The 72,089-nt window shown below is 40.7% G+C and overlaps 4 protein-coding genes across 5 annotated transcripts; all 4 read left to right on the top strand.

Moving 5' to 3' along the window:
- Positions 1-15,228: 15,228 nt before the first annotated feature.
- On the top strand, positions 15,229-21,385 carry LOC143481149 (b(0,+)-type amino acid transporter 1-like). Its single transcript, XM_076979086.1, has 5 exons — positions 15,229-16,137; positions 17,110-17,182; positions 17,381-17,764; positions 17,897-17,981; positions 21,244-21,385. Exons 1-5 carry the CDS (start codon positions 15,439-15,441, stop codon positions 21,383-21,385), a joined length of 1,383 nt encoding a protein of 460 aa, XP_076835201.1. The 5' UTR covers positions 15,229-15,438.
- A 4,320-nt stretch (positions 21,386-25,705) lies between these two features.
- LOC143480095 (b(0,+)-type amino acid transporter 1-like) lies at positions 25,706-36,331 on the top strand. The gene is made up of 7 exons (XM_076977575.1): positions 25,706-26,413; positions 32,902-33,498; positions 33,686-33,819; positions 33,906-34,035; positions 34,284-34,408; positions 35,087-35,174; positions 35,562-36,331. The coding sequence occupies exons 1-7, from the start codon at positions 25,715-25,717 to the stop codon at positions 35,790-35,792; spliced, it is 2,004 nt and encodes a 667-aa protein (XP_076833690.1). The 5' UTR covers positions 25,706-25,714; the 3' UTR covers positions 35,793-36,331.
- Positions 36,332-45,449: 9,118 nt separating this feature from the next.
- Positions 45,450-65,606, top strand: LOC143480237 (b(0,+)-type amino acid transporter 1-like). Of its 2 annotated transcripts, XM_076977808.1 has the most exons (7): positions 57,482-60,401; positions 60,667-61,013; positions 61,201-61,334; positions 61,421-61,550; positions 63,574-63,698; positions 64,341-64,428; positions 64,816-65,606. In XM_076977808.1, the coding sequence occupies exons 1-7, from the start codon at positions 60,038-60,040 to the stop codon at positions 65,044-65,046; spliced, it is 1,419 nt and encodes a 472-aa protein (XP_076833923.1). In that variant the 5' UTR covers positions 57,482-60,037; the 3' UTR covers positions 65,047-65,606. The 2 variants fall into 2 exon arrangements, with proteins under 2 accessions (XP_076833922.1, XP_076833923.1); XM_076977807.1 differs by lacking the exons at positions 57,482-60,401; positions 60,667-61,013 and adding an exon at positions 45,450-46,197.
- Positions 65,607-67,404: 1,798 nt separating this feature from the next.
- On the top strand, positions 67,405-69,890 carry LOC143480238 (rho-related GTP-binding protein RhoB). Its single transcript, XM_076977809.1, has one exon. It carries the CDS (start codon positions 67,577-67,579, stop codon positions 68,165-68,167), a length of 591 nt encoding a protein of 196 aa, XP_076833924.1. The 5' UTR covers positions 67,405-67,576; the 3' UTR covers positions 68,168-69,890.
- The last annotated feature ends 2,199 nt before the right edge of the window (positions 69,891-72,089 follow it).

Below are 72,089 nucleotides of genomic sequence, written 5' to 3'. Positions count from 1 at the left end.
ACATTGAAATAAATAACCATAAGGCATTTACTTTATAGAAAAAGAAAAAAACTGACTGAAAAGTTGTAGGCTTAAGCTTTGGTTTATTGTGCGGTGAGCCTTTTTCTTTAACCTCACATTCCAATATGTAACCACTTGCTGTTTAAACAATATAAAGACAAAACAAAAAGCATAAGCAAATGAGATTCTAAACACTTCATGTACAACGGCCATATATGTGCCTCAATATACTGATACAGAAGGTAGCTTATTAATGCAAAAAATAATGATGCAGACTCGAGGACTAGTTGAATTATGTTTTTTATATTTTTATTTATTTTTATTTTTGCATATTGCAGGTTAAGGTTAGAGACATTCTGCAGAGGATGACTGACTAGAGCACAAAGACCCCAGACCTCAGCGTTTGTGTCTGTCTCCTCGCTCCGCAGCATGGACCTTTGTAGCCTATGTGTTTTTGATTTATCAGTTTGTTTGCTCCCCCCCCCCCCCCCCCAACACATTTAGTACCACAGTCCCCACCCCTTTTATATATAAGTTTAATAAATAATGGTTGATTTTATAATCAATCCACAATTTTTATAATGTTCTTGTGTAGCATGAAAACTGGATTAGTGATTGTCTTGTGTGTGATTCCCTAAATCTCTACACCAGGGGTCGGCAGCCTTTGAGACATGGAGTGCCAACTTCAACATTTCTAGTCGATGGGTGTGCCACTATCAACAAATAAAATTGGGGGGGGGGGGGGGGGGGGGGGGGTTGTTGCATGTTGCATACTGACAGTCATGCTGTCTACATTCTGAACAGGGCTGCCCTCACTTTAGCCTAAATTTCAGCACTTTTCAAACCTGGAACACAATGCAACAATAAAATTAATCCGGTAAATGTTCCTTCCCCTGTTTTTGAGGAGTGTTTCTTTATACTACCACATATCGTTTCGGACAACACTGCACAGAATGTGACGCACCAAGTATAAACGCTTCCGAAAGTATAATCCATAATAAATAATCCAGCCTTGACGAGGCTCAGGGATTATGTCACACGCAGCACCGTGCGGCCGTACGTTTAAGTTTCTAATCCTATTCACTTGTGAGTGATTTCAAATATCCACAGTTTTTTTTCCAATGCCTACTGAACAATTTACTCAATATACTTTTTGGTCACTATTACATTTCTGTTTTTTGGTATTAGTCTTTTTGGATTCAGTTTCTTTTGCCTGGTTACTGTAACTTCTTGGTTGTCATATTTTCGGACAGTTTTTTGACTGTGGCTCAGACTTCCCTTTGGTTCACATATTTCTCTCTAGTATTTTTGACATTATTTGGTGCCCTCACTATCAATCAGTAAATCCAAATATATTTATATAGCACTTTTTACAACAGTTGTTGTCACAAAGCAGCTTTACATGTGTCTGAGTCCAAGACCCCAGTGAGCAAGCCAAGGGCGACAGTGTCAAGGAAGAAACCTTGAGAAGAACCAAGACTCAGGGGGGGGGAACCCATCCTCCTCTGGCCGACACGATCACCATAACAATAATTTAAAAGATAGAAAAGATGGGAAGGATAAATAAATCTCATCTTGGTGTGTATTTATATACATATATAAATGATTCCTATTTAGTCCTAAATGTCTTGATGGTTAATAGTCATAGCAGGGGAGAATTTGGGGCGGTGAGAGGGCCCAGGGCAGTGGGTTTATCCTTCATCCACACTGGTTAGTCAGGCAGTGGGTTGATCCTTCATCATAGCTGCTTAGGCAGGAGGTGGCTGGCGCAGGATGGATCTCGGGGAAAAGCTTGTCTCTCCTCGTCTCAGTATTTCTTGGGTAGTCAGGCAGCCATATGGAAAAATAAAAATGGGAATTAAGTAAATTTTCAACCTAGACTTAAAGATTGAGACTGTGTCAGAGTCCTGGACGCATTCTGAATGAATGAATGAATGAATGTTAAATTTTATATAACGCCTTTCAAGATACCCATTCTGGAAGGTTTTTCCATAGTTCAGGGGCCTTATAAGAAAAAGCTCTTCCCCCTGCTGTTACCTTATTAATTGTTGGAACTAATAAGAGGCCAGTACCCTGTGATCTTAGTGGACGTGGGGGTTCATAATAGGAAATAGGAAAGTTCCTGGAGGTAATGAGGAGCAAGCATGTGTAGTGCTTTATAAGTCAGTAGAAGAATTTTTAAATCAATACAGAATTTAACTAGGCCAATGCAGGTCTGATAGAACTGGCCTGATAGGATTGAATTTTCTAGTTCTAGTCAGAACTCTGACTGTGGCATTTTGAATTATTTGAAGTTTATTTACATTCCTATATGAACATCCTGACAGTAATGAGTTACAGTAGTCTACCAATTTTTCTGCATCATGCTGTGATAATGGACTTCTTAGCTTGGCAATGTTGCTGAGATGTAGAAAAGCTATCCTAGTAGTATTATCTATGTATTTATCAAATGATAGGTCAGATTTGAATATGATGCTGAGATTTTTGGCTACTGAGCCAGGTGTAATGGGGTAGTCTGCGAGATATAGCATTAGATCTGATATTTTCTGTCTTGTGGCATTTGGGCCCAGAACTTCTGTTTTTTTTCCATTAAGTTGGAGGAAGTTTAGCGACATCCAGCATTCAAAATCTCTTACATAGGCCTCAGTTGTCATCAGGTTTGGCTAATATGTAAAGTTGAGTGTCATCTGCATAGTAGTGAAATTCGACACCATGTTTGATTATAACTATGCCCAATGGTAGCATATATAATGTAAATAATAGTGGTCCTAAGATAGAGCTTTGCAGGACTCCATATTTCACTTTTGTGCGTTTGGATGGAATATTATTGAGCTCTACAAACTGATAGCGATTAGGTAAGTAAGAATATAACCATTAAAGGGCTGTGCCTAAGATTCCAACCCAGCTTTATAACCGTTCTTGCAAGATCCTGTGATCTATTGTGTCGAAAGCTGCACTAAGATCTAGAAGCACTAGCATAGATACATAGCCTTGATCTGAGGCAAGAAGGAAATCATTTGTTACTTTAACTAGGGCTGTTTCAGTACTGTGGTGCTGCCTAAATCCAGATTAGAACTTTTCAAATTTGTGATTCCTATGCATAATTGCTATTCCTAAGCATAATTGCTGGGATTACAGCTTTTTCTATGATCTTGGATATACATTACATGTTCGAAATGGGTCTAGAACTCAATAGTACAGTTGGATGAAGATATGGTTTCTTAATCAGAGGTTTAAATACCACTAATTTACATTTAATTGACTACTTTTTGCAACATTTTTGTAATTAAATGTGAATTTTTTATATGTTCTGTGATCACCTGTCTGATCACAAAAAATTAAATTTGTAGTCATAGTCTTATTGATCACAATTTTTTACTTGTTTTTTGAAAATATTATAACTTAGCTTCACTAATAGTATTTAATGAATCTTTGACATTCAATTCCCTTTCCAATGTACGGAGAAGCTGTTCAAAACGTTACCTAGTTGGTATAATTGGCAAGTAAGACAAATCTTAACAATTTGAACCTTTTTCAAATACCATTAGCAATTTTCTTTGTTTTCCACTGCAGTAGATATCTCTTCTACCAGTTGCATCATTGCCACTGATATAAATCTATTTGCTATAATAATACTGATGATGATAGAAAATATGTCTATCTCGATTTTTATAAATAGCAATGATGGAAAGATGTGTTTGGAAGGATGTGAGTGGTTTATTGTTGAAAAATAAAGTAAAAATTGGTGAAATCTAAAATAGGAACTAAATACAGTGTGATAGCTGTCTGAGTCCACATAAATAAGCTATTATACATTATAATTAACAAAAGTGTAAGTCTTTTTAAAATAACAGATTTCAACCAAAGAAAGTTATAGCAAATGTTAAATGAATGGCCAGAGTCGAAATAACAGTTTGTTCTAGGCTTAACGCAAGAGTAAAGTGGTTGGTTTTTTATTAACTGCCTCAAATTTTGGAAAGTACATGTGTAATCTAAACATGTGTAATCTAAAATCTTATCCTTAAAAACCTCATTTACTGAGACCCGTGTTCAGTTAACGTTGCCAGCATGAACAGTGCACCTCAGAAACTGCAGCTGCGATCAGAGGTGGGACTGGTTGGAGGGATGTCCCTCATCGCAGGGGTCATGATCGGATCAGGGATTTTCATGACCCCACAGACTATGATGCGGAATGTCATGAGTGCAGGAGGCAGTTTGCTGATATGGGGCTGTTCTGGCATTTTGTGCATGCTGGCATCTCTCAGCTATGCAGAGATGGGTACAGTTATCCGTGAGTCTGGAGGAGACTACATCTACATTCTACGGACTTCAGGAAGCTTGATGGCTTTTATTTATGCCTTCATCTTTGCTCTGATTAAGAGACCATGCAGCTCGGCAATACAGGCACTCACTATTGCCCATAATGCAGTGTCCCTCTTCTATCAAGGCTGTCCACCTCCTGCTCTGGTGATAAAAGCTGTAGCTGCTCTTGTGCTCCTTCTGGTGAGCACCATTAACTGCATGAATGTGCGCCTTACCATAGCCGTCTCCATATGGCTTTTGGCAATTAAATGTATAGTATTGGCAGTCATTGCGATTGGTGGCCTAATAATACTTTTCCAAGGAGAAGCTGTTGGCCTCCAAAATTCTTTTGAAGGGACCAATTTCAACGTTTACGCCATAGGAATGGCTTTCTATCAGTGTCTGTGGTCCTTTGGAGGCTGGGGTAACCTGAACCGTGTGACAGAGGAGACTACACGTCCTGAGGTAATCATTTTAAACTTATAAAACAGATGTAAAATACTCAAAGAAAGTAATTCAACTCCTTTCAGATATCAAGGAGTAAATCACACAGTAACTTCAACTTTAAAGGAATTACTTTGTTGTAATTTATTTCATTCAGTCAGTCAGCACACGCATGTTTACCATGTGATGGTTAATTTATCTATTTTTTTGTTTTGCAATCAATCTAAAGGCTAACTTATTGGACACTATTTTGCCCAAACTGTTTTGTATTTTGTGAATACATTGCCAACTGTTTTGCTTTAAAAGACATTAAAGCTATGTATGATTTTACATTAAAAAAACACAGAATAGCATGTTGTGACGTGGGGACAGAGGCAGAAGCTGCCAGAAGCTGCAATATAAATGCTTTATTGTCCATAGTTGAAATAAACACAAGAACTCAGGCCAATAGGCAAAAATAACGCAAAAAGGAATACTCAAGGAAGGTATGGCGGAGGTCCATATGTAAAGGAGGCTTGAGAGCAGAACAGGCTACATCCAGCGTTGCGAGGCGAAGATCAGTGAATACGCAGCACTGGACTGCATGACCCGTGAGCATTTAGTTCTGCCTTGTGTAATGATGAAGAAGTGTCAGTACTGAGGGGAAAGTGATGGTGGGAGTGGTCTGGTGTGAGAGGGTGTGCACCGTATATAGCAACCTATACTACTTGCTATTCTTGAAATCTAGAGGGTTACAGATGGGGTTGAGGAGTAGAATATGAATTTTTTGCATGAAAAAGTGAACTGGAATCAGACTTTAAAACCTTGTGTCTTGTGTGTTAAAACCTGTCAAACAGTCAAACTCTGTAGTATTGAACTAGCTAGGACAAGTAAAAGCTGTAATATAACAGGTCTAAAGTCACAGGTCTAATATCACAGTTCTAATATCACAAGTTTGAACTGTGATTTTGTCAAGGTAATCAAAATGGAATAAAACTAATTTACATTACATTGTACATAAATTAATGCATCTTTACAAAAGAGAGTGAAATAATGAATTAGGAAAAAAGTAATTATATGCAGAACACATAAAAGTCAGGAATGGTTGGACACTGTCAGCATCTTCAGCCAAAGCAAACAGTCACAGGTCCACCCTGGTGTCTCTAATGCTCCACCTCCCTTGAATGTTGATGGGTTCACCCCTGGTGGGTTAGGGTTAGGATTAGGGTTCACACACTACAGCTTATATTACACATTATTAATTAAATTATGCATTATTTAATATAAATTGAAATACAAGATCATGTAGGTTTGGCTTTGGTACCATTATCTCCAAATGAAGAACACACCCTTTTTTTCAAAAAAATTAACACTTTTTAAAAACATATAATTTAATAAATAATGATTGATTTATTATCAATCAACAGTTTTATAATGTTCTTCTGTAACATGAAATCTGGATTAGTGATTGATTTGTGTTTGTTTCCCAGTATCTCTACACAGTAAGTAACATGTCGAAATATGAAAGAACTATACAGTTCATAGTACACTGTAAAAAATTTCAAGTCTCACCAACTAAAAAAATCTTAGTGACCCGTTGCACCTAATTTTTTTAGTTGATCTAATTTAAGCTCTGCAACTTGCAAATTTTAAGTTCTGCTGACAACTACAGAATTCAGTCTAATTAAAGAAAATAAGTTGTGCCAACAAAATGTTATATATTAACCAAATACACCTAGTGAGTCCAACAAAATGTTTTATGTTGTTCCAGCTACAATTGTTTAGTTCAGGTAATTATTCATTAGTATCCAAGTTGCCTGAACTATACATTTTATGCTTTATGAAGTAAATTCAAAATATACTGAATATAATTAAGTAATTGTGCATTTTATTTGCATGTCAAAAAGTAAACATAAAATATTACCAAACAGGCATATGAGAGCTGCTTTATAAATGTAATAAAAATTGAAACGTCGTCGTCTCAGGAGGACAAGAATGAGCCATGACACCAACGTTAGCTCAATGCTAATTTATTAGCAATACGCTAACAGCAAAACCACACTGGTTCTAAGGGAGGGGGGACACTAACACGCATACAACACACATCCAGGGAAACGGGATAACTGACCGCGGAGCTGTATGTGGTTGGAAAAGTATCTAAAAAATTACTTAATTAGAAATCGATTGGGCTTCAGCAAATGCTTAATTACTACGCAGATCTAGCTAGCTAGGTAGCTAACGTTAGTCCGCATGCTAACAGTTTGGTGAGGTAGGTAAATTCCAAACGGACAGTTAACGCGTGACGGTTAATTAACCGTTAATCGGTAGCTTGTCCTTCCCAACCACAACAGTATTAACACTAACATTACTAAACTCATAGCAAAGTTAAACACTGAAAAACAACTTGTTGGCTTAGCTCTAGTTTTGATAACTATACGTTTGGAAAATATGTTGAAATACGACCTAGTTTAAAATTCAAACTCAACAAACGCCATCAAGTTAGTTGTGTTAGCGTAGTAAAGATCCACATTAACTTCACTCAGTGAACGTTTGAAGTCCTCTAGATAAATGGTGAAACGCTGGGTCTTCATTTTAGTTTTGGTGCAGAAGGCGCCAAGAAAATCTTCTCTCGAGCATGCGCATTAGTTTTACCACTACCACTATTGCTCGCCCAACACAGTTTTTTACTTTGGACTTGACATGTTGACTGACAACCATAATGCTCATTCACTGAACACAAAATATTAAGTTGAATGGTAAAAATGCAGCAGCTGATGGCACAATTCGTTTTTTGTTTTTGGAGTAACTATTTTTATGTTTCATGCTTTGCCCACATACATTTTTATATTCACAGAACATAAGCAAACAGATTTTTTTACAGTGTAAAGATCTCTTTACTTATTTAATTTTCATGCAAAAAAAGTCTGGTTTGTATTCTTAATTTCTAACCCCAACTTTATTCACTTGTAAGTCATTTCAAATATCCTATAAAGATGGTCTGGTTATATTTTTTCCAATGCCTACTGAACAATTATTCAATATACTTTTTAGTCACTGTTGTGTTTCCTTTTTTTGTATTAGTCTTTTTGTATTCAGTTTTGTTTGCCTGGGTACTGTGACTTCCTGGTATTTTTGGACTGTTTTTTGACTGTGGCTCAGACGTCCCTTTGGTTAAAATTTTTCTCTAGTGTTTTTGACGTATTTTTGGTGCCCTGACTACTTCTTGCAACCTTTTTGTAATTAAACATGAATGTTTTATTATAATGCTGGGGGATTTAGGAAGAGAAATCATCTACGGAGTTTTGACGGTAGTGGACAGAGTAAAAGAAACCAACTTGCATACAATGCGATAAACAAGAGAGAAAACCAAAACATTTGCAGGGAATATTCAACGCGGATAACAGGGAAGAACTGAAATTATGGAAAATATTCAATGCGGAGAACAGGGGAGAATTGAAAAAATCACAGAAAATATTCAATGCAGAGATAACGGGAGAACTGAAATACTCGTGGAATAAGACCAACGCAGAGAAAACAGGGAAGCAAAACCAAAGAACACCAAAAGACACCAGGGGAAGTAACTGGCTGGCTGGCAAACATCGTGATGAACAAAAAACCCTTCCCAAACAAAACCAAACTGGATAGGAAAAAATAACAGCGGGAGAAAAACTTGAGGGAGTCCAGGAAGCGGTGCAGGAGGTAAGTACTCAAATAGTAAAAAGAAACAAAAACTAAATAGAGACTGAGACAGGGTGGTGAGACACCTCAACGCAACGTAACACTGAAAGAAACAGGCTGAAGGTTGGTCACAACGTAGACGGACTACTCTGCAGTTAGACATTACCTCTGTCTTCCTTTAAAAACAAGGAAGACAGGTGCAGGTCTTCACCGCTGATTGGGCTGCATCTGGCTTGTGGGCTCCTCCTGGTGGCGACAGAAGGACCGGCCCTGAAGCCAGCCCTAACAAAGGCCCCCCACAGGCCCAAAACCCTGCACGGCCCAAGGCAACGGCCCTGTCCCTCCGGAAGTTCCACATGAATGAATGAATGAATGAATGAATGAACGTTCAACTTATATAGCGCCTTTCAAGGTACTCAAGGTCGCTTTACAATTTTAACGCAGGTACAACTCTTACACTTGCATTCACACACCGGCGAGAAGCGGCAGCCAATTGCGCACAGCGTACTCTCTACCAGGATCCACAGCCCCCTGAGGGACTGAATGGGGTGCAGGAAGTGGGGAGAGGACAGACCCTAGTGGCAGAGCACCATCCACCACTGGGCATACAAGCACACGCACATTCATGCACAGACACTCAGACAACTGCTTTTAATGGACATGAAGAGACATAGACACACACTCAGAGAATTTGTCAGGGAATCAGGGAATGCCAATTTACCTAACCTCCATGCAATGATGGCTAAGTTACCTTGAAAAAGTAATCAGATTACTGATTACTGATTAATCCTTTTAAAAGTAACTTAGTTACGTTACTGATTACTTGATTTTAAAAGATTACAAGTTACTTTAGTAGTTACATTCAGCAGCAAAATTAATTTTTCCAATACTCACTTTATTGCAAGTGCATTTTTAACAGTAACAATGTATTGAAGCAGGTTCGGTAACCGAGGCAGAAACTGCTTAATCCGCATGCAGGCTCCGCCCCCCCAGTGTCACTTAAAGGGCTAAGACTCCTTGAGTGGCCAAGTGTCTGTCCGTTAGGTAATTCACTGTGAGGAGTAGTAGTCGCTACAGTATCTCCTGACATTACGTTTGTGTAGCTGCACGGTATTATTTGTACATTTAATTGTAAACGTAATACAATCTAACTGTTCAGTCAGACAGCTTGTGAAACGAAATACCATTACAATTTCAAGCATTTTAAAGTAGGCTACGTTAGTCAAAATTCCAGCACATTTCAAACGTGGAACACAAAGCAACATTAAAATTCATCAGGTAAATGTTCATTCCCCTGTTTTTGAGGGATGTTTCTTTATACTACCACATATCGTTACGGGAGGACACTGCAAAGAATGACTTGTAAAACGTGCTCGCGCTCTCACAGGGTCGCGTGCGGAGTCGAGCGCTACCGTCAGATGAAAAGTAGAACTGAGCCAAGAAGAAAGCAAAAATATATATTTTTACTAGGGAAAATAAAAATAGTAACGCACAGTTATTTGGATAAGTAACTTTAATCTGATTACTGGACTGGAAATAGTAGCGCGTTATATTACTCGTTACCGAAAAAAGTGGTAAGATTAGAGTAACGAGTTACTAAGTAACTGACATCACTGCCTCCATGTTTTTGAACTGTGGGAGGAAACCGGAGACCCCGAAGGAAATCCACGCAGACACGGGGAGAACATGGAAACTACTCAGATAGGGACTTGAACCCAAGACTCCAGTGCTGAGAGGTAAACGTGCTAACCACCAAGCCACCGTGTTGCCCCGTGTTGGAAGTTCCACATAAGGGCTGGATTCAGGATCCGGCTTGCTGGGACCAAGGAGCGCTCCTCCAAACCGCACCCCCGCCAATCGACCTAGAACTGCTCCCGGATCCGGCAAACATCCAACAACCGACGGACAGTGTAGGCTGGACCCCCATCGATCATACAGGGAGCAGGAGCCAATGTAGCGCGTGGAAGACCGCACAGGACTGGCCAAAGCCACAAGGCATAGAACACAGGGTGCACCCAAAGGGACGGAAGGAGAGCCAGGGTTAATCTGCCGCATGATCTTAAAGGGGCCCAGGGAGCGTGGCGCGAACTTCATAGTCCCACTGCGAACCGGCAAGTCCTTGGAGGACAGCCAAACCCGCTGCCCAGGACGAAATGACAAAGCCGGAAGGTGGCCCTTATCTGCGTTGTGCTTGTGATTGGCTGAGGCCTTTAGCAAGTTCTTACCCAGAGGGATGAAGGGAGAGCCAGGCGGTAGGACACGGGGTTAATCCGCTGCTAGGTTAACCTGCATGACATGGGGTTAATCTGCTGCTAGGTTAACCTGCAGTGGTGAACCAGGGCTTTGGCATTGGGCACCGTCACATTCCCCTTCTGGTCAGCGAACATAGGCGGAGCGTACCCGCAAAGGTACTGAAAGGGACACATGCCCAAAGACGAGTGCCAGAGGGTGTTGTGGGTGTACTCCACCCACATCAGCTGGTCTGTCCAGGAGGCAGGATTGGAGGAGGCCAGGCACCGGAGCGATTGCTCGAGGTCCTGGTTCACCTTCTCAGTTTGGCCATTGCTCTGGGGGTGGAAACCAGAGGAGAGGATAGCCTTGGCACCCAAAAATGCCCCCTTGATAAACTCCCCCCAAAAGCGACTGGGGAATTGTGGCCCACGGTCAGAGACCACGTCCACAGGGAAGCCGTGAGTCCACACCACGTGCTGTAAAAAGACAGAGACCGTTTCACAAGCGGAGGGGAGTTTACCGGCCTTAGAAAACCGGTGACCAGAATAACTGTGTTGCTCTGAGAAGGGGGCACCCCGGACACGAAATTCTTGGATATGTGAGACCAGGGACGGGAAGGGACCGGACGTGAGTGAAGCAGACCCAGGGGTTTAGACCGTGAGATCTTGCCCTGGCACACACAGAACATGCAGCCACCAAGCTGCCCACAGTTTTATCCATGCTGGTCCACCAAAAACAACGGCTGATGAGTTCTAGGGTGTGCTGCGTGCCCGGGTGGGCGGCAAATGGAGAAGCATGAGCCCACTCCATGACTTTCCTCCGTAAGCAGGCCAGAATGTAGAGACAACCTTCATGACCCCATCCAGGATCGGGCTCCCGGACCAAGGCCTGTTTGATGGCAGCTTCTACATCCCATAGGATGGGAGCCACAATCTTGGCCGGGGGAATCACAGTTCCAGGATGAGGAAGGTTGGAGGTGGGCTCCCACAGATGAGAGAGTGCATTGGGCTTGACATTTTTGGACCCAGGACAGTACGACGGTACAGTAAAATCAGAGGTGGAAAGAGTACTGAAAAATTGTAATTGAGTAAAAGTATCATTACTTTGCCTAAAATCTACTCAGAGTAAAAGTAAAATTACCCATCTCAAAATTTACTCGAGTAAAAGTACAAAATTACTTCATTTAAAATGTAATTTGAGTAAAAGTTACTTAGTTACTTTCAGTTATTTAATGCATGGATGAATCATGAACCAAATTCAGCACAAGTTGTTTTAATCGATTTCAAAGCGTATTTAAGTGCACATTCACACTTGCAAAAAGATCAGCTGGGCTCAGGAACATACTTCCTCACAGCAAAAGGACAGTCACAACCTGTACCATAAAGTGCAAACAATTTTCAGTCCTATTGTCCAACGGACAACACTATGATACGAATAAAGAAATTTAAATTACAAATTATTCAAAAAACAAAGTGCACACAAAATTAAGTGCCCACAAGATGCCACAAATCAAACTAAAATGCAACAGGATTCCACTACTCACAATAAAATGCCCACAGGATCCCACATCAAAAATAAAAAAATGCTCATAGGACCCCACAATTTAAAAGTAAGTGCTCACAGGATCCAACTATTCAAAATACAGTGCCCACCAGATTCCACTATTCACAATAAAATGCCCACAGGTTGCCACAACTCAAAATAAAATATAAAATGACCATAGGATCCATCCATCCATTATCCAAACCGCTTAATCCCGCAAGTCACGGGGGGGCTGGAGCCAATCCCAACATCTCCAGGCGAAGGCAGGGTACACCATGGGCAGGTCGCCAGTCCACCGCATGGCCAACACACATGCACGCACTCACACCCACGGGCAATTTAGAGTGATCAATCAACCTAACACGCATGTCTTTGGACTGTGGGAGAAAACCGGAGTACCCAGAGGAAACCCACGCAGGCACAGGGAGAACATGCAAACTCCACACAGAGCAGCCCAGACAGAGAATCGAACCCAGACCGCCTTGCTGCAAGGCAACAGTGCTAACCACACCACCATGCTGCCCACCACAGGATCCCACATCTCAAAATAAAACAAAATGCGCACAGGATTCCACTATTTCAGTTTCTCTCAAAGTGGGGCGCATGGGTATTGCAGGTGGAGTGCAAGCAATTGGAAGAAATGAACCTTTTTAAGTCTGTCGTTTTAATGCCTGTTCATTTTGCATAAGGCCCGGATGTTTAAAATGTCTGCGGAACAGCGTGAACCAGGGTTAGATTCGGCCCTTTAATGAATTTGTACCGGCAAACAAATTTGTTTATTGGGTGATATTGGACAGGTGGGGCATGGAATTTTCCCTTCTTCTGAGGTGGGGAATGATAGAAAAAGTTTGAGAACCACTGCACTATTTAAAACGCTCACAGGATCTAACTATTCAAAATACAGTGTCCACAGGATCCCACAGAACCTGATAGATATAAGATTTAAAGATAGAACAATCTCATCCTTTTGGAAAAAATGTGCACCAGATTAGGACCTGATTATGAGACAATGGAAAGGGCGCGCGCAAGGCAAGGCCATGCAATTGGCCTTTAGTTCTGGGTTCAGAAAATTTCTGCCCGCATTTAATTTTTCACCATCAAGATTTTTTTACTCAGTAATGTGAGGGCGTTCAAATGTAGTGAAGTAAAACTACTTGGGTCAAAATGTACTCAAGTAAAAGTAAAAATTACATAGTTCAAAAACTACTCAGAAAATTACAAATTACTCATAAAAAGTACTCAATTACAGTAATGTGAGTAAATGTAATTTACTTCTCAAAAAAGAGGGACCACCTGGCTTGCCTAGGGTTGAGTCTCTTTGCCTGCTGGAGGTATGCCAGGCTCTTGTGGTCGGTCCAAACCACAAACGGATGTGTAGGACCCTCCAGCCAATGCCTCCACTCCTCAAGAGCTAACTTGACAGCCAGGAGTTCTTTTTCACGCTCAGCAGGAGTGAGGCAATGGGAATAATAAGAGCAGGGATGTAGCTTAGGAGGCTTCCCAGACCTTTGGGATAATATAGCCCTCACCCCTACATTAGAGGCCTCAATCTCCACAACAAAGGGAAGGTCAGGGTCTGGCATATGAAGTATGAGAGCGAAACCAAAATGGCCTTTAAGATCATCGAAGGCAGCCTCGGCCTGGGGGTTCCACTTAAAGCTCCCGAGGGTTTTGCTGGTGAGAGCTGAAAGGGGGGCTGCCAACGAACCGAAATCCTTGATAAACCTGTGGCAGAAGTTGCCAAACTGGAGGAGAAAGAGAAAACAATCAACCCCTAGGAGGACTTGTCCCGGGCAGGAAGACTATAGCAATGTGGTACGGTCTGTGAGGGGGTAGGAACCCGGCCTTCTGCTTGCTAAACACCTCCTGTAGTCTATGGTATTCGACAGGAACAGACGCCAGATCAATACACTCAGAAGGACCCCTATAAGTCCTGGGATGGGTAGCCGCATGGCAGGTCGTCTGACATACTGGCCCCCAACACTTGATGGACAAATGCAACCAGTCAATCTCCGTAGTGTGCCGTTGGAGCCAGGGCAGCCCAAGGATAAGGTTGGTTCTAGGGGCGCTGATAACGTACAGCGTTACGCGTTCCCTATGTCCTCCTATGCTCATGCCCTTTTCCCTGTAGCTCGGGACAGCTTTCCTGTCTGTGTCCTACCTTACCACAGTACAGGCATCAACCCTCTTGTAGGCGTGCCTGCCTCTTGTCTCGGTAGGTGATTGTGTCCTATCTATAGCTCCACCAGGGCGTCCAGATCGGACGGTGGCTCCCAAAGAGTTAACTCATCCTTTAAATCCTCCCCTAACCCTTCCGTCAGGGCTTGGGATCCCCAACCGCTCTGAACAGCCAGTGCACAGAATTCAACTGAGTACTCAGCGACCGAACGTTTTCCCTTGCGTATTTCCATCAAACGCGACCACACGTTTATATTGGTATAATCAGCAAATAAGACAAATCTTAAAAATTTGAAGACTTTGCAAATATCATTTAAACAATTTATGATCTAAAGTAACCTTGAATAAATCAGAACAACAATTGACATTATCAATCATGATCAACCATGGGCATACTATCCCTCCAACACCACATATCTTCAGCTGATTGATTAATAAGCCATGATTAATAGTACTGAATATTTTTTCAAAATCTTAAAACACCTTCAATTTTCTTTGTTGTCCACTGCAATAGATATCTCTTCTACCAGTTGCATCACTGCCACTGATATAAATCTATTTGCTATAATAATACTGAAGGTCACTCAATAAACTGTTTTTCTATGATATCAAGCCTTTTTTCAAATAGTTTCACTATTTTTTGAGAACTGGAAAGCAGATAAACTCGTCTATACTTGGGGAAGGATGTGAGTGGTTTATTGTTGAAAAATAAAGTAAAAATGAGTGAAATCTAAAATAGGAACTAAATACAGTGTGATAGCTGTATGAGTGCACATAAATACTCTATTATACATTATAATTAACAAAAGAACATATGAGTCTAAGTGTAATGTATGTGAAAATCTTTTTAAATAACACATTAACTTCAGATTTCAACCAAAGTGGAAAGTTATAGCAGATGTTAAATGAATGGCCAGAGATAGAATAACAGATTATCTTGGGCTTAACGCAAATGTAAAGTGGATGGTTTATTATTAACCATAATTTTTGGAAGTACATGTGTAAGCTACATTGGAGGATGTCTTACATTGTATCCTTAAAAACTTCATTTACCAAGACCCGTCTTCAGTCAACATTGCCAGTATGAACAGTGCACCTCAGAGACTGCAGCTGCGATCAGAGGTGGGACTGGTTGGAGGGGTGTCCCTCATCGCAGGGGTCATGATCGGATCAGGGATTTTCATGTCCCCACAGACTATGATGCGGAATGTCATGAGTGCAGGAGCCAGTTTGCTGATATGGGGCTGTAGTGGCGTTTTGTGCATGCTGGCATCTCTCAGCTATGCAGAGATGGGTACAGTCATCCGTGAGTCTGGAGGAGACTACATCTACATTCTACGGACTTCAGGAAGCTTGATGGCTTTTACTTATGCCTTCATCTATGTTGTGATTGACAGACCATGCAGCATGGCGATACAGGCACTAATTGTCTCCCAAAATGCAGTGTCCCTCTTCTATCAAGGCTGTCCACCTCCTGCTCTGGTGATAAAAGCTGTAGCTGCTGTTGTGCTCCTTCTGGTGAGCACCATTAACTGCATGCATGTGCGCTTTTCCATAGCCATCTCCATCTGGCTTTTGGCAATTAAATTTCTTGCATTGGCAGTCATTGCGACTGGTGGCCTAATAGTACTTTGCCAAGGAGACGCTGTTGGTCTCAAAAACTCGTTTGAAGGGACCAATTTCAGCATTTACGCCATAGGAATGGCTTTCTACCAATGTCTGTGGTCATATGGAGGCTGGAATAACCTGAACCGTGTGACAGAGGAGACTAAACGTCCTGAGGTAATAATTTTAAACTTATAAAACAGATGTAAAATACTTAAAGTAATTAAACTCATTAAACTCATATCAGATACATATAGGGTTGCCACCTGTCCTAGTGTCCCGGTTTTCACGTGACTGTCCCGGTTTTCCCGGGCTGTCCCGGTTTTTCCCGGTTTTCCTTCTTTTTAATATTCGATCCCGGCAAAAAAAAAAATTCATTTAATGTCCCGGTTTTCACTAGGTTAGTTCAAACGACTATTTAGACTGGTTCTGCAATCTGTCTTTTTTTTCTCGCTGTGTCCATTTTACACCCCCCTGGTAACATTTTACATTCGCCAACCCCCCCGTCAACAATTTTTGTTCACTACCCCCCCCCCCCCCCGTCAACAATTTACACTCGCCACCCCCCCTCCTTGTGTCAGTGTGACAGTCTCCTTGTTTTTTGTCAGACCTAGGTGGCAACCCTAGATACATATCACATAGTTATTTCCACTTTAAAGGAATGGCATTGTTCTAATTTATTCCATTCAGTCAGTCGGCCCATGGATGTTTAACATGTGATGGTTGATTTTTTTTTTTTTTTTTTTTTTTTTTTGCGATCGAGTTAAAGGCTAATGTATTGGACACTATTTTGTCCAAACTGTTTTGTAATGTCACGTTGAGGACCCCGGCCCCTCCCTTTTGGGTGTGTGTTTACGTAGTCTACGTGCATCGTCTGCGTCTGTGGATATTCCGTGGTGATGGCTATGTCATGTGATAATCCGTCTCACCTGTGAATCGTCTCGTAATCACGTGGGGTTAATGTGGTTTGTCTATTTAATGTGCGCTCGCGCAGTGTCCTGTGCTCGTCGTTGTCTAGAGTCTACACGTTTCTGTGTGAACGTATATGTTTCTCGTGCGCTATTGCGCAATCTCTGTGCTTACTATTAAAAGTGACGTGTTCTGCAAGGATTTGGTGTCTCGTCCTTCGCTCCACCCCATTCGTCACAGAACGACGAGCCTCTTGAGACACCCACAACCATGCCAGGCTACAAAACAAAGCCTAAGAAGGGGAAGAATCCCGGTAAGCGGCACCACCACTTTTCCTCCTCTCCCCCGCGCCGCAGAACCCCGCCGACTCTGGCGCAGCTGATGCAGGACCCCGGGTGTTTATACCTGCTATGCGCGGCTCGGGAAACCTCCATACCCGAGCTGGCGGAGGAGTACCGCCGGACAGCGGCGCGGGTGTGGGAGGAGAAGCACCCCGCTCCTTCTCGGGAAGGCTCACCCATACGGGTGAGCATCCCCGAGCTTTACGAGGCGTCGCCACCAGAGGGCGAGCTCGAGGAGGAGGAGTCCCCACCGACGCTGGCGCAATTGGAGGGAGACCCGGTATGCGCTCTCCAGCTGGCCTCAGCCCGGAAGGTCGAGGAAGGAGACCCCGAGCTGGCGGAGCTCTTCCGCCAGGGCGCGGTCCGGATCTGGAGGGAGCGACACTCCCCTCCATCCCGCGTCCTCTCGCCTATGGAGGGCAGTCCCAGTGTGATCTGCGTCGCGGACTCGACCCCGGAGGCGGAGTTTGGGGAGAGGGACTCCGAGGAGGAGCAGGACGAAGAGGAGGAGGCATACCCTCCTTCCCTGTGCAATGCCTCCACCGTATACTACGGTGGGGAGGGGGAGGAGGCCTACGCTCCCTCGCTGGACGACGCGTCCACCATAGACTACGGGGGGGAGGAGGAGGAGGAGTCAGAGGAAGAGGACTACCTCCCTCCGCCCGTAGGTCCCTCTTCCGTCGTAGAGGAGGGGGAGGAGGACGACGACGAGGACTACCCGCCATCGGAGCGCTCTGCACACCCCGCTGACTACGGAGAGGAGGAAGAGGGGTATGAGGAGGACGATCGTCCTCTGTCCGTGCACTCAGGCGTCTCCGAGTGCACGGACGGTGACATATACACAGAGGAGGAGGACAGTCAGCCCCCCTCTGAGTGTTCTGCGGGGACTGTAAAGGGGAGGTGGAGCTCGTCCGCCGAGCGCACCGGAGGAGAGAGCATGGACTGCTCTCGGGGTGGCAGCCCGGAGCAGCCCATGAGTTGGAGCCGTGGCAGCGAGGCGGAGGAGATGGAAGTGCAAGCGCCCACGGTTGACTCCAGAGGGCGGTCGCGAGGAGAGAGGGGCACACTAAACGGTCAGCTGAGGGAGGAGCCCGCTAGTCTTGCCAGTCGCGCTGCACCCGGTGCGTTCACCAGTTGCGCTGCACCGGGCGGAGGCTATGCAGCAAAGGCGGGAACAGGACTGTTCACTGCGGCACCTGCAGCTCCCGATCTCTCTCCCCTTATCGCCCTACTCCTGGCGCGCAGCCTGGCGCCTGTGTCTTGTGTGTGTGTGCCTGTAATCGTAAGTCTACCCATATGTGTACCAAACCCCCTTTTCCCGTTTGTGTCGATGTGTGTAAGCGTGCCTGTTTGTGTGTTTGTTCCTGTGCCGTTTAATGTGTTTAACGTCTTTTCCCCCATCTTCCCAGGGAGGGTGTGCTAGGCGATTCGTGATGGACGCTTCGCCAAGGGCAGTCACCTCCCAGACGCAGGACTGAGCGCGTCGGATCCGCCCATCGTCGTGGGTTCGGGGCACTCGGTCCTGTTGGCACCCCGGGATGGGTAGTGCCCTTGGAGGGGGCGTCTGTCACGTTGAGGACCCCGGCCCCTCCCTTTTGGGCGTGTGTTTACGTAGTCTACGTGCATCGTCTGCGTCTGTGGATATTCCGTGGTGATGGCTATGTCATGTGATAATCCGTCTCACCTGTGAATCGTCTCGTAATCACGTGGGGTTAATGTGGTTTGTCTATTTAATGTGCGCTTGCGCAGTGTCCTGTGCTCGTCGTTGTCTAGAGTCTACACGTTTCTGTGTGAACGTATATGTTTCTCGTGCGCTATTGCGCAATCTCTGTGCTTACTATTAAAAGTGACGTGTTCTGCAAGGATTTGGTGTCTCGTCCTTCGCTCCACCCCATTCGTCACATGTGAATACATTGCCAACTGTTTTGTTTTAAAAAACATTACAGCTATGTATGACACATTTTACATTAAAAAACGCAGAATAGCATGTTTTGATGTGGGGACGGAGGCAGAGGCTGCAATATAAATGCTTTATTGTCCATAGTTGAAATAAACACAAGAACTCAGGCGAATAGGCAAAGATAACGCAAAAAGGAATACTCAAGGAAGGTATGGCGGAGGTAAAGGTACCATAAGTAAAGGAGGCTTGAGAGCAGGAACAGGCTACATCCAGCGTTGCGAGGCGAAGATCAGTGAATGCGCAGCACTGGACTGCACGACCTGTGGAAATTTAGTTCTGCCTTGTGTAATGAGGAAGAGGTGTCAGTACTGAGGGGAAAGTGATGCTGGGAGTGGTCTGGTGTGAGAGGGTGTGCACCGTATATAGCAACCTATACTACTTGCTATTCTTGAAATCTAGAGGATTACAGATGGGGTTGGGGAGTAGAATATGAATTTTTTGCATGAAAAAGTGAACTGGAATCAGACTTTAAAACCAACAAGGTAGTCTTGTGTGTTAAAAACTGTCAGACAGTTAAGCTCTGTAGTATTGAACTAGCTAGGACACGTAAAAGTTGTAATATAATAGGTCTAAAATCACAGGTCTAATATCACAGTTCATACATACATTACTGCATATTTACAAAAGAGATAGTGAATTAGGAAAAAAGTAATTATATGCAGAACACATAAACATGAGGAATGGGTGGAGCCAAAGCAAACTGTCACAAATATTGAAAATATTATAAACTTTGCTTCACTAATAGTATTTAATGAATCTTTGACATTCGGTTCCCTTGCCACTGTACAGAGAAGCTGTTCAAAATGTTTCCTAATTGGTATAATCAGCAAATTAGTCAAATCTTAACGACTTGAACACTTTACAAATACCATTTGCAATTTTCTTTGTTGTCCACTGCAGTAGATATCTCTTCTTCCAGTTTCATCACTGCCACTGGTATAAATGTATTTGCTATACAAATACTAATGGTCACTCAATAAACTCTTTTTCGATTATATCAAGCCATTCTTCAAAAAGTTTTACTATTTTTTGAGAACTGGTAAAGCAGATAAATTGGTCTATACTTGATGTCTATCTCGATTTTTATAAATAGCAATAATGGAAGTGTCACAGTACGGCGGGCCCCCTACTGGTCGCCTCCGTCTACAGCGGCAGTTGTGTTGTTGTTGTGGTGTTGTGTTCGTCCCTCAGGTGGGCGGAACCCGTGATCCGTCTCACCTGAGGGTCGTTTGTTTGTCTATATATGTCTTGTCTTTGTACCAGTTGACCGCTGGTCATTATGTCCTTCATTTCGATCAACGTCACGGGTTTTTGGTTTGTGCACTTTTTCTATTAAACCATACATTTTCCCTGAGACTTGGCGTGATCGCTTCCATTTTGTTTCGCTCACCCTGCCCGTCACAGGAAGGATGTGTTTGGAAGGATATGAGTGGTTTATTATAGCAAAATGAATTAAATACGACAGATATCTAAAATAGGAACTTCGAACCGGATTCCAAAAAAGTTGGGACACTAAACAAATTAGGAATAAAAACTGAATGCAATGATGTGGAGATGGCAAATGTTAATATTTTATTCATAATAGAACATAGAAGACAGATCAAAAGTTTAATCTGAGTAAATGTAACATTTTAAAGGAAAAATATGTTGATTCAAAAATTCACAGTCTCAACAAATCCCAAAAAAGTTGGGACAAGTAGCAATAAGTGGATGGAAAAAGAAAATTGAGCATATAACGAACAGCTGGAAGACCAATTAACACTAATTAGGTCAATTAACAACATGATTGGGTATAAAAAGACCTTCTCAGAACGTCAGTGTCTCTCTGAAGACAAGATGGTAAGAGAATCACCAATTCCACCATTGGTGCACAGAAAGATAATGCAGCAATACCAGAATGGTGTTACCCAGCGTGAAATAGCAAAGACTTAAGTTATCATCATCAGCCGTGCATAACATCATCAAAAGATTGAGAGAATCTAGAACAATTGCTGTGCGTAAGGGTCAAGGCCGTAAAACTCTACTGGATGCTTGTGATCTCCAGGCCCTTAAACGTCACTGCACCTCAAACAGGTTTGCCACTGTCAAGGAAATAACAGAATGGGCTCAGGAATACTTCCAGAAAGTACTGTCAGCGAACACAATCCACCGTGCCATCCGCCATTGCCAGCTGAAACTCTACAGTGCTCAGACGTTTGCACTGGGCCAGGGATGATTTTAAAATTGAGTGTAGCAAAATGGAAGACTGTTCTGTGGTCAGATGAGTCACAATTTGAAGCTCTGTATGGAACACTAGGACACCATGTCATCTGGACCAGAGAGGACAAGGATAACCCAAGTTGTTATCAACGCTCCGTTCAGAAGCCTGCATCACTGATGGTATGGGGTTGCATGAATGCTTGTGTCATGGGCAGCTTGCATGTTTGGAAATGCACCATTAATGCAGAGAACTATGTTCAGGTTCTAGAACAACATATGCTCCCATCAAGACGTCGTCTCTTTCAGGGAAGACCCTGCATTTTTCAACAAGATAATGCCAGACCACATTCTGCAGCAATCACATCATCATGGCTACGTAGAAGAATAATCCCGGTACTGAAATGGCCAGCCTGCAGTCCAGATCTTTCACCTATAGAGAACTTTTGGCGCATCATAAAGAGGAAGGTGCAACAAAGAAGGCCCAAGAAGATTGAACATTTAGAGGCCTGTATTAGAAATGAATGGGAGAGTATTCCTATTCTTATTTCTAAACTTGAGAAACTGGTCTCCTCTGTCCCCAGACGTCTGTTGACTGTTGTAAGAAGAAGGGGGGATGCCACATAGTGATAAAATTGGCCTTGTCCCAACTTTTTTGGGATTTGTTGACGCCATGAAATTTTGAAAATCATGTTTTACCCTTAAAATACGTTCTCTCAGTTTAAACTTTTGATCTGTGATTTGTGTTCTATTCCGAATAAAATATTAGATGTTGGCACCTCCATCATTGCATTCAGTTTTTATTCACTTAGAATTTTAGTGTCCCAACTTTTTTGGAATATGGTTTGTATATACAGTGTAATAGCTCTATGAGTGCACATAAATTAGCTATTTTACATTATAATTAACACAAGAACATACGAGTCTAAGTCCTTTGTTTGTGTAAGTCTTTTTTATGACACATTAACTTCAGATTTCAACCATATTGGAAATGTTAAATGAATGGCCAGAGACGGAATAACAGTTTGTTCTAGGCTTAACGCAAGAGTAAAGTGGATGGTTTTTTATTAACTGCTTCAAATTTTGGAAGTACATGTGTAATCTAAATTGGAGGATGTCTAAAATCCTATCTTTAAAAACATCATTTACTGAGATCAGTGTTCAGTCAACATTGCCAGTATGAACAGTGCACCTCAGAAACTGCAGCTGCGATCAGAGGTGGGACTGGTTGGAGGGGTGTCCCTCATCGCAGGGGTCATGATCGGATCAGGGATTTTCATGACCCCACAGACTATGATGCGGAATGTCATGAGTGCAGGAGCCAGTTTGCTGATATGGGGCTGTTGTGGCATTTTGTCTACGCTGGCATCTCTCAGCTATGCAGAGATGGGTACAGTTTTCCGTGAGTCTGGAGGAGACTACATCTACATTCTACGGACTTCAGGAAGCTTGATGGCTTTTATTTATGCCTTCATCTTTGCTCTGATTAAGAGACCATGCAGCTCGGCAATACAGGCACTCACTATTGCCCAAAATGCAGTGTCCCTCTTCTATCAAGGCTGTCAACCTCCTGCTCTGGTGATAAAAGCTGTAGCTGCTCTTGTGCTCCTTCTGGTGAGCACCATTAACTGCATGCATGTGCGCTTTTCCATAGCCATCTCCATCTGGCTTTTGGCAATTAAATTTCGTGCAGTGGCAATCATTGCGACTGGTGGCCTAATAGTATTTTGACAAGGAGAAGCTGTTGGTCTCAAAAACTCATTTGAAGGGACCCATTTCAGCATTTACGCCATAGGAATGGCTTTCTATCAATGTCTGTGGTCATATGGAGGCTGGAATAACCTGAACCGTGTGACAGAGGAGACTAAACGTCTTGAGGTAATAATTTTAAACTTCTAAAACAGATGGAAAATACTCAAATAAAGTAATTAAACTCCTTTCAGATACAAATCACACAGTAACTTCAACTTTAAAGGAATTACTTGGTTGTAATTTATTCCATTCAGTCAGTCAGCACACGCATGTTTACCATGTGATGGTTGATTTATTTATTTTTTTGTTTTGCTAACTTAAAAGGCTAACTTATTGGACACTATTTTGCCCAAACTGTTTTGTGAATACATTGCCAACTGTTTTGCTTTAAAAGACTTTAAAGCTATGTATGATACATTTTACATTTAAAAAATGCAGAATAGCATGTTGTGACGCGGGGACAGGGGCAGCAGGAGGCAGAGGCTGCAATATAAATGCTTTATTGTCCATAGTTGAAATAAACACAAGAACTCAGGCCAATAGGCAAAGATAACGCAAAAAGGAATACTCAAGGAAGGTATGGCGGAGGTCCATAGGTAAAGGAGGCTTGAGAGCAGGAACAGGCTACATCCAGCATTGCGAGGCGAAGATCAATGAATGCGCAGCACTGGACATCACAACCCGTGGGCATTTAGTTCTGCGTTGTGTAATGATGAAGAAGTGTCAGTACTGAGGGGAAAGTGATGCTGGGAGTGGTCTGGTGTGAGAGGGTGTGCACCGTATATAGCAACCTATACTACTTGCTATTCTTGAAATCTAGAGGATTACAGATGGTCAATCACAGGTCTAATATCACAGTTCTAATATCACAAGTTTGAACTGTGATTCTGTAAAGGTAATCAAAACGGAATAAAACTAGTTTACATTACATTGTACATAAATTACTGCATCTTTACAAAATATATAGTGAATTAGGAAAAAAGTAATTATATGCAGAACACGTAAGTCAGTAATGGATGGAGACTGTCAGCATCCTCAGCCAAAGCAGTCACGGGTCCACCCTGGTGTCTCTAATGCTCCACCTCCCTTGAATTTTGATGGGTTCACACCTGGTGGGGTGCTTCAAACACTAAACCGTATATTAAACATTATTAGTAAAATTTCACATTATTTAATATAAATTGAAATACAAGATCATGCAGGTTTGGCTTTGGTACCATTATATCCAAATGAAGAACACACCCTTTTAAAAAAAATTCACAGATTTAAAAACATATAATTTAATAAATAATGATTGATTTATTATCAATCAACAATTTTATAATGTTTTTCTGTAGCATTAAAGCTGGATTAGGGATTGATTTGTGTTTATTTCCCAGTATCTCTACCAGTGTTGTGAACGTTACTTTAAAAAAAGTGAGTAGTACTCACTACTTGTTCAGAAAAGTAACTGAGTTAGTAACTGAATTACTCTATAGCAAAAGTAACTCGTTACCAGGGAAAGTAACTATTTGCATTACAGTAAAAAAAAGTTATATGCCAATGAATAAGGATTTTTTGAAAAAGCAGTTTTCACAGTGAGTTGAAATGAGTAGATCAGAAAGGTGTTTAACTTTTGATATTTATTGCACATCAACATACCAGTGCAGGATAAAATCCTTTAAAATCCCAAATCTTTGTTAAAAAAAAAAAAGCAAAAGTAAACAGTTACAATATATAAAGTGCATTTACATCTATCAAATTAAATTAAATTCTCTCAACCTGAGACAACTGGTTTGTTCACAAGAGAATAAACTTAACAATACAACCTCATTCTTAATTAAATAAATCAAATACCCAGTCTGGTAGACATTCAGGAACTTCAAGTATTTTCTTAAATAATGTTTATATCGCCGCCTTGAAAATGCAAATTTTTCTTCAGCTTGCTCCTGACTCGCAATTTCTGCCTCTTTTCCGTTTGTGTCATGTCACTGGTGTGCTTTGGCACGCATGTAAAAACACTGGCTCTGATTGGCTACCATAACGCTGCCTTAGCCAATCGCTTACTGACTTGTTAAGTTAAACAGGTGTTACACTGAGAACTGTGACCTATCGAGATCTGTTACTCCTCACTAGCCTGAGCAGAGAAACTGTTCTATACTTGGGAAATATATGTCCCTCTCGATTTTTATGAATGCAATGATGGAAGGATGTGTTTGGTTGGAAGAATGTGAGTGGTTTATTGTTGCAAAAAGTTAAAATAAGTGAAATCTAAAATAGATTTGCACATAAATGAGTATGAGTGCACATAATTAAGCTATTATACATTATAATTGACAAAAGAACATATGAGTCTAAGTTTAATGTATGTGAAAATCTTTTAAAATAACACATTAACTTCAGATTTCAACCAAAGTGGAAAGTTATAGCAGATGTTAAATGAATGGCCAGAGACAGAATAACAGATTCTCTTCGGCTTAACGCAAATGTAAAGTGGATGGTTTATTATTAACCATAATTTTTGGAAGTACATGTGTAAGCTAAATTGGAGGACGTCTTACATTGTATCCTTAAAAACTTCATTTACCGAGACCCGTCTTCAGTCAACATTGCCAGTATGAACAGTGCACCTCAGAAACTGCAGCTGCGACCAGAGGTGGGACTGGTTGGAGGGGTGTCCCTCATCGCAGGGGTCATGATCGGATCAGGGATTTTCATGTCCCCACAGACTATGATGCGGAATGTCATGAGTGCAGGAGCCAGTTTGCTGATATGGGGCTGTTGTGGCGTTTTGTCTATGCTGGCATCTCTCAGCTATGCCGAGTTAGGTACAGTCATTCGTGAGTCTGGAGGAGACTACATCTACATTCTACGGACGTCAGGCAGATTGATGGCTTTTATTTATGCCTTCATCTATGTTGTGATTGACAGACCATGCAGTGCAGCGATACAGGCATTAATTGTCTCCCAAAATGCAGTGTCCCTCTTCTATCAAGGCTGTCCACCTCCTGCTCTGGTGGTAAAAGCTGTAGCTGCTGTTGTGCTCCTTTTCGTGAGCACCATTAACTGCATGAATGTGCGCTTTTCCATAACCATCTCCATCTGGCTTTTGGCAATTAAATTTCTTGCATTGGCAGTTATTGCGACTGGTGGCCTAATAATACTTTTCCAAGGAGACGCTGTTGGTCTCAAAAACTCGTTTGAAGGGACCAATTTCAGCATTTACGCCATAGGAATGGCTTTCTATCAGTGTCTGTGGTCCTATGGAGGCTGGAATAACCTGAACTATGTGACAGAAGAGACTAAACGTTCTGAGGTAATCATTTTAAACTTGTAAAACAGGAATTTAATTACTTTCTTTGAGTATTTTACATCTATCAGATTAGTATACATATCGCACAGTAACTTCAACTTTAAAGTAATGGCATTGTTCTAATTTATTCCATTCAGTCAGTCAGTCAACGCATGTTTACCATGTGATGGTTGGTTTTTTTTTTTTTTTTTTTTTTTTTTTTTTTTTGCATTCGAGCTAAAGGCTAATGTATTGGACACTATTTTGCCCAAACTCTTTTGTGAATACATTGCCAACTGGTTTGCTTTAATAGACATTAAAGCTATGTATGATACATTTTACATAAATAAAAAAAAAAAACGCAGAATAGCATGTATAGTGCATATTGCATAGTGCATGTTTAAAATTTCAATATATTATCATATTTTAGATTCATAGATTTTTAGCTAGTCCCACATTTAACAGATAAAAGATACTGGGAATAGTTAAATTGCTATCACATTAGACTGCATATCACATAGTAAGAACAATTAAAATTTCTGGATATGGATTTGACAATGAACATTTTTTCTAATGTTTTGTTCTAATTTAGGCAATTCAGTTGCTCAGCCCATGCATGTCCGCTGTGTGATGATTGTTTTGCACCAAAATCATTCGTGAATACACTGCCAAATGTATTATACATTTTACATTAGAAAAATCGAAAATACAATGCACAGTGATTTATAAGTCCAACTGAAAATATATGGCCTAATATATATATATATATATATATATATATATATATATATATATATATATATATATATATATATATATATATATATATATATATTAGGCCTGTGTTGAAAAAATCGATTTACTGATTCAGAATCGATTCGCATATGATGATCTGATTATCGATTCGTACGTCCAAAGATCGATTTTTTAGTGAACTTTTACCCCCGCCTCGTCACTGAATTCACGCAGGCGTGCTAGGTCTAACTAACTGTAAAACGACTTGGCGTCGGACAGTGCCGGTAACGACGATAGTCAAATCGGAAATCTAAAAACAGAAGGACAGTTTATCCAGTGTCAGTGACTATTTACAGTTAGTCCCTGTCACTGACCGTTTACCCAGTGTTTTTATAGTTTAAAAAAAGTTTTAAATGTTCTTGTAACGTTGGGCGCAAGGCGATGGACGAGACAGAATCCTTTGCACGTGATGATGAGACGAGCCACAGGTGAGGACTATCACAAGACGCACCCGCACCCGCACCCACGGAGATACACCGACGTAGACGATTAGACGCAGACGACGTTAACACGCCCAAAAGGGAGGGGTCGGGGACCGTAACGTGAGAGTTCTGTTCTTATAATCTCACTTTAAAGAAAAATACACGTTTACATTTTATACTTTCAGTTTATTAAGTGTGAGCACTTTTAAAATAAAAATGCATTTGGTAGCAACAGCTTTTGGGTGAATTCTTAATTATTTCAATCATAATAATAATGCACTGGTTAGTGTCCCAGTAGGAGCCCACTGTTGCAGATATAGACACCTCAAAGATGTCCTCTGTTTATTGTCCTGGATTACCTTTCTTGAAGGTAGATTTATGATGACCCTTTTCACCTGTCTTCCAGCCATCAGTAACTACCAACTACCAGTAACTATTTGCTGATTAATATCGATATAATACTAGTTTTAACATGTTGCTTCTGTACACAGTCAGGAAACAGCTCAAATGCATTTTTAATAACACTAAACCCCGAATTGGATCGAATCGGATCGAATCGATTAAATCTGATTAAATCGAAAAAAATCGATTCTTAATCTTCAGAATCGGAATTGGATCAATTCTTGGAGTTTGAATCAATACCCAGCCCTTATATATATATATATATATATATATATATATATATATATACACACACACACACACACACATCAGGTATACATTAGAATAGGTATATGTAATAGAAAGAAAAAACTTAGTGATGTCATGTTTTACTATTTCTGATCTCTGGTACTGGATAGCGACCAGATGTGTCCAAAATGTCTCCAATCTTGGTGCATGAGAAAGAATTAATGTCAATGAATGTCTACAAACATTCTGTCATCAGGAGATGTGGCACCAACCTGCAGGTGGCCCACCAGGTCAATTGTACATAAAAAGGACACCAGTGATGGGGAGCCCCTGACAGAAGTGGCCTCTCGCTTACATTTGGTCTGCAGACATGGAGACTGGGTCACAGCTGTCTGCGCAGGGAAGATGCATGTAGAACAGTCCTGTCATCCTTCTGAAATGGAGAGTCTGTTTCACAGTTGGATAGTGAAAGGTGGAGGTTTGGGGATGGTGGTGGTGAATTAAGCACCTACCAACTCACTCACCTCAAGTGGCCATACATGGATCTAACATGGTATAAAGCTGTTTCACCAGTTTTTGCTTCCGGTTGGTGCCACGAGTCTGAAGCTTGGGAAAGAATTTTGTATGCCTGTGAGGCAATCCTGGTGTTTTTTCCAAAGGAGGTGGTAACATGAACCATAGCTAACTTGGAATCCAGCAGGTCCTCATGGTCTCTGGTTTGATGTAGCAATGTTATTTTTACAAGTCAATAATTCTCTCACTCATAAACACAGATGAACACAGCTGTTGCAACCAAATCATTGAGGCATGGGAAAGCTGGATCCCAGCTGGATTAATCTGAGTTATCTTACAGCAGTCAGGCTAGTTTTAAGCTAAAAAATCCAAAAAAAGAAACAGGCCATGCTCAACAAAAAACAAATGTTAAATCCAAAAACTGAATCAATGATGATAATTGCACAGCTCTCAAATAATTTGCAAAATAATAATTGAACTTTATTGGATAAATCATGAACATGAGTCTTTTGGCCGTAGATTTTCATCTGTGTGTCCCTAACATTCCAACCACTAATTCACCTATATAGTGTAAACACAAGTGAAGAAGTCAGAAGCAGGCAGGGTTTGACGGAAGTATGTAATCAAACTCTGTTTTAATATCTAGACAGACATAAACAGAATCAAGGTAACAAAAACAAGATTAGGCATTACCAGGAAAAGACATAATGGTAAAACCAAACATGAATGAACAAAGAAAAAAATAAGGCAAAAAGAATAACAAAACAAACCATACAAAGTCACAAAGTGCAAGGAGGTAAATACAATACAACACAAAGGACAAAAAGAAACCACAGGACTTCAATACTATACCATCATGAAAATCCCTTTGTGACATCATTAAGGGGTCGAAAGAAATTACAATCGTTACTCATTATCCCAACGGAAGTATGTAATCAAACTCTGTTTTAATATCTAGACAGACATAAACAGAATCCAGGTAACAAAAACAAGATTAGGCATTACCAGGAACAGACATAATGGTAAAACCAAACATAAATGAACAAAGAAACAAAAAGAATAAGAAAATCACAAAATGCAAGGAAGTAAATACACTACAACACAAAGGACAAAAAGACCAACTAAAAACTATTGAGGTCCTGAAACCACAGGACTTCAATAATATACCATCATGAAAATCCCTTTGTGACATCATTAAAGAGTCAAAAGAAATTACAATCATTACTCATTATCCCAAATTCTATAAGAAAGATTTATGATCAAAATGAATATGAAATTTAATATCGATTACTCAACAATATAATTAAAAAATTTAAGTAGAAAATAAATCTTGGAATTAAAGGGAAATCACTGAAGCCACCATTTTTTCTACTGAATAACTAAAACATTTAAACAAAATGCGATGCAAGTCCATTGACCTGTGTCCCTGTGATGTCATGACAAAAATAAATAAATTGTAATGTACTGCGCGAGGCAGAACAGGGAGGCGGACACAAACACTGAGGAGAGTGACATTTATTAAATGGAATTCTAAAAGCAGAGTCGAAATACCGGGCACGGGTCATAATGGGAGGGCAATCCGGACATGAAATGTACACAGGCATACTAACAGACAAGGAAAACAACAAGGCAGGCTAACTAAGGAAGGACAGGCAAAACACACGGATGACGGGTAACACAAAAGCGCAAACGGCAGTAATCACAATGAACAGGTATGAACAAAGTAAACAAAATGACCGATCCAGACATGGGAGACACAGGGACTAATATACATGGAACTAGACAAGGACCAGGTGACAACACTGATGACATGGGCGTGGAAGACAATGGGAAACCAGGGCAACAGACAAGCAGGGCGGGATCAACGGGCAAGAACTACACAGACACGAGGAAACAAGGGAAACTGGAGTGACAGCTAGGAGAGGGGGCGTAGCCCTACGTGACATAAATAAATTAAACAATTTAAAGAAAATAAGAAATTGTAATTTTTTACCATTGGAAACATGTATATAGCAAATATACCAAGCCTCCCTCTGTTTCTCATGGTCACCACCTCTTGGTATTTGATTTACCATCTTCAAATGCATGAAATGTAATGAATCCCTTTCTAAATGCCTAATTACAGAGGTATTTTTGTATATATTCCTGAGTGCACATTTATGTTTACAAATACTTGTTTTCAATGATGCTGCTATTTACAAGAAACAAACAAAAAAAACATTGTAATCAAAAGACAGAAAGGAGTGATTCACAGTTCAGATTACTTAGTTAAACATAAACATTGTGCTGCAGCTTGCTGAGGAGAAAAATGTTGGAATAAATGATAGTATAGAATGTATAACTCTCTGAAGACATCTTTAAAGACACTTTAACTTAGTCTTGACCAGAGGGAGAAAGTACAGTGGACATTAAATGAACGACCAAGGGCACACACACCGCTTTTCACCTGTCTGAAAACATGGAAGTGGAAGGTACTGGTTATACTGGGTTCAAGCCTTTAATTATTCACTGGTTCAATTGGAGAAGGTGCAGAGTATTCTACTGGAAGGCTAGTATGCTACTGTCTCTCATCGCAGGGGTCATGATCAGACCAGGGATTTTCATCTGCCCGCAAACTGTTTTTCTGAACGTTGGCAGTCCATGTGCCAGGTTGCCGACATGGACCTGTTGTGGCATTTTGTCTATGCTGGCGTCTCTCAGCTGTGTTGGGTACAGTCATCCGTGACTACATCTACATTCTGTGCACTTCAGGCAACTTGATGGCCTTTGTTTTTGCCTTCAACACTTTTGTTCTTGTGAGCCCAGCCATCTCAACTGTTTTGGCAAAGAGTTTGCAGTTTCTATAGAGGAGTGTTTGCCATCCATCCTGAACTGTGTAAATAAAATTATTGTTCAGGAAAGACTCTAGACTCTATCCAGAATATTTCACTTGCTTTGCTCCTGAAAACAACTTTAACATGATTTTAGCAACATGTTTGAGGTCTGTGTACTGCTGTACAGTGAAGTGATGTCCACTGAGGCATTTTCGTTGTATAAGTAGTTCAGATGCTTCTCTGCTCTCTGCATTCACGTCAACACTAAAGACACGTGCACTGGCTCTACTGGCACTCAACATGCCTTTGTCACCATGTGTCACGGATAAGGTGACGAGCAGTTTCTTTTTTCTTTCTTTAGGTTTAATTAGAAGCAGAATAATGATTAAATCCATCTACCCTGACAGTATACCTGACAGGCCACAGGCCACAGATCTGCACCAAACTGGTTGTTTAATGAACTACCTTACGGGCAACCTTCCATTACCTCATCAAACTGAAAATAAATATGGCTATAGAAATTAATAAAGGTGTTCAGGCACCTGCTGAACATAACATTTACAGTCCTTTAAAACAATTTACTTAAAAGTAATAGCTTTGGTAGTAATTCATCATTAATCATTCTGTGCTACCCCTTTAAGTATTATTGTTTACAGTTTTACTCATGTAAGTATTACTTCAGAACACTGAAACATGTCAGCCCTGAAAAGTCAGACAAAGCTAACAGAACACAGAAAACTAACTTGAGTCCTCCCTCCTTATTCTCAAGACTACAGAAGGGAGTGAAAGGGAGGACAGCTCAGAACTGCTGGGACACATGTGAATGAGGACACTGAACAATGTCAATCAGCACATGTCCCAACTAGCACATGTCCCTTGACACTTATCTGTCTTTAATATGATTCTGCAGTCTGCTGCACACTGGGCCCTGATGTTTTAGCACTTGACTGTTAAATTTACTTTTTTACATTTTATATTCATACCAGAATTGTTCATGTTCCCTAAAAATGGTGGATGGCATACATGATAATGTACAGTTACCATAGCAAGAAGCATAGATAGAAAAATCTGTGATATGAGTTGTGATAACGAGACACCAAATGATAACTGAACAACAAACTGCCATAAAAGTTAATATTTGCGCACAATACTTTGTACTTGGCTTCTCTTTGCCTTTTTATTCATCTAGAAGTGTTGGCGTCCATTTCACATCTACTTTGCCACCATGAAAGAACTCGAGCCTCTACAGCTCCATTTGAAGCGGGAGATAGGGTTAATCAGTGCTGTGTCTCTGGTAGCTGGCACCATGATGGGATCAGGGATTTTCATGTCCCCACAGTCTGTGTTATCTAACATTGGGAGTCCTGGAGCTAGCTTGGTAATCTGGCTCATGTGTGGCCTGGTGACTATGTGTGCTGCGCTGTCTTATGCTGAACTGGGTACCATCTTCACGGAGTCTGGCGGCGAATTCCTCTACGTGCTGCGAATCTATGGATCCTTGCCTGCTTTCTTCGTGGCGTTCACATTCACATTTGTGTTGAAGCCCTCTAGTATGGCCGCCATTGCCCTTGGATTTGCCAGGTATATTCTAGCTCCTTTTTACCAAGGATGTGCTCCACCAGTGGTGGTGGTGAAGTGCACTGCTGCAGCGTGCATTCTGGTCGTGGCCTTCGCCAACATCTTGAATGTACGCGTGACCATGGCTACTCAGGTTGTCTTCATGGCAGCCAAAGTGATCGCTCTGATGGTGATCGTGATTGGAGGAATACTGACGATGGCCCAAGGTAGCTTAGAAAGCTTAAGCAGTTTAGACATTGCCTTTAAGGATACAAACTTGGGTGTGAGTTCCATAGGAATGGCTCTGTATCAAGGCCTCTGGTCCTTTGCTGGCTGGTACAGTTTAAACTTTGTGACTGAGGAGGTGAAAAGGCCTGAGGTGAGATTTTCTGCTGAAGATTTGGAGACAATGTCTTGATATTTTTAATTTGTGGAAAATATTGTCTCCTTCTACAACAAAAATGTTATGATACCATGTTTTGACAGACCTGAATTTTTTTACATATTATAAAATGTTAAGTGTCATGAAGTATTTACACTGAATTTATCACATCTCTCCATGTAAGGTCATTCTACCCAGGGCGATAATGATTGCCATTCCCCTGGTAACAGTCTTCTACTTGCTGGTCAATGTCAGTTATCTGGCTGCCATGACACCTCGAGAGATGATGTTCTCCACTGCTGTGGCTGTTACCTGGGGGTACGTTCATATACAGACAGCACTCACTCATAATATGTATTTCATACATTGTGTGATGGTGACCTCTGCCTTGTCTCTGTTGACAGTAATAAGGTGCTCGGAGGCTGGGGCTGGGTCATGTCCATTGCAGCAGCCCTGTCATCTTTTGGTTCTCTGAATGGATCTTTCTTCAGTGGAGGGCGAGTTTGCTTTGTAGCTGCCCGAGAGGGACATTTGGTAAAGTAAAAAAACAAGAGACAAAACAAATAAGACATTCACAATGTGTTCAGTGCTGATGGTTAGCTGAATCATGAAACAGTTTAAACCAAGTAGAGCATGATGTGTTTATCTACACATTTGCGTGACACTGTAATTTGTACCAAAAACACATCTGCCACAACAGTCCCAGCACATGAAAAAAACGTCACGTGTTACTTATGAAAGGTAAGTCACATGATCCTCACATTCAACCAATCATCTTTCAGCCTGACATCCTGTCCATGGTGCATGTGCGACGCCTGACTCCCTCTCCTGCCCTCATCTTCACCACTATCATCTCTCTCATCGTGCTCATTCCTGGAGATTTTGAGAGCATTGTCAACTTATTCGGGTACACCCAACATCTGACACATGTGCACATGTTGCTCTGACAGTACAATCTGCTGTTGGCTAAACAATGTTACAGCAGCATACAGAGGTTTTTACTCACTCACCTTATCAGTAGAGATAGTAGAGAAGTAATTTTATGAACAGCACTTTTCATGTTGCTATGCTCGTAGTTTTACTAAGTCAGCACGATGTCAATAAAACTTGGTTATTAACATAATTGTTGTACTTCACAGATTACAGAATAGTCCTGTTTTGCATTATCATTGTTATCATTTTGCTAAAAATTCTTTCTACATCAGATAGTTTTATGTACTAAATTAGCCTATTAAAATATTATTACAGTTGTATAAAAACAGCACATTTCCAAATAATTTAGCTATAATTATTTTCTGTAATGGCAATATAAATATTCAATTCTGGTTTTGTTTACAGTATATTTGGTTTGTCTTAAATAATGTGATGCATGTCTTGTTCTATTTTAGGTGTTGATTATATTATATTAATGAAATCAATTTTACCTTTTAAGAAAGAGAGTTGACAGGGTTATCATATTTTGTGAAATAGTATAACATTTTGTCTGTTTGGTCCTAGTTGTTTTACACATTCCTAACAAGTAATAACTATAATATTAATATTATAATATTGCCTCCAGTAATTCCACTCTTGATGTGTCCATCAGCTTCACAGGCTGGTTCTTCTATGGACTCACATTATCAGGACTAATCTATCTAAAAATCAAGAAGCCGGAGCTTCCTCGAGCGTACACGGTGAGAGAAGTCACAGGCTTACAGTTCGCAGGAATTAAATCCCAACACATTTTTATTATTAGACATATGCATTTAAAAAATCTATGTGGTGTGGTACAGATCTATATGATTAGTTATTAAAATACTTCTTGTTATTTTTAAATAAATATTACTACAGCTCATGCAGTGGGCAGTGACCGTGCCCAGCCTCAAGGGCAGGTGTTTTAGGTGGCACATGTGTGCTCTGACCCCCTGACCAAGAGCCAGCTCCTGGACATGGTAGCCAGAATACCCCTTTGCCATCTGAAGTTTCAGCCTCTGTTCCATCTCTCACTGCTTGTGTTCATAATAAATCCAAGCACATGCTCACCCGTGCTTCAGCCCTTCTGTTTCATATTATCCTCTCAGGTGCCCATCATTGTCCCTATCCTGGTGCTGCTGGCAGCTGTGTTCCTGGTTCTAGCTCCCATCATTGACAATCCTCGTCTGGAGTACCTGTACGTTACCCTCTTCATCCTCAGCGGAGTTGTCATTTATGTGCCATTAATTCACTTCAGACTATTCCCAGGCCTGCTGGACAAACTCACTGTCTTCCTCCAACTCTTCCTGGAGGTGGCGCCCACTGACAAAAATCTGTGAAGGGCCAGAGTTCTTCCAGGTTGTGGGGCACTGCTTTTCTGCTACTTTCCCCATCTTACCTTTCTGTTACCACTCTGTCACTGCTGGTGAGTGTTTAGGACACAATATTTTACAAAGTAGCCAAATAATTTAAGTAAATAATCTTTTTTTGTTAGAATCTGTCTTTGAGCATTATGTTGTGGTGGGGACTTACCACACAGGTATGTCTTCTGAATTCAGAACAAACCTTTCGGCACTTTTTGGCAAGCTCAACTTGAGCTGAATAATTATTCCTTCCAGGTGAAAACACATGTTTCTTATTTCTAAACATATATAAATTGTAGACAGAAAAAACGTCTATAACAGTTTGTTTCATTTCCTTCATTATTACATTTTGTATTTTATGTTTAGTTCTGAGTAAAGTGATTTTAATCATAAAAAAATCACTAAAGCTCTCTAAGGAACCTTGTTCAAAATAATCACATTTCCATGTGAACAAATAATGATACTCATGTAAACTTCAAGATATTTTGGGATTCTGAAGGAAACAATTAAAATTTCTTTCCTCCTGAACATTTCCTTAGTTTTTTTTTTTCCAGAGAAACCTGCAAATATTAAAATGCTGCAGAAACACTGTAACAGAATGTGCCAGAGTAGAAAGTGTAAATTAGCAATACTTCAGTAGTAAATTGTAGTAAAACATGGAAAAAATGCAGGGTACTTTGCATTTAGTGAAACATTAACTGGGGCAGTCATTTTCTGGTGTTAGGGAACTGGTCTTGTGACCGGAGGGTCGTGGGTTTGATTCCCAAGCCTGAGGCCATGACTGAGGCACGTAACCCCAACTGCTCCCCGGGCGCCAGTCCAGGGCTGGCCACCGCTCTGGGCATGTGTGCACCACAGCCCCCTAGTAATCACTAATGTGTGTGTGCAGGGTTGCAATTACTTCATCACAGTTGTTTTAGTGTAGTATAGTGATAGTGTAGTATGATTTAAACTATACTGTAGCATAGTGTAGTATAGTTTAAACCAATAATAAAACTCCAAGAGAAGACATACATGAATCTTCAAACTCTGAGTCAAGGCTAATGGCAAATATTCACAGGTTAGAGACTGGAGCTAACAAGTCTGAGTCTATGACAAGATAAAAAAAAAAATCTAAAGCAAGGTGAATTCATTATTCGTGATGTTATATGGGTACACTGAATATTTTTCATCATTTAGATTCTTGGTAGCTATTTTATATATTTGGTAGGCTACTTTTAATGATTTAGAATGTAACAATTATTGATGGGTTTTTAGATACGCTTACACAGTAAAAAAGGTGAATTATCACCTACAGTGAACTCAATACTGGACTTTTGCTGTGTAAGCTTTTCACTTAAAAACTTATATAGTGACTGAATATAAACCTCATTAACTATATTAAACTTTTGGCAAGCACGTGATCTAGAGAAGCTCTTTAATTGGTTGCCTTAAATGGGAAGATTTATGTTGATGTTGAACGGTTTATGTTTTGTGTTGGCACATAATATCTTCCAAATGAAGAGAAATTCAGTTTTATCCTTACAAACAAACCCCTTCAGCCGAAGAAAAAAAGGATAAATGAGCGGACAGACCCAATTTCAGGGTTTGTACAGGTGCTTGAAATCCTTGAAAATGCTTACATTTAATGTTTAATTTTCTATATTTGAAAATACAGTAGGCGTACTTGAAAATGCTTGAAATTAACGGGATTTCGTTTCACAACAAATATCTATCTGACTGAATGGTTCACTTGTATTACATTACACATATTTATTACATTACAAATACATAAGTTACAGTTACAAATATATAAAAATGTACCACCTCTTGTAATGCCAGCAGGAAACCTGGGAGAACGCAAATACAATGTGTGTTTTGAAAATAAACGTTAAATAAAATGTAGCTTGCTAGCTTGGTAGCTACCCGAGCAAATACTAACCAAACTAACATATATTTGAAGCATATGTCAACAAGCTTATGTATTACCAGGCATGAAAATGGGTCAGGGGTTAAAAAGGTGAGAAGACCGGGGGGCGGGGCATGTGACGTCATGGGGATACGGCGACGGGGCGTTGACATGTGGGGGGGCGTTGACATGTGACGTCATGGGTATACGGCGACGGGGGGAGGGGGGGGGTGGCTGCTGGTGTACGGGGATACAGCGACAGGTGATGCCAAATATTACGGAGTCCGTAAGGTGACATCGTGTAAAAAAATATAATAACGCGTGGCCACGACTTTCTAACGCGTGCGAACGCCAGGTTTACCTTCCTTGGGCAGTCAGTTCGCGAACATCCCTGGGATCTGCTTGCTTTGCTGTGAAAAAATAAACTTTGTTGCCGCGTGTGAAAGGCGACATTAGTATCTCGTTCCCACGCGTTATAAATTTTTTTACATGATGTCACCTTACGGGCTCCGTAAAATTTAGTAAAATCCATAAAAACATTTTTTTTACTGTCATGTCAATGGATTCAATGTATGAAGCCAGATCCTTAAACGCGAGAGGCCGCTTTCGCCATTATTTTATGTCACCGTTAACTACACGGTTAATAGGCCTATCTATCTACCTATTTATCACAAGAGCTTGTGGCTAGATCTGACAGTGTTCAACGCTGTAGCGAACGGCAGTAACTTTGTTTTACCGCAAAATATGAAAACGATTGAAACCATTAATAACCCAATTAAATCCACTGGGAAATGTACGATCTGGTAAATGTAGTGGTACATGTACGAAGCTGCTGGCCACTGTCATTTAAATTGCCGATTTCGGAAGTGCTCTGTTTGCTTATTAAATCAATATGATAATTAATACATATAATCTCCCGACCCCCTCCCCCCCCCCCCCCCCCCCCCCCCAAAAAAAAACCCAAAAAAACTCATCGGATCTACACGATTCACGTAGGTCACCCTTTTCAACTTCAAAACGGCGAATTTCGCCGAAAGGTGACAGATTTTCATGCCTGATTACACTTTTTCTTCTGCTATTATCAAACATGGTACAAACTTGCTGGGATATGTCCTTTTTTTGTGAACCTTTGTAGCCTATGTGTTTTTGGTTTTTCAGTTTGTTTGTCCCCCCCCTTAACAGTTTATATAGTGAGTTCAAGATCTCTAGTTTTTATAAAATATTGCAATGGCTTTAGACATTTTTGTTCTTACATTATTTGCCTGTGGTTTCCAATATAATTCCATCCATCCACACAGCATCTCTGGGTGAATGCAGGGTACACCATGGGCAGGTCACCAGTCTACCACATGGCCAACACACACATGCACTCACCTACGGGCAATTTAGAGTCATCAATCAACCTAACAGCATGTCTTTGGACTGTGAGAGGAAACCAGAGTACCCGGAGAAAACCCACACAGTCACAGGGAGAACATGCAAACTCCACACAGAGTAGCCCAGACCAAGAATCAAACCCAGACCGCCTTGCGGTGAGGCGACAGTGCTAACCACCACACCACCATGTTGCCCCCATTTCAATATAATTTATAATAGATTTTGAAAATATCTCATTTGTGTTCACTTATGACTATTCACTTATGAGTCATTTAAAATATCCTATAAATACAGTCTGGTTATCTTTGTTTTTTGTGATGTTACGTATTGCCACAGTTTTTTTTTTTTTTTTTTGCGTACTGAACAATTTACTCGATATACTTTTTGGTCACTATTACATTACAGTTTTTTGGTATTAGTCTTTTTGGATTCAGTTTTGTTTGCCTGGTTACTGTCACTTCCTGGTTGCCATATTTTTGGACTGTTTTTTGACTGTGGCTCAGACATCCCTTTGGTTCACATTTTTCTCTCTAGTGTTTTTGACATTATTTGGTGCCCTCACTATCAATCAGTCAATCCAAATTTATTCATTAACACTAGAACTACCAAGCCCCTTGCTTTTGACAGAAATACCTTTCACACCCAACTCATGTCAAACGACAGGAGTTGGTAGGTGTGATAAGCCCTTCTTACCTCCATTGTTATGTAAAAGCTATGTGTCAGCTGTGGGTGGTTGCTGTTGACACACCTTTCAATACACACCTTTGGCTGCCTCATGAGACTGCAAGCTCTCTTGCAAGAAGTCTGCCCATCTCAGGACCATATGTTTGAGATTTGATTAGTGAAAGGTTGAAATAATGTGAAATTGACACAAACATAATATTTGAATTATAGTGGCATATAAGTGGCATATTGATTATTCAAAATGGCACTGATTTTTTTTTTACCTTATTTTCAGTAGTTTTAGTTTTTTGAAAAACTAAATATTTTTACATAAATTTATACAAAAAAACCCCAGCTACTTGTAAGAGAATAATAATCTTGAGCAATTTTAACTTATCAAGATGGTACTTTTTACAGTGTGTCTCTTCCAAAAACACAACAGCCATAACCGGCAAACAAAAATAGGACATTTAGGAAATCTTACCAAAGAGATTTCAGTCACTACTCTCTTTTTTTGCTCCCCCCCCCCCTCTTTGCAGGACAACTTTATTTTTATGTAAGAATCGAAGAATTGTAAGAATTGTTATGCATGTGCATAACAAAGGGTGGCCTAATGGGATGCAAATGTCCCCAGAACAACTGCCCCCTGGTGGCCAAAAAAAAGTGTGGTGATAGTCCTAGTGCCCTAGTCCTAGACCCATTATTTGGTGCCCTCATTATCAATCAGTCAATCCAAATTTATTCATTAAAGCACTTTTTACAACAGTGGTCACAAAGCAGCTTTACAAGTGTCTGAGTCCAAGCCCCCAGTGAGCAAGCCAAGGGCGACAGTGGCAAGGAAAAACTCCCTAAGAGCATGAGGAAGAAACCTTGAGAAGAACCAAGACTCAGGGGGGGAACCCATCCTCCTCTGGCTGATGCCGGTCATCATAACAACAATTAAAGAGATAGAAAAGATGGAAAGGATAAATAAATCTCATCTTGGTGTGTATTTATATACATGAGTTCTTTATTGGCGCATTTCCACTAGGGCCTACTTGGCGCGGTACGGTTCGATTCGCGACGGTTTGTGAGTGTTTCCATTAGTACCAGGTCCCAGTTAGCCGGCCCCTTCGGGTATTATTTTCGTTCGAGGTTCTAACCGTTCCGAAGCGGTACAGTTCTGTGACGTGGAGGAACAGCATGACACTGATTGGCCAGGGAGTGTCGTCACAGGTTGCGTCAGGAGAGCAACTCCTCCGCTATGCTATGGACTCCTCAGCCATTTTTAACAGCCAAGGAGCGAAGTCTGTTCCCTGGTCAAACGCCGAGGTACAAACCTTTCTGTTAATAATCAGCGATCAAAAAATCCAGGGCGAACTGGACGGGGCCACTAGAAATGTAAAGGTTTTTAGCGAGGTTTCCGCGCTAATGGCCACTCTTGGCTACCAGCGGTCCGTTCAGCAGTGCCGGTCGGTCCAAGCTAAAAAAGCTTAACGCGATTACCGGACGGTGAAGGACCATAACGGACGCAGCGGAGCAAACCGCAAAGACTGGAAATGGTTCCAGCAAATGGATGTCATATACGGTCACTGGCCAGCCAGTAACGGAAGAGAAAACGTGCTGGACAGACACGGCAATGTCGGTGCTGGAGGCCACGAAAAATGGTGAGTGTATTGTGATTTCAGTTTTACTACTAGGCTCGTAAAAGATGTAATATGAACGTAATATGAACGCATCTATTGTAAACGCAGGAATTTAGAGCTGTGTTTGTAGTTAATGTTACCACCACAGTCACTACTGTACAATAGCTAGCTCTTAGCCTTGCTAGTTGCTAGTTAGCTGTAGCCATAAACATGAGCAGCGATGACGTGCTACACATTTTGTGCAGTTATGCTATATTGTTGTTGCTTTCACGGGAATGCTTGTGTTTAATATTTGTTATTTTTTACGTTCAAGATTCCCCTTCCACTGACGAGGCGAGCGGAGTTGGCGGAAAATGTTTCCTTCAACCGGGCTTTCCTCTGGGTGCTTGGCAAACTTGTGAACACCATGCGAGACAGACGCCAGTAAAAGCACACAAAATTTTGCTTGTAGTACTATAAATATTTATTTCATATAAAGCTATACGTTATTTTTGGGTAATTTGCTTTTTTGCACTTTTTTAAACTATAACTATATTATTTACATATGTTGTACTTTAAATATCTATATTTCATAATAAAGTTTGATTTCATTTGATTGTATGACTGATGCTTTTTATGCAGGGTGTGTTCAGCCTGTTTGAGTAATACCAAATTATTATCAATAATTAGAGCAACCACATACAATAATGAAGATAAGATACAATAATGCTATGTGTTAAGGAGGCATCGACCGGTGTTGTGGTCGCATTCAAATGATGTCATGACACTACAACCCACGCGCCAACAGCGACTCCACCCACATTGTGGTGGTCCACCATTGTAATGGAAACACAACGCGACTGTACCGTTCCGTTGCGAATCGATCCGTATCGAACCGTACCGCGCCAAGCAGGTCCTAGTGGAAATGCGCCATATGTAATTCCTATTCAGTCCTAAACGTCTTGCTGGTTGGTGATAGTCATAGCAGAGGAGAATTTGGGGCGGTGAGACGGTCCAGGGCACTGGGTTTATCCTTCATCCACAGGCAGTGGGTTGATCCTTCATTAAAGCTGGTTAGGCAGGAGGTGGCTGGCCCAGGATGGATCTCGGGAAAGGCTTGTCTCTCCTCGACTTAGTATTTCTCGAGTAGGCAGGCATCCATATGGAAAAATAAAACAGGGAATTAAGTAAGTTTTCAACCTAGACTTAAAGATTGAGACTGTGTCAGAATCCTGGACACATTCTGAATGAATGAATGAATGAATGATGTTAAATTTTATATAGTGCCTTTCAAGATACCCATTCTGGAAGGTTTTTCCATAGTTGGGGGGCCTTATAAAAAAAAGCTCTTCCCCCTGCTGTTACATTATTAATTGTTGGAACTAATAAAAGGCCAGTACCCTGTGACCCTAGTGGACGTGGGGTTCATAATAGGAAATAAGTTCCTGGAGGTACTCAGGAGCAAGCCCGTGCAGTGCTTTATAAGTCAATACAATTTTTTTTTTAATCAATACAAAATTTAACTTGGAGCTAATGCAGGGCTGATAGAACTGGCCTGATAGGATTGAATTTTCCAGTTCTAGTCAGAACTCTGGCTGCGGAATTTTGAACTATTTGAAGTTTATTTACATTCCTATATGAGCATCCTAACAGTAATGAGTTACAGTAGTCTGTACCAATTTTTTGCATCATGCTGTGATCTTAGCTTGGCAATGTTGCGGAGATGTAGAAAAGCTATCCTAGTAGTATTAGCTATGTATTTATCAAATGATAGGTCAGATTTGAATATGACACCAAGGTTTTTGTCTACTGAGCCAGGTGTAATGGGGTAGTCTTGAGATATAGCATTAGATCTGGTATTTTTTGTCTTGTGGCATTTGGGCCCAGAACTTCCGTTTTGTCTCCATTAAGATGGAGGAAGTTTAGCGACATCCAGAATTCAACATCTCTTACATAGGCCTAATTTTTTCCTAAACTGAGTTTGTCATCAGGTTTGGCTAATATGTAAAGTTGAGTGTCATCTGCATAGCAGTGAAAATCAACATCATGTTTGTTTATGACTATGCCCAATGGTAGATAATGTAATGTATAATGTAAATAATAGTGGTCCTAAGATAGAGCCTTGCAGGTCTCCATATTTCACTTTTGTGCGTTTGGATGGAATATTATTGAGCTCTACAAACTGATAGCGATTATGTAAGTAAGAATATAACCATTAAAGGGCTGTGCCTGAGATTCCAACCCAGCTTTCTAACCGTTCTAGCAAAAGATCCTGTGATCTATTGTGTCGAAAGCTGCACTAAGATCCAGAAGCACCAGCAGAGATACATAGCCTTGATCTGAGGCAAGAAGATGATCATTTGTTATTTTAACTAGGGCTGTTTCAGTACTGTGGTGCGGCAAGTAAGACAAATCTTAACAATTTGAACACTTTACAAATACCATTTCCAATTTTCTTTGTTGTCCACTGCAGTAGATATCTCTTCTACCAGTTGCATCACTGCCACTGATATAAATCTATTTGCTATAATAATACTGATGGTCACTCAATAAACTGTTTTTCTATGAGATCAAGCCTTTCTTCAAGCCTTTCTTCTTTTTTTTCCCCTTCCGGCTTTTATGAGAGGCGGTCGCACTTTATCTCTGCCCTGCACTCCCTCTGTTTCAGCTAGCTTAGCTTCTTTGTCTCGTCTTAGTTTCCTGACGTGGTTCTTCGAACTTTAGCAAAGAAAATGGATTTGATCAAGTGGTCCCTCAACGCAATTGGCATTATTTTTTCCATGTGGAGTCATGGTGTGGGAGAACCCACATGTCTGGATGGACCGTCCTCATCTGGATATGTGTTTGGCTCAGGGGGGACGTGGCGTAGTTTGTATCTTGCGCCTCTCTCCCTGGAAGATGTTGAGGATGTGTTCTTATTTGGAACTTTGATCACTGGGGTTCTGCTGATTGAATTAGGTGTTGCCCTGGTGTATCTGGAAATTAAAAGAGTGGGGTCAGTTATCGAACACCCACGAAAATTGCCCAACTTGATTGATGCGGTGGGTAGAGCTGTTGGAACTGTTGAAACACAGACTGTGACTTTTAAAAAGCTGGATTTGATCATGGAGGGAATCAATGCTCTACGCGTGAAGCTGGATCAGTTGGGAGACTGCTGACTTAAGGGGAGTTTGTGTGCTCAAACATTCAAGGATGAGCTCCCTGCTAAATTCTTCATTCATGATTATCTGCATTGGCGCCCAAACCAATTTCTCCTGGAAGGTCGTCGTCTTGGTTACCTGCTCCTACCCCCACACAGAGACTGTCAGAGATGGCTTTCGCCTTCCATCGCGAACTTTGACACAAAGACTGTGTGCCAGGCCTCTGGCTCCCCCCCTCCCTCTCTGAATGAATCACGCCTCTCACTGCTTACTGTCTGTGTTATCAATGCTTGTATGTGCTATGGAGATTTTTTACATGCACACAGACTGTTGTCCTGTTCGCGAGAATAATCTGTGGTCATATTTTTTTGTCTCCTCCTAATGTTTATCTCTCTATGTTTCTCCCTAATCTGTACGGCGGCACCCTGAAGTGTGGCCACTCCAGGTTCTCGGTGCTTTACACCGGGGTCCTGGGGAAACTGAATTTCCCATTCGTGGGATCAATAAAGGTTTATCTTATCTTATCTTATCTTATCTTAAATAGTTTCACTATTTTTTGAGAACTGGAAAGCAGATAAACTAGTCTATGGGGAACGATGTGAGTTGCTTACTGTTGAAAAATAAAGTAAAAATGAGTGAAATCTAAAATAGGAACTAAATACAGTGTGATAGCTTTCTGAGTGCACATAAATAAGCTATTATACATTATAATTAACAACGGAACATACAGTATGAGTTTGTCTATTGTATGTGTGTTTTTTTTAATAACAAATTAACTTCAGATTTCAACCAAAGTGGAAAGTTATAGCAAATGTTAAATGAATGGCCAGAGACAGAGAGAATGGCCAGAAACAGTTTGTACTAGCCTTAACGCAAGATTAAAGTGGATGGTTTTTTATTAACTGTCTCAATTTTTGGAAGTACATGTGTAATCTGAATTGAAGGAGGTCTAAAATCTTATCTTTAAAAACATCATTTACTGAGATCAGTGTTCAGTTAACGTTGTCAACATGAACAGTGCACCTCAGAAACTGCAGCTGCGACCAGAGGTGGGACTGGTTGGAGGGGTGTCCCTCATCGCAGGGGTCATGATCGGATCAGGGATTTTCATGACCCCACAGACTATGATGCGGAATATCATGAGTGCAGGAGCCAGTTTGCTGATATGGGGCTGTTCTGGCATTTTGTGCATGCTGACAGCTCTCAGCTATGCAGAGATGGGTACAGTTATCCGTGAGTCTGGAGGAGACTACATTTACATTCTACGGACTTCAGGAAGATTGATGGCTTTTATTTATGCCTTCATCTTTGCTCTGATTAAGAGACCATGCAGTGCAGCGATACAGGCACTCACTATTGCCCAAAATGCAGTGTCCCTCTTCTATCAAGGCTGTCCACCTCCTGCTCTGGTGGTAAAAGCTGTAGCTGCTGTTGTGCTGCTTCTGGTGAGCACCATTAACTGCATGAATGTACGTCTTACCATAGCCATCTCCATCTGGCTTTTGGCTATTAAATTTATAGTATTGGCAATCATTGCGATTGGTGGCCTAATAGTACTTTTCCAAGGAGAAGCTGTTGGCCTCCAAAATTCTTTTGAAGGGACCAATTTCAGCATTTACGCCATAGGAATGGCTTTCTATCAATGTCTGTGGTCCTATGGAGGCTGGGGTAACCTGAACTATGTGACAGAGGAGACTACACGTCCTGAGGTAATCATTTTAAACTTATAAAACAGATGTAAAATACTCAAAGAAAGTAATTAAATGCTTATCACATTAGTATACATATCACACAGTAACTTTAAAGGAATGGCTTGGTGGTAATTTATTCCATTCAGTCAGTCAGCCCATGCATGTTTTTTTAAGTGTTGCAGTCGAGCTAAAGGCTAATGTATTGGGCACTATTTTCCCCCAAACTCTTTTTCTTTTTTTTTTTTTTTTTTGCTTTAAAACACATTAAAGCTATATATGATAAAGTTTACATAAAAAATGCAGAATAGCATGCATAGTGCATATTGCAGAATACAAGTTTAAAATACATTATCATATTATAGATTCTTAGATTTTCAGATGGTTCCACTTTTTGTAATGTGTAAACCTTCCAATATTTAAATGAATAAAATACTACTTGCTATTCTTGAAATCTAGAGGATTACAGATGGGGTTGGGTAGTAGAATCTGACCATTCAGCATGAAAAATTGAACTGGAATCAGACTAATAAATAAAACCAACAAGGTAGTCTTATGTGTTAAACCCTGTCAGCTCTGTAGTATTAAACTAGCTAGGACAAGTAAAATTTGTAATATAACAGGTCTAAAATCACAGTTCTAATATCAAAGGTTCGAACAGTGATTTTGTCAAGGTAATCAAAATGGAATAAAACGAATTAACATTACAATGTACATAAATTAATGCATCTTTACAAAAGAGAGTGAAATAGTGAATTAGGAAAAAAGTAATTATATGCAGAACACATAAAAGTCAAGAATGGTTGGACACTGTCAGCATCTTCAGCCAAAGCAAATTGTCACAGGTCCACCCCTGGTGTCTCTAATGCTCCACCTCCCTTGAATGTTGATGGGTTCACCCCTGGTGGGGTGCTTCAAACACTAAACCGTATATTAAACATTATTAGTAAAATTTCACATTATTTAATATAAATTGAAATACAAGATCAGGCAAGTTGGGCTTTGGTACCATTATTTCAAAATGAAGAACACACCCTTTTCTAAAAAATTATCACAGATTTAACAAACCTATAATTTAATTAATAATGATTGATTATAAATCAGTCAACAAATCAGATATTGCGCAATAGCGCACGTAGAACATTTACACAAACACAGCAACGTGTAAACTGTAGACAACGACGAGCACAGGACACTGTGCGAGCGCACATTAAATAGACAAACCACATTAGCCCCACGTGATTACGAGACGAGCTACAGGTGAGACGGATATTCACAAGACATAACCACCACCACGGAGATCCACAGACGCAGACGATATGTGACATTTGTGTTTGTTTTCCCGTATCTCTACACAGCAAGTAATGTGTGGAAATATGAAAGAACTATACAATATGAGTTCAAGATCTCTTTTGTTTTATAAAATATTGCAATTACCTGTCTGATCATAAAGAATTACATGTGTAGTCATGTGTGATCACATTTTTTTAACTTGGTTTTTTAATATTATAAACTTTGCTTCACTAACAGAATTTAATGAATCTTTGACATTCAGTTCCCTTTCCACTGTATGGAGAAGCTTTTCAAAATATTTCCTAATTGGTATAATTAAAGTCAAAGTCAAATTTATTTATATAGCGCTTTTCACAACACATGTTGTCACAAAGCAGCTTTACAATCGTATGGGTCCAGATCCCTAATGAGCAAGCCAAAGGCAACAGTGGCAAGGAAAAACTCCCTAGATGGTGGGGATTAGGAAGAAACCTCGGGAGGACCAAGACTCAAAAGGGAACCCATCCTCCATTGGGCGGCCCGTTAGCACAAGTCCGTGGTGCGCAGGATGGTTCTACAGATAAAGTTAATATCTTTGTTCCCCAGCCAAGTAGTCACAGTCCCTTTGGTGATGGTGAGCCTCAGGTAGGACCTAGCATCAGCACGTCCTCTTGTGGAAATGGCACATCCAACCCCGGCATCAGTACATCCACTGACAAGCCAGACCATCTCCCAGGGGCTTGTAGGTGCTTACATGCAATCGTCTTGGGTGGAAGCATGCAAAAAGATAGACAATAGTGTCAGAATCTCGTATTGGAGCTGGAAGGCTATTCCATAATTGAGGGGCTTTAACTTTTTTGTGCAATATTAGATTTTTATGAGAAACATTTGTTAGACCAATTGACGACAAGCAATTAAAGTTGAATAAAAAGTTATGAAGTTAAGTGAATTTGGTGTTTTAATAAATGTGATCAAAATCTAATAGATTTTTAAAATACTATATATGTGACGGTGAGGCGGCCCCCTACCGGTCGCCTCCGTCCACAGCGGCTGTTGTTGTTGTTTGTATTGTTACGTTGTGTGCGTCCCTCTGGTGGGAGGAGCCCGTGATCCGTTTCACCTGAGGGTCGTTTGTTTGTCTATATATGTCTTGTCTTTGTACCAGTTGACTGCTGGTCATTATATCCTTCATTTGGATCTACGTCACAGGTTTTTCGTTTGCGCACTTTTCTATTAAACCATCCTTTTTCCCTGAGACTTGGCATGATCGGTTCCATTTTGTTTCGCTCACCCTGCCCATCACAATATAAAACAATACTTTTATCAATGAAGAAACGGATTGATCTCTGATTATAGTACAGTAAGAACAATTCATACACATTATTCATTATATTACATTAAAAACAATACAATGCAAGACGATATCGAGCAGACAGAAGAAAAACTTCAAATTCAAATCGTATATACATTGTGCATATGAGATGTTTTGAACATTCCAAACATCCATATCTCAGTGAGAAAGGTGACAACCCTCTCCTTTTTCTCCTTTGCAATTTTATTTTGTCTCTCTCTCTTTCTCACACACACTTTCATTGTTTTCTTTGCTTTGAGTTCATCAACTTTCCATTGCAGCTTTTTTGCCTTCATTCTTTCACTCAAGTTCCTTATTTTTATGAACCTTAGCTTCTCCCTTTTCTTCAGCACTGCTCTATGTTTGCTGGTACTTTTCTGCACTACCCTCACATGAGTGGAGGATGCCTGTGGTCTCTTTAAACTTGGCTGCACATAGTCATGATCAGGAACATACACTATGGGCTCTGGAGGGCCATTAAAAGCTGCTCATCTGCTGTTTAATTCAGTGATAGAGGAGTAAGGTTCAAAACTTCAGCAAGCACCCTTTTCTTCTCTCTGTACTGCCTCTGATACTGCTTCCACTCTTCCCTCATTTTTAAAGTTATTCAAACTTCCGATACGTCTTTCACCCTATAGCAAAATGAATGAATGAAAAATTATCTAAAATAGGAACTAAACACAGTGTAATAGCTGTATAAGTGCACATAAATGAGCTATTATACATTATAATTAACAAAAGAACATGAGCCTAAGTCTTTTGTTTGTGTAAGTATTTTTTTAATGACACATTAACTTGAATGTTGAATGTGCGTTGAATGTGGGCTCTACGACAGGTAAAGGGAGAAAGCTAGCTGATGCGATGGAGAGGTGGAAGATAGATATACTGTGTGTACAGGAGACCAAGTGGAAGGGGAGCAAGGCCAGGAGCATTGGTGGTGGCTTCAAACTATTCTATCATGGTGTAGACAGGAAGAGAAATGGAGTTGGGGTAATCCTGAAGGATGAGTTTAGTAAGAGTGTAGTGGAGGTAAAGCGATGGGGTGATGATGAATGTCATCAGTGCTTATGCTCCTCAGTTAGGTTGTGATGTGGAGGAGAAAGAAGAATTCTGGAGAGAGTTAGATGAGTTGTTTAGCAGGTTCCTAAAGAAGAGAGAGTGGTTATTGGAGCAGATTTAAATGGACATGTTGGTGGAGGGAACAGTGGTGTTGAGGAGGTGTTGGGTAGATATGGTGTTAAAGAAAGGAATACGGAAGGACAAATGGTGGTAGATTTTGCTAAAAGGATAAAGATGGCTGTAGTTAACACTTACTTTAAGAAAAAGGAAGAGCACAGGGTAATGTATAATAGTGGGAGAAGATGCACACAGGTCGACTATATCCTCTGTAGGAGACAAAACCTGAAAGAGGTTAGTGACTGCAAGGTGTTACCAGGGGAGAGTGTAGCTAAACAGCATAGGATGGTGATATGTAGGATGGTTTTGGAGGTGAAGAAGAGGAAGAGAGTGAGAGCGGAACCTAAGATCAGATGGTGGAAGTTAAAGGATGAGGACTGTGGTGTAACATGAGGTGAGGCAGGTACTGGGTAATGGTGGTGGTGTTCTGGATACCTGGGATGAGACTTCAAATGCAGTGAGGGTTGTGGCTAGGAAGTGTCACGTCCATCCCCTCCCTCCTCCCTTGTCCCGCCTAGCTCCCCGCTCCCATTCGTTCCTCCATCTGTCTGTCACGCCCTCATCGTTAGTACCCACACACCTGAGTCATGTTTCACCGTCTTGTCTCTGTGTATAAAAACCCCCTAGTGTTTTACTCCCTTGTCGGTCATTCCCTGTACGGTAACCCTCGATTCTCCTCTGTTTGTCTCTCGTAAAGACCTGTTCCTCCCACATCTTGTATTTTCCTTTAGGTTTCGCTCCTGGTCTCTGTATGTTGGTTTGGTTCCCGGTGTCTAGCGCTTGTGTCCTTTATGTATGTTCCCCGTTGGTAGTATGTCCTTGATAGTTCGTTCTCCTGTTGTCTGTTTAGTCGTTGGTTTATACTTTAGGGCTTCTTGTGTATAGTTACCCCTTGCTCTCCTTATTCACGCGCTGTATGTTTGGTTGTTATGTTCTCATGTGGTCACGCTTCCAGTTGGTTTAACTTACCCGTTTTTGGTTGTGTCCTCTCCTTAAGCATTTTATTAACGTCCTTGTTACTTGTGTAAGCTGGGTTCAGTCCCGTCACTTTTCTATCGTGTGTTGATTCCTATTTAGTATCTCCCCGTGCGCATTGTCTGTCTGGATTAGTTTGTTTTCTGTCTGTGTATCTTACGTGGTGTTTTGTTCAATAAATTAGGATATCTTGCACTTGCGTCACACCCGCCCCTTGAAATGTTACAAAATGACCGACCCTGATAAAGTGACGCAGCAGGAATCTAGCTTTCCAGTTGGATTAACGGCCTCTCCCGAAAAGGATAATTTTTTGGCGAGACTGGATAACTTGCAATCCTTCCTGGTGAGAGACTCGAAAAGGAATTATGTTGCACTGCCTTCTCTAGCCCTCTGCCCGGAGGAATATGATGGGGAAACTGTGTCTGCCGACAGTTTTGTTTTGCAGTGCAATATGTACATTCGATTGTTGACTTGCCCCACGCCTCCTGAAAACATGTTAGTGCTCTTTATGCGTTCCTTGCTGAAATCTAAAGCACTCGAATGGGCAGACATCATCCTATCAAGGCGTTTGGGAGAGGCATGGACTGTAAAGGGCTTCAGCAGCCTAATGCGCTCTAGGTTTGCGAATGTTGCCATCCAGTCCTCTTTCCCTTGCATTAAGAAGCACACAACAGGGCAGCTCCCCAAGAAAGATTTTGGGGGAAGCAGTCCCCTTATGCACTGACCCCTCATGGCTCAGCTATCTGGCCCCATCAGTCAGGTGGGGAAGAAAATGGCCCTGATGACTAAAGCCAGCATTGTTCAGGCCTCCACACCACAACCGAAGGCAGCTCCGGCTGCCACGCCCCCCGATGACGTCGCTCCGGCTGCCACGCCCCCCGATGACGTCGCTCCGGCTGCCATGCCTCCCGATGACGTCGCTCCGGCTGCCACGTCTACTGAGGGCATCTGCCCGGCGTACCTGCCAGTCCCAGACGACGCCTGCCCGGCGTCCCCGCCTGCTCCAGACGACGTCTCCTCTGCCGCCTCGGCCGATGACATCGCCACTCCGGCATCCACGCCCCGCGTCGGCTGCGCTCCGGTGGCCACGCCCCCCGATGGCGTCAGCGCGGCGGCCCCGCCCTCCGATGACGTCAGCGTGGCGGCCCCGCCCTCAGATGACGTCAGTGCGGTGGTCACGCCCCCCGATGACGTCAGTGTGGCAGACACGCCCCCAATGACGTCAGTGTGGCGGATACGTCCCCCGATGACGTCAGTGTGGCGGATATGAATGAATGGCTTGGTTGTAATTTATTCCATTCAGTCAGTCAGCCCACGCATGTTTACCATGTGATGGTTGATTTTTTTTGTTTTTTTTTTTAGTTTTGCAATTGAGCTAAAGGCTAATGTATTGGACACTTTTTCACCCAAACTCTTTTTTGAATACATTGCCAACTGTTTTGCTTTAAAAGACAATAAAGCTATGTATGATACATTTTACATTAAAAAATAAAAAAATTTACATTCTGCTATATGCAGAATAGCATGTATAGTGCATATTGCATAGTGCATGTTTAAATTTTAAATATATTATCATATTATAGATGTGACGTTCGGGCGCAGCCAAGGACAAGACACAGAATCCTTGGGTTGCGGAGCAAACGTAACTTTTTATTAACAGGTATTGCGCAATAGCGCACGAGGAACAGCAAACACATACGTAGAACGTGTAGACTTAGACAACGACGAGCACAGGACACTGCGCGAGCGCACATTAAATAGACAAACCACATTAGCCCCACGTGATTACGAGACGAGTCACAGGTGAGACAGATTATCACACGACATAGCCATCACCACGGATATCCACAGCATGGAATTGGATTGCAGATTTTGCTACAGTTTTAAAAGAAAGAAAAAACTTAGTGATGTCATGTTTTACTATTTCTGATCTCTGGTCCTGGATAGCGACCAGGTGTGTCCTAAATGTCTCCAATCTTGGTGCATGAGAAAGAATTAATGACAATGAATGTCTACAAACATTCTGTCATCAGGAGATGTGGCACCAACCTGCAGGTGGCCCACCAGGTCAATTGTACATAAAAAGGACACCAGTGATGGGGAGCCCCTGACAGAAGTGGCCTCTCGCTTACATTTGGTCTGCAGACATGGAGACTGGGTCACAGCTGTCTGCGCAGGGAAGATGCATGTAGAACAGTCCTGTCATCCTTCTGAAATGGAGAGTCTGTTTCACAGTTAGATAGTGAAAGGTGGAGGTTTGGGGATGGGGGTGGTGAATTAAGCACCTACCAACTCACTCACCTCAAGTGGCCATACATGGATCTAACATGGTATAAAAGCAGTTTCACCAGTTTTTGCTTCCGGTTGGTGCCACGAGTCTGAAGCTTGGGAAAGAATTTTGTATGCCTGTGAGGCAATCCTGGTGTTTTTTCCAAAGGAGGTGGTAACATGAACCATAGCTAACTTGGAATCCAGCAGGTCCTCATGGTCTCTGGTTTGATGTAGCAATGTTATTTTTACAGGTCAATGATTCTCTCACTCATAAACACAGATGAACACAGCTGTTGCAACCAAATCATTGAGGCATGGGAAAGCTGGATCCCAGCTGGATTAATCTGAGTTATCTTACAGCAGTCAGGCTAGTTTTAAGCTAAAAAATCAAAAAAAATAAACAGGCCATGCTCAAAATAAAATAAAAAAAAAAAAATGCTAAATCCACAAACTGAATCAATGATGATAATTGTACAGCACTCAAATAATTTGCAAAATAATAATTGAACTTTATTGGATAAATCATGAACATGAGTCTTTTGGCCGTAGATTTTCATCTGTGTGTCCCTAACATTCCAACCACTAATTCACCTATATAGTGTAAACACAAGTGAAGAAGTCAGAAGCAGGCAGGGCAGTATGTAATCAAACTCTGTTTTAATATCTAGCCAGACATAAACAGAATCCAGGTAACAAAAACAAGATTAGGCATTACCAGGAAAAGACATAATGGTAAAACCAAGCATGAATGAACAAAGAAACAAATAAGGCAAAAAGAATAACAAAACAATCCATACAAAGTCACAAAATGCAAGGAGGTAAATACAATACAACACAAAGGACAAAAATATCAACTAAAAACTGCAAGAAACCACAGGACTTCAATACTATACCATCATGAAAATCCCTTTGTGACATCATTAAAGAGTCGAAAGAAATTACAATCGTTACTCATTAGTATTTTATACTTCTATAAAAAAGATTTAGATCAAAATTATATTTATGAAATTTTATATAAATTACTCAACAATTACTATAATTAAAAAATTCAAATAGAAAATAAATCTTGGAATTAGAGGGAAATCACTGAAACCACAATTTTTTCTACTGAAAAACAAAACATTTAAACAAAATGCGATGCAAGTCCATTGACCTGTATCCTTGTGATGTCATGATAAAAATAAATAAATAAATTAAACAATTTAAAGAAAATAAGAAATTGTAATTTTTAACCATTGGAAACATATGTATATAGCAAATATACCAAGCCTCCCTCTGTTTCTCATGGTTACCACCTCTTGGTAATTGATTTACCATCTTCAAACCCATGAAAAATAATGGATCCCTTTCTAAATGCCTAATTACAGGGGTCTTTTTGTGCACCTTTATGTTTACAAATACTTGTTTTCAATGATGCTGCTATTTACAAGAAACAAATAAAAAACATTGTAATCAAAGACAGAAAAGAGTGATTCACAGTTCAGATTACTTAGTTAAACATAAACATTGTGCTGCAGCTTGCTGAGAAAAATGTTGGAATAAATGATAGTATAGAATGTATAACTCTCTGAAGACATCTTTAAAGACACTTTAACTTAGTCTTGACCAGAGGGAGAAAGTACAGTGGACATTAAATGAACGACCAAGGGCACACACACCGCTTTTCACCTGTCTGAAAACATGGAAGTGGAAGGTACTGATTATACTGGGTTCAAGCCTTTAATTATTCACTGGTTCAATTTGAGTATTCTACTGGAAGGCTAGTATGTTAGTGTCTCTCATCGCAGGGGTCATGATCAGACCAGGGATTTTCATCTCCCCGCAAACTGTTTTTCTGAACGTTGGCAGTCCATGTGTCAGCTTGCTGATATGGACCTGTCGTGGCATTTTGTCTATGCTGGCATCTCTCAGCTGTGTTGGGTACAGTCATCCGTGACTACATCTACATTTTGTGCACTTCAGGCAACTTGATGGCATTTATAATAATCTTTAATATACAGTATAATAATCTTTATTTGTATAGCACCTTTCATACATACATACATGCAAAAAAAGAAACATTAAAAGAAAGCAAAGATAAGAAGACAAAAATAAAATATTAAAAGAAATTAAAGATAAAAAGGAAACAAACAATAAAATAATGAAATAAAGTGACAAATTATAAAATAATAGACAACATAATGTAATAATGTAAATAAGATTGAGAGTTTCTTAACTAAAAGCAAATCTAAACAGGAATGATTTGAGACTCTTCTTGAAACTATGCAGGGATGAAATGCCTCTGAGCTCTTCAGGAAGAGAGTTCCAGAGCTTTGGGCCAAAGTGGCTAAAAGCACCCTCGCCAATCTTTAATCGGCTTTTAGGAATCACCAGTAGATTACTGTTTGAAGACCTGGGAGACCTGACTGGAACATATCTAACCATCATTTCACTGAGGTAAAGAGGAGCAAGACCATGAAGACATTTAAAAACCATGACTAGAACCTTAAAATCTATTCTAAAGCTAACAGGTAACCAGTGCAGTGAGTAGAGTGTAGGTGTAATATGATCTCTCTTTCTCCTGTGGGTCAGAACCCTTGCAGTCGCGTTCTGAACTAGCTGTAGGTGAGAAATAGAGCTCTTTAGAAGAGCAGATAGAACAGCGTTACAATAATCTAGCCTTGATGTGATAAATGCATGAACAAGTTTTTCACTGTTAGCAGGAGAGAGCATATCTCGGACCTTAGCGATGTTTCGAAGGTGAAAATAAGCTGTCTTGCATGTAGTCATGTGTGATTTGAAGCTGAGCTCATTATAAAAGGTGACGCCCAGGTTCTTAACACATTGCCTGGCATTCAGATTCATTTGATTTAAATAAGTCTGGACATCATTCCTTTGTGAATCACTGCCAAAAACAAGAACCTCTGTGTTCTCTTTATTTAATTGCAGAAAATTGTCAGACATCCATGTCTGTATATCATCTATTCTATGCAGTCAAACAGTGAGCAAATTGATTTTAGGGCTTTAGGTTCTAGAGAAAAATAACGTTGAGTATCATCTTCATATTGATGATAACTAATACCATGTTTATTAATGATATGTGGTGACGGAAGCATATATAGGTTGAATAGTAACGGCCCAAGAATTAATCCTTGGGGGATGCCACAAGTTATTTTTTGACGTGTGGAGGAAGAGGTACCTAATGCTACATAGTAATCACGCCCAGTTAGATACAATCTAAACCAGTCTAAGACTAAGCCACTAAGGCCTACCCAGCTCTGTAGTCGATCAAGAAGTATTTCATGATCAACGGTGTCAAAAGCAGTACTTAAATCTAGCAGAAAAAGGACTGAGAGTTTGCCTGCATCCTTATTCAATTTCAAGTCATTTACTACCTTAACTAGGGCTGTTTCAGTGCTGTGGAGAGCTCTGAAACCAGATTGAAAAGTGTCATTTATTTGATTTACTTTGACATAATCATTCAACTGGATTGACACAACTTTTTAAATGATTTTGCTAAGAAAGGAAAGGTTAGATATAGGTCAATAATTATTGAGAATTGTGGGATCAAGATTTCTGTTCTTTCATAGTGGTTTAACCACTGCAGTTTTAAGATTATTAGGGAATTCTCCCAATTGCAGAGACTGATTAACAATTGTTAGAACTTCATTAACTAATGAGCTCAGAACCTGCTTGAAAAAGCATGTTGGTAAAGGGTCCAGTTCACAAGTAGAGGATTTTAGTGATGAAATCACATCAAGTAGTGTTACCATGTCAACTTCTTGGAAATAAGAAATATTAAAGTTAGGCTAAGAAACTAATATAAGGGTTGATAGTCTATTAGGGCTTGTTGCTATGTTCTGCCTTATACTAGTAATCTTGTCCCTAAAAAATATTGCAAACTCATCACAATTTTTAACTGAAACAGTCTCAGGGAAGACACAGGAGGTGGGGTTTACTAGCTGATCTATACTTCTGAAGAAAAAAAATATTGCAAACTCATCACATTTTTCAACTGAAACAGTCTCAGGGAAGACACAGGAGGTGGGGTTTACTAGCTGATCTATACTTCTGAACAAGACAGCTGAGTAATTATTGGATGAATTGATTAAGGTAGAGAAATAGTTTTTTCCTTGCTGATTTCACATCACTGGTTATTGTGCGCTTTTCACTGAGTGTTCTAGTAGATAATGACATGTTGAAAAATACACCAAAATGGTCAGTATTATTAACCTCTATACGTTTAGAAATGATCAAATCTAAAATGTGACCGTGCTTATGAGTTGGGCCTGATACATGCTGTACGAGATCAAAAGAATTAAGCATCCTCATGAATTCTGAAGTGATTGGATTTGTGGATATATCCATGTGAATATTAAAATCCCCAGCAATTAAAACATAATCAAAATCAATTAAAATACTTGAAAGCATTTCTGCAAAATCTTCAAGAAAATCCGTTGAGTTGTACTGCCAGATATTCAAACATAGGATCTTCTTCTAATAAGATCTGCTTACAGCAGAATGCTTTATGGTAAAAACATGCAACACCACCACCTCTCTTATTTACTCTAGAGACATTAAAATAGTTAAAGTCGGGAGGCGAAGCTTCATTTAGCACTATTGCTCTATTGCCATCAAGCCAAGTCTCTGTTAGAAAAAGAAAGTCCAGACAATAATCTTCAATTAATTTATAAAAGACTTGTTTGTGAGTGAGCGGACGTTTAGTAAGGAGACTTTGAAGACTTGATGTGTATGATCAACATCGCCTACATCACTTGTGCATTTCACTGGGATCAAATTTAGTTTGTTACAATGTTTTGTACCCTTATGTTTTCTTCTGATTACATTTTTATTTCGATTCTGAGAGCCATGCCACCGGCTATTTAAAAGAACTGGAATGTAACACTGACTAGGAGCATGGGTTCCAGTGTGTCAGACCAGAGAAATCACTGAGTGTGCAGGAGACGTAGGTGAGTTCCTACAAGACTGCAGACTGTAGTGTTGCAGAACCTCATCAATCTCCTGGAGTTTACCTCTGAGCCTGTGGACAGATTCTCTGACAAGAGATGGTGGGCTCCTTTGACTGACATTACTGACGTTACTGCTGGCAGTTGGGTGCAGGTTCCGCATGTGAGTGATTCCACAAGCATTTAAGTGACAAGCATTTGAGTCCCAGCCCTGTTAGGGTGAAGCTGATCAGGTTTAAAAAGCTCAGGACGCCTCCAAAAGATGTTGAAATTGTCAATGAAGTTTACCTTCCGATGAGCACAGGCTGTAGTGAGCCAGCTGTTTAGAGCCAGCAGTCTGGTAAAGTGACCACTGCCTCGACGTGCAGTTGGTATCGGTCCAGTTGGTATCGGTCCAGAAATGAACACTTTAATACTTCATTTGTTTTTGCCTTCAACACTTTTGTTCTTGTGAGCCCAGCCATCTCAACTGTTTTGGCAAACAGTTTACAGTTTCTATAGAGGAGTGTTTGCCATCAATCCTGAACTGTGTAAATAAAATGATTGTGCAGGAACGATTCTAGACTCTATCCAGAATATTTCACTTGCTTTGCTCCTGAAAACAACTTTAACATGGTTTTAGCAACATGTTTGAGGTCTGTGTACTGCTGTACACAGTGATGTCCACTGAGGCATTTTCGTTGTATAAGTAGTTCAGATGCTTCTCTGCTCTCTGCATTCATGTCAACACTAAAGACACGTGCACTGGCTCTACTGGCACTCAACATGCATTTGTCACCATGTGTCACGGATAAGGTGACGAGCAGTTTCTTTTTTCTTTCTTCTTTAGGTTTAATTAGAAGCAGAATAATGATTAAATCCATCTACCCTGACAGTATACCTGTTGCAAGGTCACCCATCTGTTTGGGTGGTAAATTGAAATTTATGAAGGCTAGCTGGTTTTACTTGTTGCAAGTTATTTTGCATAAGATATGGTTGAGATTGCTAGGTGATTTGTTTACTGTATAAGCTCTGGTATTAACATAAAGTAGGTTTCTGGCCCGTTTAGGCCACAGATCTGCATCAAACCGGTTGTTTAATGAACTACCTTACGGGCAACCTTCCATTACCTCACCAAACCGAAAATAAATATGGCTATAGAAATTAATAAAGGTGTTCAGGCACCTGCTGAACATAACATTTACAGTCCTTTAAAACAATTTACTAAATTTACCAAAGTAATAGCTTTGGTAGTAATTCATTAATCATTCTGTGCTACCCCTTTAAGTATTATTGTTTACAGTTTTACTCATGTAAGTATTACTTCAGAACAGCTGTGCATTTTCTCATTGAAACATGTCAGCCCTGAAAAGTCAGACAAAGCTAACAGAACACAGAAAACTAACTTGAGTCCTCCCTCCTTATTCTCAAGACTACAGAAGGGAGTGAAAGTGAGGACAGCACAGAGCTGCTGGGACACATGTGAATGAGGACACTGAACAATGTCAATCAGCACATGTCCCAACTAGCACATGTCCCTTGACACTTATCTGCCTTTAATATGATTCTGCAGCCTGCTGCACACTGGGCCCTGAGCTTATGTTTTAGCACTTGACTGTTTAATTTACTTTTTTACATTTTATATTCATACCAGAATTGTTCATTTTCTCTATAAATAGTGGATGGCATACATGATAATGTACAGTTACCATAGCAAGAAGCATATATAGAAAAATCTGTGATTTGAGCTGTGATAGAGACACCAAATAATAACTGAACAACAAACTGCCATAAAAGTTAATATTTGCACACAATACTTTGTACTTGGGTTCTCTTTGCCTTTTTATTCATCTAGAGGTGCTAGAGTCCATTTCACATCTACTTTGCCACCATGAAAGAACTCGAGCCTCTACAGCTCCATTTGAAGCGGGAGAGAGGGTTAATCAGTGCTGTGTCTCTGGTAGCTGGCACCATGATGGGATCAGGGATTTTCATGTCCCCACAGTCTGTGTTATCTAACATTGGGAGTCCTGGAGCTAGCTTGATAATCTGGCTCATGTGTGGCCTGGTGACTATGTGTGCTGCGCTGTCTTATGCTGAACTGGGAACCATCTTCACGGAGTCTGGCGGCGAATTCCTCTACGTGCTGCGAATCTATGGATCCTTGCCTGCTTTCTTCGTGGCGTTCACGTTCACATTTGTGTTGAAGCCCTCTAGTATGGCCGCCATTGCCCTTGGATTTGCCAGGTATATTGTAATGATCGCCCCTTGATGACGTAAAGTGTGGTTGCCCTATGCGCGCACGGGACTTCTCTCTTCGGTTCATACTGCGTGAATGGTTACTGCTCTCTCTCGCTTACTTAGTAGTTGCTACTACTGACTCTGTCTAACCGTCCGTTTTATAGTGACCTTCAATATAATAATAAACTACGGACAGTGGTTCTCCATTTGTTTCGTGTCATATCTGTTATATATATATATAAATAACCATGAGGAATCCACCAAATCCTTACAATATTCTAGCTCCTTTTTACCAAGGATGTGCTCCACCTGTGGTGGTGGTGAAGTGCACTGCTGCAGCGTGCATTCTGTTCGTGGCCTTCGCCAACACCTTGAATGTACGCGTGACCATGGCTACTCAGGTTGTCTTCATGGCAGCCAAAGTGATAGCTCTGATGGTGATTGTGATTGGAGGAATACTGACGATGGCCCAAGGTAGCTTAGAAAGCTTAAGCAGTTTAGACATTGCCTTTAAGGATACAAACTTTGGTGTGAGTTCCTTAGGAATGGCTCTGTATCAAGGCCTCTGGTCCTTTGCTGGCTGGTACAGTTTAAACTTTGTGACTAAGGAGGTGAAAAGGCCTGAAGTGAGATTTTCTGCTGGAGATTTGAAGACGATGTCTTGATATTTTTAATTTGTGGAAAATATTGTCTCCTTCTACGACAAAAATGTTATGATACAATGTTTTGACAGACCTGAATTTTTTTACATATTATAAAATGTTAAGTGTCATGAAGTATTTACACTGAATTTATCACATCTCTCCATGTAAGGTCATTCTACCCAGGGCGATAATGATTGCCATTCCCCTGGTAACAGTCTTCTACTTGCTGGTCAATGTCAGTTATCTGGCTGCCATGACACCTCGAGAGATGATGTTCTCCACTGCTGTGGCTGTTACCTGGGGGTACGTTCATATACAGACAGCACTCACTCATAATATGTATTTCATACACTGTGTGATGGTGACCTCTGCCTTGTCTCTGGTGACAGTAATAAGGTGCTCGGAGGCTGGGGCTGGGTCATGTCCATTGCAGCAGCCTTGTCATCTTTTGGTTCTCTGAATGGATCTTTCTTCAGTGGAGGGCGAGTTTGCTTTGTAGCTGCCCGAGAGGGACATTTGGTAAAGTAAAAAAACAAGAGACAAAACAAATAAGACATTCACAATGTGTTCAGTGCTGATGGTTAGCTGAATCATGAAACAGTTAACCTTATGCTGCAGATTCGCACGCCCGGTGGCCATTTTTAACATTTTTTACATAGTTCACATTAAAACTAGATATCTCAAGTTGTACATATAGGAAAATTATCATTCATGGCTCAAACTGAAGTAGGCAGTTGGGGGAACATATTAATACACTTCAGTATCATATTCACATAATTTGGTTTATTTTAGAGCCTCTATTGCAGATGCTAATATGCTAGGAATGTCAAAAATGCTGACTTGAACTTGAACATGACTGGAATGTATATTCACATAGTTATTCAAATGTGGTATCAGAAATTACAATAAATTTCGCTAGGGTCTTTTCTAACAACACAGAAAAAAATGGAGCAAATCCATGCAAGCATTGAAAAGTTATTCAGCTTTATCCAAGGTATGTCAAGTGCACCACACCCATGTCTAAATATGCCACACCCGACACACACCATTAGCCAACTAAGCTAACATGCCAACAAATTCCTTACACGAAACCGAGGAGCTACGACAAACAACAACGTTGCACATATTACAGCAAGACCAGAAAATTCCAATGACTAAATTTCATGTCCAAATATGAACGTTATGATATCATATTTATGTCCAATATAGTCCGACAGCATAAGCTAGGTTACCGTAGCCAACTCCGGTAGCATCCGACACGATACAGAGTACTCCAGCACTCAAAAGCTCCAAAACTGTTTATAATCTAACGCTTAGTTAATGTTTAGTATTAGAATATATTTTGTACAATATCGCTTATGAAAAATTATTCATTGTTACTCACAGTACGTAGAATCGCGTAGCCGGTCTACCGTCTCACTTCCGAGTTGGCGAAAATTCCGAAAATTGCCCATATATTCCACACAAAGTAATCCGTTTATATTCAAAAGTATCCACAATCCGCATAAAAACGAACAAAATAATCCATGGCTGCTTCAGTTTCGCCGAACAGTGTGTTCTGGGGAGCTTAGCTTAGGTTAGCAAAGGGTTAGCTTAGGTTAGCAAAGGGTTGGCTTATATTGCTATGCTAGCGGCCGAAATTGGAAATGAAGCACCAGTTTCCGAGGGCTCAATTTAAAAATATACTTGACCAATCATGTCATATGAGGAAGTAAACTATTGGTTAGAACAGGTTTCAATCACTTCTGAGGCTCCAGCTTGTGTCTGTGGGCTTATTGGTTCACCCTCCCCCCCTCCCCTTCGCACCTTGCCGTGGGAGAGGTTGTAAAACCTGTCATTCAAAGTCACTACCCCACTTTAGACCAATAAAAACCACTCAAATCAAAGCAGAACCGCTGCAGCTTTGTAATGAGGGGTCAAATCAGCGTTAAGAATGCTTCTGTGACGCTTAGGGGGCAGATTTGTCGGAGTGTCTCATTCAGGAAGCGGATTTTGGAAAATTTTGCAGTGAGGTAAGCAAGCTTTTTAAGGTACTTAACCACAACGGATTTACGCTGTTAAGGTCTTAAATTAAAGCCTTATTAGTAAACGATTTTTAGGTGACAAAACATTAAGACATTTTACAACATAAATATGTTTTGTAAATGGATATGTCGGGAGACCCCCTCGCGGGGTGCACTTTTGTGGTCAACTTCAAAGCCGGATATCTCGCGATCGGCTGCACGTAGACGGCTGAAACTCGGTAGGCATGTAGATGGGATAGGAACTTTTGATTTAAGCGCTTTTGTTCGGAGATTCATTAATGTTTAATATGTTTTATATCGCCGTAAAGGAGCTGGGCCCGCCGGCGGGCCCACTAGGGGGCGCTTCTGCATAATAGGAACCAAGTAGAGCATGATGTGTTTATCTACACATTTGCGTGACACTGTAATTTGTACCAAAACACATCTGCCACAACAGTTCCAGCACATGGAAAAAACGTCACGTGTTACTCATGGAAGGTAAGTCACATGATCCTCACATTCAACCAATCATCTTTCAGCCTGACATCCTGTCCATGGTGCATGTGCAACGCCTGACTCCCTCTCCTGCCCTCATCTTCACCACTATCATCTCTCTCATCGTGCTCATTCCTGGAGATTTTGAGAGCATCGTCAACTTATTCAGGTACACCCAACATCTGGCACATGTGCACATGTTGCTCTGACAGTACAATCTGCTGTTGGCTAAACAATGTTACAGCAGCATACAGAGGTTTTTACTCACTTACCTTATCAGTAGAGATAGTAGAGAAGTAATTTTGTGAACAGCACGTTTCATGTTGCTATGCTCGAAGTTTTACTGTGTCAGTACAATGTCAATAAATCAGCAATTAACATGATTGCTGTACATCACAGATTACAGAATAGTCCTGTTTTGCATTATCATTGTTATTGTTTTCTAACAATTCTTTCTACATCAGATAATTTTATGGAATAAATCTGCCTAATAAAATATTAAATAAAGTTGTACATAAACAGCACATTTCCAAATAATTTAGCAACAATTATTTTATGTGATGGCAATTATTTTCTGTCAATTATTTTTTGGTTTGTCTTAAATAATGTGATGCATTTGTTGTTCTATTTTAGGTGTCTATTATAATGAAATCAATTTCACCATTTAAGAAAGAGAGTTGACAGGGTTATCATATTTTGTGAAATGTTTATGAAAGTTCCTAGTTGTTTTACACATTCCTAACAAGTGATAACTATAATATTAATATTATAATATTGCATCCAGTAATTCCACTCTTGATGTGTCCATCAGCTTCACAGGCTGGTTCTTCAATGGACTCACATTATCAGGACTGATCTATCTAAAAATCAAGAAGCCGGACCTTCCTCGAGCGTACTCGGTGAGAGAAGTCACAGGCTTACAGTTCGCAGGAATTAATTCCCAACACATTTTTATTATTAGACATATGCATTTTAAAAATCTATGCGGTGTGGTACAGATCTATATGGTTAGTTATTAAAATACTTTTTGGTATTTTTAAATAAAGATTACTACAGCTCATGCAGTGGGCAGTGACCGTGCCCAGCCTCAAGGGCAGGTGTTTTAGGTGGCACATGTGTGCTCTGACCCCCTGACCAAGAGCCAGCTCCTGGACATGGTAGCCAGAATACCCCTTTGCCATCTGAAGTTTCAGCCTCTGTTCCATCTCTCACTGCTTGTGTTCATAATAAATCCAAGCACATGCTCACCCGTGCTTCAGCCCTTCTGTTTCATATTATCCTCTCAGGTGCCCATCATTGTCCCTATCCTGGTGCTGCTGGCAGCTGTGTTCCTGGTTCTAGCTCCCATCATTGACAATCCTCGTCTGGAGTACCTGTACGTTACCCTCTTCATCCTCAGCGGAGTTGTCATTTATGTGCCATTAATTCACTTCAGACTATTCCCAGGCCTGCTGGACAAACTCACTGTCTTCCTCCAACTCTTCCTGGAGGTGGCGCCCACTGACAAAAAGCTGTGAAGGGCCAGAGTTCTTCCAGGTTGTGGGGCACTGCTTTTCTGCTACTTTCCCCATCTTACCTTTCTGTTACCACTCTGTCACTGCTGGTGAGTGTTTAGGACACAATATTTTACAAAGTAGCCAAATAATTTAAGTAAATAATCTTTTTTTGTTAGAATCTGTCTTGGAGCATTATGTTGTGGTGGGGACTTACCACACAGGTATGTCTTCTGAATTCAGAACAAACCTTTCGGCACTTTTTGGCAAGCTCAACTTGAGCTGAATAATTATTCCTTCCAGGTGAAAACACATGTTTCTTATTTCTAAACATATATAAATTGTAGACAGATGTGTAGAAAAACGTCTATAACAGTTTGTTTCATTTCCTTCATTATTACATTTTGTATTTTATGTTTAGTTCTGAGTAAAGTGATTTTAATCATAAAAAAATCACTAAAGCTCTCTAAGGAACCTTGTTCAAAATAATCACATTTCCATGTGAACAAATAATGATACTCATGTAAACTTAATGATCTTTTGGGATTCTGAAGGAAACCAATTAAATTTTCTTTCCTCCTGAACATTTCCTTAGTTTTTTTCCCAGAGAAATCTGCAAATATTAAAATGCTGCAGAAACACTGTAACAGAATGTGTACAGAGTAGACAGTGTAAATTAGAAATACTTCAGTAGTAAATTGTAGTAAAACATGGAAAAAATGCAGGGTATTTTGCATTTAGTGAAACATTAACTGGGGCAGTCATGGTCTGGTAGTAGGGAACTGGGCTTGTGACCAGAGGGTCGTGGGTTCGATTCCCAAGCCTGAGGCCATGACTGAGGTGCCCTTGAGCAAGGCACGTAACCCCAACTGCTCCCCGGGTGCCAGGCTAGGGCTGCCCACCGCTCTGGGCATGTGTGCACCACAGCCCCCTAATCACTAGTGAGTGTGTGTGTGTGTGTGTGTGTGTGTGTGTGTGTGTGTGTGTGTGTTCTAACTGCACAGATGGGTAAAAAGCAGAAGACAAATTTCGATTGCTGTGAAATCACAATTGACAAATATGGCACATTTTTAAAGTCCTTTAATAAAGCGCATATCCAGTTTTGAGATTATATATATATTTATATATATATATATATTATTTATATATATATATATATATATATATATATATATATATATATATATATATATATATATATATATATATATATATATATATATATATGGCATAGAATAAAAATGTGGATTGGGTTGTAAAATAGTGGAAATTTTAGGTCATGTTAAGTGAAATGATTGCAAAGAGACACTGCTTGATGGATCCACACAGAACCATTATAAGCCTGGAACGCATTTTCTCTGAAGAGTTATGCCCACTAGAAACAAAGGAATGGTGAAGATAAATATTGATAGAGGCAGTAGTATTGGATCTTCATCACAGTTGTTTTAGTGTAGTATAGTGATAGTGTAGTATAATTGAAACTATACTGTAGCATAATGTAGTACTGTATAGTATAAACCAATAATAAAACTCCAAGAGAAGACATATGAATCTTCAAACTCTGAGTCAAGGCTGATGGGAAATGTTCTCAGGTTGGAGCTAACAGGACTGAGTCTATGACAAGATTAAAAAAAAACCTCTAAAGCAAGGTGAATTCATTATTTGTGATGTTATATGGGTACACTGAATATTTTTCATAATTTAAATTCTTGGTAGCTATTTTATATATTCGGTAGGCTACTTTTAATGATTTTGAATGTAACAATTATTGATGGGTTTTTAGATACGCTTACACAGTAAAAAAGGTGAATTATCACCTACAGTGAGCTCAATACTGGACTTTTGCTGTGTAAGCTTTTCACTTAAAACTTATATTGACTGAGTATAAACCTCATTAACTAGATTAAAGAAGATGTCGACCACACTTTTAAATAACAAAATCCTTCCATCATCTGGAATATCTATGCACTAACTGTTCAACCAAAAGGAGTTACACATGCGATGATGATAATAATGTTTACATTAAGTAATGAAAATGTTTACAATTCGGTTAATTTGTATATCATGCTAGTGCTTGCTATTTTCAAGGGCTCTTGGTCGTGGGCAAATGCTATGAATGTTTACGGCGTAATAGCTATTGCAAATCCACCGGTATCAGTGGAACATTCAATAATCACTACAATTCCCACAATCCCTACGAGCACGTCTGGTGCAACCCGTTACCCACGGCGCGGCGGACCTGGTGCTGAGTGAGTAAGCCCCGCCTCTGTGCGGATGGAGCCAATCAGCGACACTGTTGAAAACAGTGAGGTCATCCTACAGCCTCCCATTGGAGCGCTATATTAAGAAAGCAGCGAGGCGCTTTATAAAGAAGTTCTGTCGGTTTCGCCTAAAAACCCAATGGTCGACAGCAGACGCGAACACAATCAAATAAAAGCTTTTCGAATAAGAAGCTGAACAGAGTGCGTCGTCTGATTTGAGAGACTTATTTGGTTTTTTTTTGTGGTATACGGCTTGTTGGAAGTTTTTTTTTTGTGTGGACCCGAGTGACCACATGGCTGCTATCCGAAAGAAGCTGGTGGTGGTCGGGGACGGCGCGTGCGGGAAGACGTGTCTCCTGATCGTCTTCAGTAAGGACGAGTTCCCCGAGGTCTACGTGCCCACCGTGTTCGAGAACTACGTGGCGGACATCGAGGTGGACAGCAAGCAAGTGGAGTTGGCCCTGTGGGACACGGCGGGCCAGGAAGACTACGACCGCCTTCGTCCTCTTTCCTACCCGGACACCGACGTTATACTAATGTGCTTCTCGGTGGACAGCCCCGACTCCCTCGAAAACATCCCGGAGAAATGGGTCCCGGAGGTCAAGCACTTCTGCCCCAACGTGCCGATCATCCTGGTGGCCAACAAGAAGGACCTGCGGAACGACGAGAACGTGAGGAACGAGCTGGCCAGGATGAAGCAGGAGCCGGTGAAGACCGAGGACGGGCGGGCCATGGCGGTGCGCATCGGCGCTCACGACTACCTGGAGTGTTCGGCCAAGACCAAGGACGGGGTGCGGGAGGTGTTCGAGACGGCCACCCGCGCCGCCCTGCAGAAGCGGTCCAGACCCCACGGGGGCTGCACGAACTGCTGCAAACTGCTGTGAACCGGCCGCTCGACACGACACTGAAGTACTGAAACACGACGGCGTCTCCTCCTCCTGTGCCAGGGGGACACAAAAACGCCCTTTTAGGTCCCGCTAACGGGGCGAGGTTCGTTTTTTTGCGACGTGTAGAGTGGTTTACAGCCCGGAGGTACAGAGACTTGTCCCGGCGTTTGGGTTTGGACGGGTGGGGTTCGGGGTGGCGTAACTACGCCCAGAAGAGCGGGACGGTGGGGCTTTAACTGCCTCGGCAGCGGCCTTCTGATAACGTTTATAGGGCTTTTTAAAAACCTCGACCGCACCGAGCCAACTATAATTTGAGAATACCATTGGGGAAATCTGATATATTCACAAAGAGACTGGAGAAAGAGTGAAGTTATGGTCGCTGGCAGCTGTGGTAACACCGTGAAAGCCGGCGACTGTTCTTTTGTTTTACAGAGAAAGAGTTGCTGCACCACCCTGAGGGAAGTCCAGAGGGGGGTGGGTGAAACTGGCCCGGGCGATTTAGCCTGTATTGTGTTGCGAATAAGTCCTTTTTTTGCTTAAATAATACGCACACAATATTTCTGTACATTAAAGTATCGGTCATGGAGACCTTGGAGAATCTACACGGAAGCCCAGCATGAATTTTCTGGTTTGTTTTCTGCTGGGTGTCGAGCACTGCGACGGGACTATTGAAGACACTGACGTTACCACGATTACAGCACTGAAATAAATTCGCAAATGCTCTTTTAAAGAATATAAAAATTGTTCTAACGCCAAATTCCCTTTATCTTTGCGTAAGACACATTGTTTCAATTAAGATAATTTAAATTAAGTATAAAATATTTTTTATACTTGTCAGTTCCGGTGGTACCATTAACTTGAGTTATAAAATCGAAATGGTTTAATCGAAATCGACATAAAGTCGTAGGTTGTCATGTTTACAATAACCCAGAAAGTATTTGAGATGTATAAAAATTTTGTTTTACAAAAATAAAAGCATTAAGTGTTAAATGTAAATATAAATGTGTCTCGTGTTTATGAAAGGTTACATACACCGTGTGCCATCAGCTTTAATACTTATTAACTGTGTTAACTTGTAGTAAAAATCTATAAATATATGCAAACGGGCATTTGTTGGAATGACTGGGGTTAGCTTTCTAGACATGCCACGGTCCAACTGCCTACCACCACCGACAAGATGCATTGTGTGTGTAAAAAAAAATTATATATATATATATATATATATATATATGCACCAAACCTAATGAGGTAAACTGAAAAGAACAGATACCACTTGTGTCTTGAACACTACCAGCTTGCAGTCTGTGACCATCCTCTTGCACTGCTGTGCCCGTGAATACTTACTCATGCACAAACAAATGTGATTTCTGAGGCAGTGAAGGAGAGTAGCTTTGTTTTCTTCAGAACCTCTCTATAAAGTCTTTTGAAAAATGAGGTTTCCCACAAGACAAAACAGAAGCACAGGCATAATGTAAAATGTACAGCATTACATTTCAGGTTATATATTGCATTATGAACTGATCATAATGCTATAGCAACCCAAAGAGACAAACGTGGCTGAGATAAAATTAGATGTTTGGAATGGGGCATCTAAGTTACTTTATCAGTATAATGTCTTACATTAAGGACAGTCAAAGTGTAGATTGATGCATACACTGGCCGATGTCTAATAAAAATGTTATTTAACAAGCAATTAAAATTTTGAACATTGTCCAATTGATTACTGATTTGTGTGGTCCACTTCAATGGCAAATGTTACATCCAGGGTAAATCTTGATTCTCAAGATTGCTCCGTGCAGTACCTGTTTGTTAAGGCTATGGTCAACATGACAGACATTTGCATGGCAGAGTAGCAGCATTTGAGAGGTGAGGGACATTCCACATTGTTATATTAAACTTCCTTCATTAGCACATGCAGGTTTAGTAGTTTGTCTGGCTTACATGCTCAGGCATGTTCAAGACAAAGTTGCCATCAAATCTCAATATTGTGTGAAACATTCTTGCAGGCAGTGTTTCTAAAGACATGACTAAAATCAATTATATTATAACAGTGTTTAGGTACTAGAGTATTTTTTGACCTAGGGTTAGGGTTAGCAAAATTACATTTCCAATAGTGTTGGGCACAACCTTCAGTTACTTGTTTTATGAAAGGAACTAAATAGTCTTGTACAATAACAGTACAGCTGCTGCACACTTATTAGTACACAGTATGTACTTTTCTCCACTTGCAAATATAGAACCTTAAACAATGGGACAGACACAAAAGACCAGAATGAGGCGTATCCTGCCAAAGGTTACATCAATCAGTTATGTAACTACATGGGATGGTGTACTAACATACAAGAAGATCCAGTGTTCAGATGTTCTTTTTCCAATGCTTTAATATACAAACAGACAAAAAATAATTCAGATTATTATTTGCTAAAGAATAACTTTGTTGTCGACCTTTGTTGATGTCTTTAGTGCATAGCAGTGCTGTCAGAGAGAATTGATAAAGTGCTTAGGTGCTGTTTCAATACATCATGAACTAAAAAAAGAAAATAAAACTATTATTACTATAATATTAAAGAAGGGCATTAGCTAGTTAACACTGACATTAATGATTTGTTACATTGAAATGACTAACGCAAGTGTAAATGTCTTCCTTCACAAAACCTTATAGCCTCATATACAGAGAAGCTTGAGTTCATATTTGATATTTATCATTCAAGGCGTCTTCCCTTGGACACACTTCCCTAAACATAACGTGTCTTGTTGCTGGGCAAAATCTTCAGGTTTGAATAAAAAAGGAATAATAATAGTTGACCTACTTAATGTTGCTGAGAGACAGTTGACAGATCTATCACACATCCCCTTATCTACGGCTGCAGTTCAGGTCTGTCAAGGCTTTCAAGAACAGAGACACGTCTTTTCTACTGTGAGTCTGATGAGAGAGGACTTTCAGGCCAATACGACAGAGGGGGGCATTTTCCTCCCTAAACCCCTGCTTCTTCCAGGGTGAATGATGGTTGAAACATCGGCCATCGAAGACGAGAAGTGGCAAATGAAGACAGCTCAGTGGTGCATGTTGGCAGGGGTCAAGGGGACTTAAAAGGGAAAATGAGTGGGCTGACCTGTTGAGATGGACGGGTGTGTGAGTGGGGAGGTGGTGTTGTTTACTTGTTTATTTTAGCTTTCTTTTAGTTCTTTCCCAGATTCCATGTTGCCAGGGTAATCCTAAAAGCAAAGGGAAAGAACAAAAATCCCCTGACAGTCGCTAACAAAGACCTGTCTATAATTTCCCAATCCTATAATCCTACCACATTAATACAATATGTGATGAAGGACCTCTGTCCAAAACAATTTTTATAACTCTACTTATCTACGTACACTGCAGTTACTTATCTCAATATTGTCAAAGGTTTGGACACACCTACTCTGTTTATTTCTATTATTTTCAACATTAAAAAAATAAAAGATGCCAAACCAATGTAAGAAAACATGTTATTATGCTCTAATAAACTAATATTAGATTCTAACTATCCTATATTTTGATATTTTGAAAATTATAATTATAATTTTCTAATTATTTATTTTAATAAATTAATGCTCACAATAATTGATTCTTCAGTTTCACAGTGTATGATATAGTATATAGACAGATTGATGTATATATACTGTACATATATGAATATATGGATACATGGCTATTTGGATATACCACCATCTAGGGAGTTTTTCCTTGCCACTGTCGCCTCTGGCTTACTCATTAGGGATTTAAACCCATAGTATTGTTAACCTTGTAAATCCTGTAAAGCGCTTTGTGACAACATGTGTTGTGAAAAGCGCTATACAAATATATTTGATTTGATTTGATATATGCTATATGAATGCAGATATAGTAACTATATATGAGGGCCAACACACAAGGCTTTTAAAG

This window comes from Brachyhypopomus gauderio, chromosome 17 (genome assembly GCF_052324685.1).
Source record: "Brachyhypopomus gauderio isolate BG-103 chromosome 17, BGAUD_0.2, whole genome shotgun sequence".
Taxonomy (NCBI): Eukaryota; Metazoa; Chordata; class Actinopteri; order Gymnotiformes; family Hypopomidae; genus Brachyhypopomus; species Brachyhypopomus gauderio.
This window is presented reverse-complemented; position numbering and strand designations above follow the sequence as displayed.

Excerpts from the sequence above, each read along its gene's own strand:
- LOC143481149 (XM_076979086.1), top strand. The coding sequence starts at position 15,439 with ATGAACAGTGCACCTCAGAGACTGCAGCTGCGATCAGAGGTGGGACTG. Across the intron at positions 16,138-17,109 it reads AGGAGACTAAACGTCCTGAG|AACGACGAGCCTCTTGAGAC; the intron begins GTAATAATTTTA and ends CATTCGTCACAG. Across the intron at positions 17,183-17,380 it reads TAAGAAGGGGAAGAATCCCG|GCTCACCCATACGGGTGAGC; the intron begins GTAAGCGGCACC and ends CTTCTCGGGAAG.
- LOC143480095 (XM_076977575.1), top strand. The coding sequence starts at position 25,715 with ATGAACAGTGCACCTCAGAAACTGCAGCTGCGACCAGAGGTGGGACTG. Across the intron at positions 34,036-34,283 it reads CTGCCCGAGAGGGACATTTG|CCTGACATCCTGTCCATGGT; the intron begins GTAAAGTAAAAA and ends ATCATCTTTCAG. Across the intron at positions 34,409-35,086 it reads AGCATTGTCAACTTATTCGG|CTTCACAGGCTGGTTCTTCT; the intron begins GTACACCCAACA and ends TGTGTCCATCAG.
- LOC143480237 (XM_076977808.1), top strand. The coding sequence starts at position 60,038 with ATGAAAGAACTCGAGCCTCTACAGCTCCATTTGAAGCGGGAGAGAGGG. Across the intron at positions 60,402-60,666 it reads TGGATTTGCCAGGTATATTG|TAGCTCCTTTTTACCAAGGA; the intron begins TAATGATCGCCC and ends CTTACAATATTC. Across the intron at positions 61,335-61,420 it reads GCTGTGGCTGTTACCTGGGG|TAATAAGGTGCTCGGAGGCT; the intron begins GTACGTTCATAT and ends CTCTGGTGACAG.
- LOC143480238 (XM_076977809.1), top strand. The coding sequence starts at position 67,577 with ATGGCTGCTATCCGAAAGAAGCTGGTGGTGGTCGGGGACGGCGCGTGC.